Source organism: Lepisma saccharinum, chromosome 18 (genome assembly GCF_977018435.1).
Source record: "Lepisma saccharinum chromosome 18, izLepSacc3.1, whole genome shotgun sequence".
In the NCBI taxonomy this organism is placed as follows: domain Eukaryota; kingdom Metazoa; phylum Arthropoda; class Insecta; order Zygentoma; family Lepismatidae; genus Lepisma; species Lepisma saccharinum.
In genome coordinates, this window is record NC_139246.1 from 46570648 (window position 1) to 46642736 (window position 72089).

The 72089-nt window shown below is 36.7% G+C and overlaps 1 protein-coding gene and 1 pseudogene across 1 annotated transcript; one reads left to right on the forward strand and one right to left on the reverse strand.

Moving 5' to 3' along the window:
• Positions 1-992: 992 nt before the first annotated feature.
• Positions 993-33209, reverse strand: LOC146002054 (uncharacterized). The gene is made up of 3 exons (XM_083139767.1): positions 32743-33209; positions 28938-29050; positions 993-1884 (listed from the first exon to the last, which is right to left on the reverse strand). Exons 1-3 carry the CDS (start codon positions 32752-32754, stop codon positions 1173-1175), a joined length of 837 nt encoding a protein of 278 aa, XP_082995893.1. The 5' UTR covers positions 32755-33209; the 3' UTR covers positions 993-1172.
• Positions 33210-70706: 37497 nt separating this feature from the next.
• On the forward strand, positions 70707-71264 carry LOC146002233 (histone-lysine N-methyltransferase SETMAR pseudogene; annotated as a pseudogene).
• The last annotated feature ends 825 nt before the right edge of the window (positions 71265-72089 follow it).

The window sequence follows — 72089 nt, forward strand, 5'->3', positions numbered from 1 at the left end:
ACGTATATGGGTAAAGTTTTATGGAAAAAATGTGGCTTGCTGGATACAAGTAGGACGGGGAACTCCCTCCACGCACCCTTGTGGCAGTTACCCGAATCATATTTTTATATTGATCTTGTGTTGAGAACTGGAAAACATTATTCAGTGTTACGTTAAAAAGTATGATTCATTTTTCTTCTCTGTTGACACATATTGTAACGAAATACTTTGGGTCCACGAAATAACATGTCTGAATAGACAGGCTCTTTGTTCCATCGTATGTGGGGAATTATTTTCAGTCTGTAAATGTCTGATCCTAGTGTATTTTATACCGTCGGGGACACTTCTTGCTTGTAACGAAATGATTGACTTTCAATTGAATCGTTTCAACCCGGAAGTATCCGTGACTGTACTTGGTATACGATAGAGATCAGAAACTGCTGTATCAGTTAACCTGATTACGAATCAAACCCACAATATTGATAATCATCAAGTAATTACAAGGTTATCTGCAAGATGGTTGCTCTTCAGGGAATTTGGTAAGTATTTTGTTACTTTTTTCGATGCTTTGAACTCTTCTTTATCTTTTGGAAAACTATTTTAGCCAACTATGCCCAGTGAGGTTTTCCCCTATGACGTTCTTATGGCCTTCCACATGGTGTAGTGGTAGCGTCGTAACCTTGTAATCAAGGGGTCCCGGGTTCGATACGCGGTAGACGCACGCAGTGGTTTGGATCCCACTTTAAACTGTAGGTCCAGTCCCGATTAGCCTTACTGTGCATAAAGTGGACTCAAACCCAAATCGACTTTATTTATCAGTAACTTCACGCGAATGATGTTCTATACTTCCTATATTTTTATCTCCTGTTTCCTCTAAACTCCTGATCTTCTTTACCCTCATAGTACAAATAAGTGACATAAATTATATGGACCAAATTACGTAAGCCCACTTTTGTGCAATGAATTAGCATTCTCCAGGCACTTCTGGTTTCTTATTTGAGATTGGTTGTGTTAAGAAAAGAAAATATATTTTTTTAGAAAACAGAGCTTTGTATTTACAAAATACATTTTATGCGGCGAATTTATCAGAAACGTTATATGAAAAGAAATTTCCGTGATGTTCTTTTTCATTGGTAAACTCGGTAAATCAACTGGCACTTTTGAATACTAGACCTTTACACTGGGGAAAACGTTCAGTAGTAATTGTCAGGTTCAGGAACTCTGTAATAATCGGGGTGTATGTTGTAAGGATTGTATGGTATGGGGTTCTGAAGGTACCTATAATCCAGGTACGAATACGGTGGTGTAGGTTCTGCTTCCACCACTACCGAATCTCGGTCAGGGTCTATGTAAGGTCCAAACTTGAATGTTGATGGGTAGTTGAAGAGGTAAGGCTTGTAGGCTTCTGGAATGTTTATAGGAGGTCTCATCGGTGACGTTTGCTGGATGAAAGGGTTGTGCACAGGCCCTACGACGTTCAGATCCTTGGACGGTTCTGGAGTTGATGTCGGAACTTCTGGGACGATCTCTTGTGGTGCCTCGCTGGGGCCACTCTCTTCTGGAGGCGGGTCTTGGTCATCCTCGTCGCTGACCTCCAAGTCCTCTTCAACGGAATCGTGCCCTGGGCCCTCGGTGGTGGGGATTTGAAGATCCGATAGTTCATTGTAGGTGGAGAAGTAGTTCTGTATCCTCTGGACGATGGCCTCTATGAAGGGTGGGAAGGGTGGTAACATGAATATCTTGATAGTGCCGTCAGGGCTGGTTGTCACGGCGTATTGGGGCATTCCATAGGGATCTCCGTAGATTGGTTGAGGGTAGATGTAGTTCGGGTATCTCGGATATCCTGGGTTCGCGAAAGGGTACATAGCTGCTGGGCCGTATGGATATGGTCCTCTGTAGTAATAACTGAAAAACAATACAACAAAACTTTATAATAAATAAACGTCCTAAAAGTACAATAACAAACAAATACAATTTCAATACATGTAACCACTGACAAATACATGACTTTCCTTCTGAATGAGAAGGTTTTGATGTTACAAATGAAACATCCACTATCAATAGGATTGATTGATTGAGTTGGTGTTTATGTCCACTTTATGCACTGTAGGGCTAATCGGGACTGGGCCTACAGTTTAAAGTAGGATCAGAATCACTGTGAGCCTCCACCAGGCATCGAACCCAGGACATCTTGATTACAAGGCGACAACGCAATCAATAGCAATTATATTATTTATGCAAACTGTTATGGTCTGCCTATCAACATTTAAGTATGTTATTTGTGTACATAGTTAATTATGTAAGTGTTAATAATATTATTTGATTCAGAATATTTTTTCTCTTTTGGTTAAAATACCAACAGTGGAAGCGATTAGGAGGGGCGAGGGGGGTAGTTGCCCCCCCCTCCTTTTTGCCACTTTTGTTCCCGCACTATGCTAAACCTTATGTACCAAGGGAAAGTAAACTGTCTTCCCCCCCCCAGTTTTGGAACACAATCGCCGCCACTGAATACCAATATATTAATTTAATTTGTGATTTTCAATTATTATTATATATAAACTACCCCTTGATATTAAAATCCAATTAATACTTATTACAATTGTATTACTAATATCCAGTGGCGACGATTGGGTTCCAAAACTAGGAAGGCAATTTGCAAAGGGGAGGGGGCAAGGACAGTTTATTCTCCCTTGGTACATAAGGTTTAGCATAGTGCGGGGCCAAAAATGGCAAAAAGTTGTAGTTGCCACCTTCGCCCCCCACCACTAAACGCTGCAACTGCTAATATCACTATCCAGTTCTTATCGTAATAATAATAATCCAAGCCAGGCTGTAAATATTTATAGTAATCCCTGATTTCGAATACTTTTGTATCTTTTGAATTGCCTACAAACTCTCTTGTAAAATATCTAAAAAAAAATTATTGTGAATCTGAATGTGAAATATGGCACTTCTTGACGAACAAATATTGTTCTGAACATTAGACACTCTATTAAATATGCAAGAACAGTTTACTTTTTCCCCTTCGTATAGGTATTTCACCTACGTCACAAACTGTTGCATTGTGGGATCGAGCAGCCATGATTGAGGCCGTTTCTTGTAAACATACATAGGGAGATTTCAACCTTGTTTACGATGGTACTTTGTAGTTTTCGTTTGTTTAACAGAAACTCACGTTCATCCTCGAATTTTCCGAGAAAGAACAGAAGGTGCGCTTCACGGCACGGGACTCGATAATTGTTGATCAGAAGATACCACCGCGTCGTCTGGTTGGCGAAAGTAAATCGTGTCAACATTAATGAACAAAGCAAATATTACAGAGTGTGCAGTGAACATTTCCTCTCAGGTAAGTTTATATGCCACCTTTCTCTATGACTTTTAGTACAAATGTATCGAACTGGTGTGTTTAATCATACTTGCAATAGCGTTTCTTTGGTTTTTTTTTGGTAGAAAGGTGCTGATACTTCAGATAAGTTTGATGATAAAAATGATAATATCAAAGTTTAATTCATCTTCATAATTATACGTTTGTACTTGATAATTTATTATATTTCGTTTCTTAAAGCAAAATGTTATTAATTGTTATTCGATCCATGAGAAAATGTGCCGGTAGTAGGCTTTGCGTACTGTCAGGGAAAAAACACTGCTGTCAAAGTATCCCAATTGATTGATTGGTTTGGTTAATTTTACTTCGCTTTTATGCCAGTTTTGGCTAATCGTGAAGACGATGCTGAGTGATGATATGTTGAAACTGATAAAAGCAAAACTTATCAGAACACCCATGCTCAGGCTGAGATTTCAACCCGGGACCCCTGGCATCGTAGCGCGCTGTGTTAACCACTCTGCCACGGAGGCCGGTATATCCCAAATTGTTAAAGCAAGGAGTGTAATTACTGTTTTTAGCAACTCAACATTATAAGTTACTGCGCTTGAACAAACCCTAAAGGGAAACAGAGACGATAATGTCAGAGCCTTGCAAATATTAGTAAATCTGTACTGGATGTAAATATTTCAAGCAGAATCCGAACCACTAATAAATATGAAACGAATTAATTCCAGGTAGCTGGGTCCAGTAATTAAACACATGTGAACTCAAGTTGACCGAAGGTTTAGGTCCCTTTTCATTTCGTTATCGTCCAGTTCACATGGATCTATACCTCAAAACTTCGCCTTTTCTCCATATCTTTTTGTGTCGACTGCGCAAAGAGCTTGAACCCGAAAAAATACCGCCATTACCAGATGGCACAACATTGTCATTAATTGTATGAAATGTTTTACCGAAATTTTACACAGTACTGACAACAAACGTACAGTTGGCGCAGGTGTAACGTACACTACGTGCATAGAGAATGGATCCCATTCTCCTACGTGGTGGGTATTTCCTTGCACACGACAAACAACTCGGCCGCAAACATGGCGGCGGTGAGAATCCTGACGTCACATGAAACCCACCTATAGCTACGGATAATTTAATGTTAGTTTGGGGAGAGTGATCCCTTAGTTTTAGAGGAGGTTGAAGAGGCATGATCTCATTTTTCAACATTGAGGGTGGGGCACGACGACACGATTATCTCGCTCTTAGCTTCTTATAATATTTCTCTCATATTTGAAACATCTGATCGATTGTCACTGATCTAGAAAAAACTGTAAAATACTGTAAATTTGACGTGCATCGTTGCAACGTTGCAACAGAGCACACCCACAGAGATATATATATATATATATATATATATATATATATATATATATATATATATATATATAATAGCCTTTGTTATTTTAAATTGGAATTATACAAGTATCGGTATCGGTTCAAAGTAGTATCGGCTCGGCCCTATTTTTAATCTTAAATTAGATTGGAATATATTATCAGGATCGAGTTATATTTATTGTCACATAAATAATTAGGAACAAACATCAGAATAGATACAGTTTATTACAATGCAAATCACTCAAAAAGAGTTTTGTTCAGTAGTAGAGGTCTGCGCCAAGGCCTGCCCTCGGGCGATTAATATTCGCAATTCATTTGCACGGGTGTTAATTAATTTGCACTGGTTTTAATTAATTCGTATGTACTTAGAATTCATTTGCAAGTATTTAGAGTACTTTACATTTATGTATTTGCATGTTTATAACTTTTTATGAATATATAATTATTTATTTTATGAAAAATATGTATATAAAAGGTAATTAGAGGTACTAAACGCTATGCATATGTTTTTATATTCATTACTGCAAAGTATGTAATGTATAAATCGATAATAATTAATGTTTATAGTATTGAAAATAAGAGTTTATGGTTTATGAACGGTGGTAATGGCTGTAGGTACAGGTCCAATTACGATTGGGGACGGTCCTGGTATTCGAACCCGCGATATGTAATATTATTAATTAGTACTATGTAATAATTGCATTATATTATGAAAGACGGTGGTGCAACACGCTAGACAGAAGACGGTGAACTCCGCGCTCCGCGCTGAGGGTAGACGAGAAAGGAATTTGGGAGATGTGCGGTCAAGGTCAAATGACGTCACAACGTCAGGACAAAGAAGGAACCCGATTGACCAATCAGAGAACGCGTCGGTAGATTTTCAGAACCGGTTTTTTCAAGGTTAACCAGTACGCAAGAACAGGGGAAAGCTATGCAATGCTGTAGGGCAGGGGAGGGATTCAACCAGACAACAAAGGATGTCTGGAAATACGCAGCAAGGGTTAAATCTCTGAAGCTATGCGTCGCTTGTAGAACCGGTTTCCGCCGCCAATTAATATTCCGCTCAGGTTTGCCTTCAAGGCACAGGACGCTTTAGCGCAGGGTCTTTTTATCTGTACTATGAAGAAGGGAGAGCTATTAGGGACGGGGCCTACAGTTTTTACCATTTGCTTTTATCACGGGGTAACGAACCTAGGACCCTTTCATTATTGATTTAGGTAGTAAATGTATGTTACTGTGTGCTATTTAACTTAATTTTGAGTTTATTTTTTACCAAACTTTGACTTTATGTCAAACATTTTCACAGCTTATTTTTATTTTTACAAAAATAACACTATTTGTACTATTCAGGCAACATTTTTTCATTAAATTTTGGATTCACAAAGACATTTTTTTCAACTTTTAACTTATTATTTTACAATTTTATGTTAATTTTTTACCAAAATAACACTATTTGTACTATTCAGGCAACATTTTTTCATTAAATTTTGGACTCACAAAGACATTTTTTCAACTTTTAACTTATTATTTTACAACTTTAAGTTAATTTTTTACCAAAATAACACTATTTGTACTATTCAAGCAACATTTTTTATTAAATTTTGGACTCACAGACATTTTTTTCTACGTTTAACTTATTATTTTACAACTTTATATTAATTTTTTACAAAAATAACACTATTTGTACTATTCAGGCAACATTTTTTCATTAAATTTTGGATTCACAAAGACATTTTTTTCAACTTTTAACTTATTATTTTACAATTTTATGTTAATTTTTTACCAAAATAACACTATTTGTACTATTCAGGCAACATTTTTTCATTAAATTTTGGACTCACAGACATTTTTTCAACTTTTAACTTATTATTTTACAATTTTATGTTAATTTTTTACCAAAATAACACTATTTGTACTATTCAAGCAACATTTTTTATTAAATTTTGGACTCACAGACATTTTTTTCTACGTTTAACTTATTATTTTACAACTTTATATTAATTTTTTATCAAAATAACACAATTCAATCTGTTCAGGAAAGACTTTTAGTCGCATTTTCGACACACAGAGTGTGTGATCTCAACTTCTATCTGTTTATTTCACAAGTTTAGGCTTATTATTACCAAAATAATACAATTCAATCTGTTCAGGAAAGACTTTTAGTCGCATTTTCGACACACAAAGTGTGTAAAAAAACTAAATATGCTGACCAAGGCAGTAATTTATTTTATTAAAAAACATAAACTAACGTAACGTTAACTTTCTGCTAGAAAGTTCCAAACAACTTTCTAAATAGTCTGGAGGGAGTAATGTTTGTGTATATATATTACCCTTCTTGCTGTATCTGGTTACTTTTGTACTTGATACAGAGTCTGAAGAAGACCTTGCTAGAAGGTTGAAACGTTACGTTAGTTTATGTTTTTTAATAAAATAAATTACTGCCTTGGTCAGCATATTTAGTTTTTCATAATCATGGAAACAAGGCTTAATGGAGTTACAAAGTGTGTGTTCTCAACTTCTATCTGTTTATTTCACAAGTTTAGGCTTATTATTACTCAAATAACACAATTCTATCTGTTCAGGAAAGATTTTTAGTTACATTTTCGACACACAAAGTGTGTGTTCTCAACTTTTATTTGTTTATTTTACAAGTTTAGCCTAATATTTACTCAAATGACACTATTTATATTATTCAGGCACTATTTTTATTACATTTTGGACTCTCAAAGACACACACACACACACACACACACACACACACAGAGAGAGAGAGAGAGAGAGAGATTTTTTCCAAGTTTAGGTTTCTTTCCACTCAAATAACACAATTTAATCCAGTCAGGAAGGATTTGTTATTATATTTTGGATGCACAAAGAGATGTTTTCAACTTTTTTACTGATTTTTTGCAGGGTATGTATTAATTTGTATTTATTTTTTGTTTCGTATCATATATACATTTACAAATTTTTAATTTAGAGTTTAGTATTTATTTAATTTTTTTTTCAAAAACACTAAAGAAAAAGTACTTTTAGCTAAAATGTAAGCCACAGAATATATTATTATTATTATTATTATTATTATTATTATTATTATTATTATTATTATTAGGGTTTACTGATTTCCACTATGCTATTTTTGGTTCTGTATTTCTATATGTATTTATTTAGGTCAGGTTACGCCTGCTACGTAGGAAAGTTTGTTTATTTTAGAGTTTGCTGAGTATTTTGTTACTTTTATACTAGGTAAAGTTTTCTAAATATATCAGGAAGGGCTCCATCCATATACTTTTGTTTTTCTGTTTGGAGATGATGCGATCAGCATCACTCTCCATCTGCTTTTTATTTTATGTACCCAATATTATTTTGAGGCTTAGTGAATTCTAGAGCCTATTTATGCAGGAGAGAGGGCTTGAAAATTTTCATTTCAGATAACCCACAACTATTTCTCAGAGTATTTTAAAGGATATTTTATATTTATTATGTGCTACTAGAATATCAAAGCTTGCTTAATTTTTATGTCTGTAACGCTGTTATTGTATTTCTAGCTAAGCCTTACTGGATAAAGTACACGAAATGTTTATCATTTCGACTATTTACTTTTATACGAGGCCAAATTTTTAGTGTAACGAAAATTATTGTGTGTCTATAAAGACTGAAATCCCTTTACCGAGGGGTCCACAACTGGACGTTTACCAACATTGTTTTTTTTTAAAAATATATATATAACCATTTATCAATATATTCTCAATTCACAGGACAAGACGAAGTTCACAGACGACTAACTATATGGACCATAGGTCCACTTGCTAAACTTTTTTTCTATGCTAGAAGAATAATTTAGCCTTATAGCCTTTTTCAAGGTATTTTTGAAGTATTACTGGTTTTTTGGGTGCATCAACATTTGGGTTATTTCTATTTTCTTTATTATACGAGGCCACAATCACTATCTGAACACTGAAATTCTCTGATTGAAACTAAAACCTTAGGCTGTAACTAGGGAGGAAATGAGGTTGATTTTTTACTGTTTCACAAGAATGCTATTTTTTATACACCCAATATTTGCTTTTCAAGTAACTACATGTACCAGAAGCACTTACAGGCCAACTCTAACTAGACTACGACTTATTCTATATCAGGTGCTAAATTTATAAAGAACTATGATTGTGTATATTTCTGAGGAAGTACGCAAAAGCAGATTACCCGATTAAAGTATCTGAAAAACAGATTTTTCTATGTAAGTATATTTTTATTGACTGGATTATTTAACAGATCAAACAGGAAGACTGCAAAATTCATTAAATGTAGTTCTATAGTATAGGTGGTTTCAGAGATATAAAAAGAACAAATATAAGATTTCGCTTTTTTTTGCTTCTGAGGCTAATCGCGACGCTAAGGGTAAATGACCAGGAAATGTAACGGAGGAGAAACAATCCCAAAAGTTATGGGCTGCATGTAAGTTAATACCACAGAGATATTACAGTAGGTGTAGGTTCTTCCACCAGAACATTTCTATCATAATAATACTGGTTATGCTGTACTGTTAGCTAAAGATGCTGATATTTGAGAAACTTAAAAGCTTATTTGCAAAATTTTAGATAAATAATAATCTGTTAGACTGTAAACATATTTTATATCCATTCTGCAAAAGATCCGATGACAAAATTTAAAAATTGTTATCGTCCAGACAGGGACTCGAACCCTGGACAGATAGGTTAAAAGCCTAACGCTATACCAACTAAGCTATCTGGGCACAAGGTATTCTTTTTTGAAAAGTTAGTTATGTTAAGAAATATATTGAAACACTTGAGAACACTTTTGGTCTGGTTCGACAGACAAGGAGACAACATTTCTAAATTTTTACAGACTGGGTGTATTTTTCCACTATAGAGGCCTTCACTATATGTAATTCAAAACGCTAAAGTTCAGCTAGCTTCCAAAATTGAGGTAAAGATTGTGTTTGGCGAGATTAACAAGTTACAATTATATCCAGTTACGGACAAATAAAGCTAAAACTCTTAGATTTACTGTACTAGCCAAGTTTTAGTAATATTTTCTTCACTTTAGTACAAATACCAAAGAAATAGGTATATTTTATTTATAATTTGACAAAATGTATTAGTATTTAATTTACAAAGTTAGGTAAAAAGCAGTACTTTTTAAAAATATTGTTACTGCCTTCAAATTTTATGTTATTTAGCCACTAACAACTGATTTACACTGTTTGGCATCCTTTAAATAGGAAAAGAAGGAATTATTTGTTTATTATTTTTACTTTATATTTATATTTATTTAAGAAAACAATTCTACAGTTTAACTTAATTTTAACAAATTGTTACTAATTTATATATCAAAGTTATGTTATTTAGAGTGTATCAAGGCGTATAAATTAATATTTGTACTTATCAGTTCAACTAACAATTATATTTTACACACAAAAGATGATGTTTACAGTTAAATTACTTGAATCAGAGAATAATATTTTACAGTAATTGATTCATTCAGCACTAGTCAGTACTTTTATGCTTCAGAAAGTTTTCTTAATTTTCTATTACGCATGCTATTTTGGGCTATTTTTAAAATGTATTTCTAAGGCAAACTGGTTTAATTTTCTACTTATAATGCAAAGTTGACATAGTTTTCGCACAATGCATTGTACATTTGTTATATTCTCTACTTACAATTCAAATATTATGCTTATTTAATGTATAACTAACTAACTCTCTAGCCTTCTTAAACCCGAAGGTTCATGGCTGCAGCAACACATGCCTTTCATCTGTCCCTGTCCTGAGCAAGATCTATATACTCCTTTCCTTCCCTACCAATTTCCTTTTGGTCCATCTCTACATTATCCCTCCATCTTTGTTTTGGTCTTTCTATTGGTCTTTTACCATCAGGTTTCCCAACAAGAATCCTGTATACTCTTTTTTCCTCTCCCATTTGTACCACAGGATCTACACACCTAAGTCTTTTTGATTTAATCATTCTAATAATATCTGGACATGAATACAAATTATGTACTTCCAAATTATGTAACCTTCTCCACTCATCTGTCTCCTCATCTGTTTTAGGTCCAAATATTTTCCTAAGGATTTTATTTTCAAATACTCTCAATTTATGTTCCTTTTTCAATGTAAGGGACCAAGTTTATTTACTGTATTTAACTTTTATTTTTTGTAATTAACAAAAATTAAAAGCTTATACTGTAGTTATTATATCTTTTTCTATCAGCTTATTTTGAAATTAATATTATTAGGTATAGTCTTTGATTTATAACTATATTGCTTTTTTATCAATTTATCTAAGAGTACACGCAGACAAACACATGTGTTCACACTTTTATGTAAATAGATATGCCATTTTTCAATATTTTAGTATGAAGATTGCACTTTAGCTATTTAAGCAAGGGTAGGAAAGGTAGGATTTCTGAGAATTTGTTGCAGGATTTTGTTGTCCAAGTATAGATGAGAACTGAGCTGGGAGACTGTTTTGAACCTTTTCATGAGAGTTTGCATGTGAACTGTATGCAAATTGAGCACTATTGACTGTGCATGCTTCAAATCTTGCTGTTATTTTACATCAAGTCTGTGAGACTGTAGTCAGTTTTCCCATTTCAAGTAGTTTTTATTGATTGTATTTGTATATGTTGTGGGGACTTAGCAGTTTTATGTTATGAGTCAGTTTGTTGTAGAATATTTTTACATGATTGTTTTGAGATATTGAGTGTCTGCTGTTTTACTTGTAATTATTTTCCTTCTTGTGTTGTGTATTTGACTATATTTTGTCCAAGTTCGTAGTATTTAGAATAATTGTTATTGACTTGTAGATGTAGGGAGTAATAATCCTTTGCAAGATGCCCTATACTTTAGTCTGAATATTATTCTTAGTGTTCACTTTTGAAGCCTTAGTATTCTGGTAGTATTATTAATGTAGAGGTAAATTAGGCTGAAACGTAGGCATTTTTTCTGATAAATTATACTCACTTAGTTGTTTCAGCAGGTAGAAGTTGCATGATGGTTTACTGCTGATGATGTTCATTTGCTCTTCTTATGTACTACGTATGATGTAGCTTACTTGAGTAACTGGAATTTTCTACTGAAAAAAGGATTGCTTGTTTATTTTATTCTTATGTTGTTGAGTTTGTCCATAAGCAAGCCATGTTTTTTACTCTATCCTATGCCTTGGAAGAATCTAGATATATTGTGTTTGCAGTTTTATGTTTCCCTAAGGTTTCAGCTATGTAGTTTTAAACTGTGCTATGGGTGTGTGACTATTAATTTCTCTTTATATTATTTTGTTGTTAAAGTAAAATATGTTAGTTAATGTAAAATTAAAATAATTAAAATTCAAAAAAATAAAAAATACTGAACAAATAAAGATCTAAGAAAAAAGCAAACAACCTAAGTCAAATTCAAGCAGCAAGAGGAATACACAGGAACCAACGTGGCATCCAGAAAGAGAAATTAATAGTCACACCATAGCACAGTTTAAAACTACATAGCTGAAACCTTAGGGAAACATAAAACTGCAAACACAATATATCTAGATTCTTCCAAGGCATAGGATAGAGTAAAAAACATGGCTTGCTTATGGACAAACTCAACAACATAAGAATAAAATAAACAAGCAATCCTTTTTTCAGTAGAAAATTCCAGTTACTCAAGTAAGCTACATCATACGTAGTACATAAGAAGAGCAAATGAACATCATCAGCAGTAAACCATCATGCAACTTCTACCTGCTGAAACAACTAAGTGAGTATAATTTATCAGAAAAAATGCCTACGTTTCAGCCTAATTTACCTCTACATTAATAATACTACCAGAATACTAAGGCTTCAAAAGTGAACACTAAGAATAATATTCAGACTAAAGTATAGGGCATCTTGCAAAGGATTATTACTCCCTACATCTACAAGTCAATAACAATTATTCTAAATACTACGAACTTGGACAAAATATAGTCAAATACACAACACAAGAAGGAAAATAATTACAAGTAAAACAGCAGACACTCAATATCTCAAAACAATCATGTAAAAATATTCTACAACAAACTGACTCATAACATAAAACTGCTAAGTCCCCACAACATATACAAATACAATCAATAAAAACTACTTGAAATGGGAAAACTGACTACAGTCTCACAGACTTGATGTAAAATAACAGCAAGATTTGGAAGCATGCACAGTCAATAGTGCTCAATTTGCATACAGTTCACATGCAAACTCTCATGAAAAGGTTCAAAACAGTCTCCCAGCTCAGTTCTCATCTATACTTGGACAACAAAATCCTGCAACAAATTCTCAGAAATCCTACCTTTCCTACCCTTGCTTAAATAGCTAAAGTGCAATCTTCATACTAAAATATTGAAAAATGGCATATCTATTTACATAAAAGTGTGAACACATGTGTTTGTCTGCGTGTACTCTTAGATAAATTGATAAAAAAGCAATATAGTTATAAATCAAAGACTATACCTAATAATATTAATTTCAAAATAAGCTGATAGAAAAAGATATAATAACTACAGTATAAGCTTTTAATTTTTGTTAATTACAAAAAATAAAAGTTAAATACAGTAAATAAACTTGGTCCCTTACATTGAAAAAGGAACATAAATTGAGAGTATTTGAAAATAAAATCCTTAGGAAAATATTTGGACCTAAAACAGATGAGGAGACAGATGAGTGGAGAAGGTTACATAATTTGGAAGTACATAATTTGTATTCATGTCCAGATATTATTAGAATGATTAAATCAAAAAGACTTAGGTGTGTAGATCCTGTGGTACAAATGGGAGAGGAAAAAAGAGTATACAGGATTCTTGTTGGGAAACCTGATGGTAAAAGACCAATAGAAAGACCAAAACAAAGATGGAGGGATAATGTAGAGATGGACCAAAAGGAAATTGGTAGGGAAGGAAAGGAGTATATAGATCTTGCTCAGGACAGGGACAGATGAAAGGCATGTGTTGCTGCAGCCATGAACCTTCGGGTTTAAGAAGGCTAGAGAGTTAGTTAGTTATACATTAAATAAGCATAATATTTGAATTGTAAGTAGAGAATATAACAAATGTACAATGCATTGTGCGAAAACTATGTCAACTTTGCATTATAAGTAGAAAATTAAACCAGTTTGCCTTAGAAATACATTTTAAAAATAGCCCAAAATAGCATGCGTAATAGAAAATTAAGAAAACTTTCTGAAGCATAAAAGTACTGACTAGTGCTGAATGAATCAATTACTGTAAAATATTATTCTCTGATTCAAGTAATTTAACTGTAAACATCATCTTTTGTGTGTAAAATATAATTGTTAGTTGAACTGATAAGTACAAATATTAATTTATACGCCTTGATACACTCTAAATAACATAACTTTGATATATAAATTAGTAACAATTTGTTAAAATTAAGTTAAACTGTAGAATTGTTTTCTTAAATAAATATAAATATAAAGTAAAAATAATAAACAAATAATTCCTTCTTTTCCTATTTAAAGGATGCCAAACAGTGTAAATCAGTTGTTAGTGGCTAAATAACATAAAATTTGAAGGCAGTAACAATATTTTTAAAAAGTACTGCTTTTTACCTAACTTTGTAAATTAAATACTAATACATTTTGTCAAATTATAAATAAAATATACCTATTTCTTTGGTATTTGTACAAAAGTGAAGAAAATATTACTAAAACTTGGCTAGTACAGTAAATCTAAGAGTTTTAGCTTTATTTGTCCGTAACTGGATATAATTGTAACTTGTTAATCTCGCCAAACACAATCTTTACCTCAATTTTGGAAGCTAGCTGAACTTTAGCATTTTGAATTACATATAGTGAAGGCCTCTATAGTGGAAAAATACACCCAGTCTGTAAAAATTTAGAAATGTTGTCTCCTTGTCTGTCGAACCAGACCAAAAGTGTTCTCAAGTGTTTCAATATATTTCTTAACATAACTAACTTTTCAAAAAAGAATACCTTGTGCCCAGATAGCTTAGTTGGTATAGCGTTAGGCTTTTAACCTATCTGTCCAGGGTTCGAGTCCCTGTCTGGACGATAACAATTTTTAAATTTTGTCATCGGATCTTTTGCAGAATGGATATAAAATATGTTTACAGTCTAACAGATTATTATTTATCTAAAATTTTGCAAATAAGCTTTTAAGTTTCTCAAATATCAGCATCTTTAGCTAACAGTACAGCATAACCAGTATTATTATGATAGAAATGTTCTGGTGGAAGAACCTACACCTACTGTAATATCTCTGTGGTATTAACTTACATGCAGCCCATAACTTTTGGGATTGTTTCTCCTCCGTTACATTTCCTGGTCATTTACCCTTAGCGTCGCGATTAGCCTCAGAAGCAAAAAAAAGCGAAATCTTATATTTGTTCTTTTTATATCTCTGAAACCACCTATACTATAGAACTACATTTAATGAATTTTGCAGTCTTCCTGTTTGATCTGTTAAATAATCCAGTCAATAAAAATATACTTACATAGAAAAATCTGTTTTTCAGATACTTTAATCGGGTAATCTGCTTTTGCGTACTTCCTCAGAAATATACACAATCATAGTTCTTTATAAATTTAGCACCTGATATAGAATAAGTCGTAGTCTAGTTAGAGTTGGCCTGTAAGTGCTTCTGGTACATGTAGTTACTTGAAAAGCAAATATTGGGTGTATAAAAAATAGCATTCTTGTGAAACAGTAAAAAATCAACCTCATTTCCTCCCTAGTTACAGCCTAAGGTTTTAGTTTCAATCAGAGAATTTCAGTGTTCAGATAGTGATTGTGGCCTCGTATAATAAAGAAAATAGAAATAACCCAAATGTTGATGCACCCAAAAAACCAGTAATACTTCAAAAATACCTTGAAAAAGGCTATAAGGCTAAATTATTCTTCTAGCATAGAAAAAAAGTTTAGCAAGTGGACCTATGGTCCATATAGTTAGTCGTCTGTGAACTTCGTCTTGTCCTGTGAATTGAGAATATATTGATAAATGGTTATATATATATTTTTAAAAAAAAACAATGTTGGTAAACGTCCAGTTGTGGACCCCTCGGTAAAGGGATTTCAGTCTTTATAGACACACAATAATTTTCGTTACACTAAAAATTTGGCCTCGTATAAAAGTAAATAGTCGAAATGATAAACATTTCGTGTACTTTATCCAGTAAGGCTTAGCTAGAAATACAATAACAGCGTTACAGACATAAAAATTAAGCAAGCTTTGATATTCTAGTAGCACATAATAAATATAAAATATCCTTTAAAATACTCTGAGAAATAGTTGTGGGTTATCTGAAATGAAAATTTTCAAGCCCTCTCTCCTGCATAAATAGGCTCTAGAATTCACTAAGCCTCAAAATAATATTGGGTACATAAAATAAAAAGCAGATGGAGAGTGATGCTGATCGCATCATCTCCAAACAGAAAAACAAAAGTATATGGATGGAGCCCTTCCTGATATATTTAGAAAACTTTACCTAGTATAAAAGTAACAAAATACTCAGCAAACTCTAAAATAAACAAACTTTCCTACGTAGCAGGCGTAACCTGACCTAAATAAATACATATAGAAATACAGAACCAAAAATAGCATAGTGGAAATCAGTAAACCCTAATAATAATAATAATAATAATAATAATAATAATAATAATAATAATAATAATATATTCTGTGGCTTACATTTTAGCTAAAAGTACTTTTTCTTTAGTGTTTTTGAAAAAAAAATTAAATAAATACTAAACTCTAAATTAAAAATTTGTAAATGTATATATGATACGAAACAAAAAATAAATACAAATTAATACATACCCTGCAAAAAATCAGTAAAAAAGTTGAAAACATCTCTTTGTGCATCCAAAATATAATAACAAATCCTTCCTGACTGGATTAAATTGTGTTATTTGAGTGGAAAGAAACCTAAACTTGGAAAAAATCTCTCTCTCTCTCTCTCTCTCTGTGTGTGTGTGTGTGTGTGTGTGTGTGTGTGTCTTTGAGAGTCCAAAATGTAATAAAAATAGTGCCTGAATAATATAAATAGTGTCATTTGAGTAAATATTAGGCTAAACTTGTAAAATAAACAAATAAAAGTTGAGAACACACACTTTGTGTGTCGAAAATGTAACTAAAAATCTTTCCTGAACAGATAGAATTGTGTTATTTGAGTAATAATAAGCCTAAACTTGTGAAATAAACAGATAGAAGTTGAGAACACACACTTTGTGTGTCGAAAATGCGACTAAAAGTCTTTCCTGAACAGATTGAATTGTATTATTTTGGTAATAATAAGCCTAAACTTGTGAAATAAACAGATAGAAGTTGAGATCACACACTCTGTGTGTCGAAAATGCGACTAAAAGTCTTTCCTGAACAGATTGAATTGTGTTATTTTGATAAAAAATTAATATAAAGTTGTAAAATAATAAGTTAAACGTAGAAAAAAAATGTCTGTGAGTCCAAAATTTAATAAAAAAATGTTGCTTGAATAGTACAAATAGTGTTATTTTGGTAAAAAATTGACATAAAATTGTAAAATAATAAGTTAAAAGTTGAAAAAATGTCTTTGTGAGTCCAAAATTTAATGAAAAAATGTTGCCTGAATAGTACAAATAGTGTTATTTTTGTAAAAAATTAATATAAAGTTGTAAAATAATAAGTTAAACGTAGAAAAAAATGTCTGTGAGTCCAAAATTTAATAAAAAATGTTGCTTGAATAGTACAAATAGTGTTATTTTGGTAAAAAATTAACTTAAAGTTGTAAAATAATAAGTTAAAAGTTGAAAAAATGTCTTTGTGAGTCCAAAATTTAATGAAAAAATGTTGCCTGAATAGTACAAATAGTGTTATTTTGGTAAAAAATTAACATAAAATTGTAAAATAATAAGTTAAAAGTTGAAAAAAATGTCTTTGTGAATCCAAAATTTAATGAAAAAATGTTGCCTGAATAGTACAAATAGTGTTATTTTTGTAAAAATAAAAATAAGCTGTGAAAATGTTTGACATAAAGTCAAAGTTTGGTAAAAAATAAACTCAAAATTAAGTTAAATAGCACACAGTAACATACATTTACTACCTAAATCAATAATGAAAGGGTCCTAGGTTCGTTACCCCGTGATAAAAGCAAATGGTAAAAACTGTAGGCCCCGTCCCTAATAGCTCTCCCTTCTTCATAGTACAGATAAAAAGACCCTGCGCTAAAGCGTCCTGTGCCTTGAAGGCAAACCTGAGCGGAATATTAATTGGCGGCGGAAACCGGTTCTACAAGCGACGCATAGCTTCAGAGATTTAACCCTTGCTGCGTATTTCCAGACATCCTTTGTTGTCTGGTTGAATCCCTCCCCTGCCCTACAGCATTGCATAGCTTTCCCCTGTTCTTGCGTACTGGTTAACCTTGAAAAAACCGGTTCTGAAAATCTACCGACGCGTTCTCTGATTGGTCAATCGGGTTCCTTCTTTGTCCTGACGTTGTGACGTCATTTGACCTTGACCGCACATCTCCCAAATTCCTTTCTCGTCTACCCTCAGCGCGGAGCGCGGAGTTCACCGTCTTCTGTCTAGCGTGTTGCACCACCGTCTTTCATAATATAATGCAATTATTACATAGTACTAATTAATAATATTACATATCGCGGGTTCGAATACCAGGACCGTCCCCAATCGTAATTGGACCTGTACCTACAGCCATTACCACCGTTCATAAACCATAACTCTTATTTTCAATACTATAAACATTAATTATTATCGATTTATACATTACATACTTTGCAGTAATGAATATAAAAACATATGCATAGCGTTTAGTACCTCTAATTACCTTTTATATACATATTTTTCATAAAATAAATAATTATATATTCATAAAAAGTTATAAACATGCAAATACATAAATGTAAAGTACTCTAAATACTTGCAAATGAATTCTAAGTACATACGAATTAATTAAAACCAGTGCAAATTAATTAACACCCGTGCAAATGAATTGCGAATATTAATCGCCCGAGGGCAGGCCTTGGCGCAGACCTCTACTACTTTGTTCTATTAATGTGAGAGTTGCGATTTATGCTTAGAGCACAAATGTTTGATGTCTGGCCTTACAGTTGACAACGAAACACGCATATCATCCTCAAATCCATGCAGTCTATTTCTTGCTTTGGTTTTTATTGTCTCATAGCAGAGAAGGCTTGCTCGTTCAAATATGATGTTGAAAAGGACAAAAGTACGACCATTGTTAGGATACTCCTCCGCCAGTCCAACTCAAGAAACAGCCACCGATGCCTGACTCTTGTTGAACTAACCAATGATGTTATGTTTTTTTTTCGTTTATCCATAAAATATCTCACGGCAACAAGAGCGCCCGCAAGGAGGTGGCAAGGGGAACACTTACCCCCCTGAGATTTCTGGAAAGAGTTAATGTAAATCGAATGGTAAAATTCTAGCGACATTTTATAACAACGAAATTGTTTTCTGTGACTTACTGGCCGTAAGTTAGAGTAATTATTATTATTATTATTATTATTTGAAGTAGGGTTACATTTAAGCTCACAGTCTATTTTACACTGATTGTCTAACTATATATATATATAAAAAGCTATTTATTCTACATGAATTAATATTGAGTTATGCAAATTGTATATAGACACACAGAATTTGGAAATTACAAATGTATGTAATTAAGGAAGACATAAGAAAGAAAAGTAAGTGAAGTTTAAACAGTTTTACACATGTGAATGAAGCATTTTATATATTTTTAATAATTTTGAATTATTATTATTATTATTATTATTATTATTTTACAGTACCCTTCGGCACGTAAAAGCATGGATCAGAGGTATCATGATTGATATCTGTGCATTGTGATTAAGTACAAAAAGACAAGGAACTGTTCTTCAACAAAGCAGTATACAAAGTCATAGGCTAGATGTTTATTGAAATAGAAAGGCGAACCCTGTTTCTATCTAAATACTGCTTTCGTGGTACAGATGTCGCTGGTGAATCTCAAACACTTTGTTTGCTGACACAGTCACTGAGGTGAAAATGCTTCTCATTACTCAATACCAACTATTGGGAAATATTACACTATTCTGTAAGCTCTAAACGTAATTTGCTTGTTGAACTCTGTGTAGTAAATCTTTATTTGACAGCCGGTCTCCTAACTCAACTCTCTAATCGGATCAGTATAAATTTAGTTTTAAAAATTAAACCATGTATTGTTTTCTTGTAGTTTGAAGAATAATATACCCGAGCAATTTACTGTATTCACGAGAATGAATAATAAACAATGTGTTTATCTTTTCTGAATTCGTTAAAATAACTGCATAATAAGTATTTGTTGTTGTAACGCGACAAATTATTTTGCTGAGAATGACAAACCGCGATTCAGCCGCATTGGTACGGTGTGGCAGTTGAACCCCCACAGGACAATGAATACATCAGACGGAAGGCAAAAGCTTGCAGTGGGTATACGGTAGTAACTGCAGTACATTCCTGAAGCTTTATCTACAAATAACGGACATACAGAATTCGGGCTCTCTCAGAAGCTTCAGCAGAACTCGTAGAACTGTGGGCTTCAAGTTTTGAAATATGATAATTTCAATTTTACTTTTGTGCCGGTCTTCTTGGCAGAGAGTGGTAAACACGGCGCGCTACGAGGGTCGTGGTTTCGAATCCCGGCTTGGCATGGGTGTTATTTGATTGTTCTATCATCAATTTCATCATATTATTACTCATCTTCATCTTCGCGAAATCAAACAATTAATCCAGTTTTTCTTTTGTAACACTTTTGTGTCAATTTTTTTTAAACCAATTACAAGATTGTGGTAGAGATGCACCCGTGAAAGCTGCAATTGTAGTTGAATAAATATATAAATGTGATCTAATTAAGAGATAACTCATGCATGCTTTCAGGCGTTTTGCTTTAAATATAGAAACAGTAGCGTATCAACATATTGCGAGGCCCTGGACGAGATTAGAATGTGAGGCCTCATCCGTTCTATAAATTTTAAATCTCAATGTGAATCGATACAAATGTAACGAACCTGAGAGTTTAAGGTTTTATATTTGTAAGAAGTTAAGATTTTTAAAATGTTTGTTACTTCAAATAATGTGCAAGTTGTCACAGACAATTATAGTTAGATTGATACAGTTGTAGTTGGAACTTTTATATATGTTTATAAATACGTCAAAATCTGTTTGTGTTGACGTCAGTTTCTCATCTCAGCAGAGGAAGTGAACCAACCTGAATGTTTCTCACCTGACGACAGACTGAGTTTGGAAAACAGGTGAAGGTGAAAAATAATAAGAACTTGGAAACGGAGAGAATTCAAGAATAGATTTTGGGTTTTCGAGTTTTCTTCTTGCCGATAAGTTGAAAGCAAACAATTAATTATGTTCTTTGACTTTCGCTATATGTGAGGGAATTGCCCAACGTTAGTATTGAATGTTTTACTGGTAAGTGATTATGAAATATACGCGATTATAAAACTGCGTTTTAACTTTGAAAACAGTGTTGTGTTTCTTTTCTACTCAGCAAGCCCTGATGATTTGCAGATTCTCATGTTCCCGACTAAAGGAGTAGCGGACTAACTTTGTGATGACTGGTGTACAACCGGGGGACGTTGCATAGTTATTTTGGCACACCAACGTGGGGCTTGAGTGCACAGTTATTTTGGTATAATCGTGGGAGATCGAGTGCAAATTATTTTAGCAATTTAAACGTGATGCCCGATTTAGTGCATACTGAAAGTGTTCGTCCATAGAATTCACGAAGGTGATAGTGAAAGTCCTTGGAATTCACGAAGGTAAAAGTGTGATAGTGAAGTGAAGGTATTAACTGGGAAGAGCCATAGACGGTGTTGTAGAATGGAGAAAGACGCGACAGGAATGAATCTGCGAAGCAGAGGCAGAAAGACAATGGATGCAGAAACCAGGTTTGGATGCTGTGATGATCTTTGCAATGACAGGGAATTCTTCCAGTGTTGCCAATGTTTGCAGAGGTTTCATAGTAGTTGTGATGGGCAGAAAGTAACGTCGGTATCAAATAAAGAGATGCGATGCACATCATGCTTGTCAGCACCAGAAACAGAACCAGAAACGAGTGTTCCTACCAAACCCTCATCAGATCACGGGCTACTTGATTGGTTGATGAAAGATAAAGCAGAACGAAACCAGAAAGAAAAGGAGGAGGAGAAACAGCGTAAGAAAGAGATGGCTCAGATAGAGAAAGTTCGAAAAAAGGAGATGATGGAGTTTAAACTCATAGTTGAGTCTATAGAAGAAAAGAGAAGGAAAGAAAAAAGAGGAAGAAGAAGAAAAGAGAAGGAAAGAGAAAGATGAAGAAGAAGAAAAGAGAAGGAAAGAGAAAGAGGAGGAAGATTAAAGGAGAAAGAAGGAAAAAGAGGAAGATGAAGAAAAGAGAAGGAAAGAGAAAGAGGAAGAAGAAGAAAAGAGAAGGAAAGAGAAAGAGGAGGAAGAGGAAAGGAGAATGAAAGAAAAAGAGGAAGAAGAAGAAAAGAGAAGGAAAGAGAAAGAGGAGGAAGAGGAAAGGAGAAAGAAGGAAAAAGAAGAGGAAGAAGAAAAGAGAAGGAAAGAGAAAGAGGAGTAAGAGAGAAAGAGAAAAGAAGACTTAGATATTTTCCGTGCATTGATTGAAAACCAGGAAGAAAGGAGGATACAGGAAGATATAAAACTAAGGTCAGAGTTACAGGCTCTATTCTCTCAACATAAACTTGAACAAGTAGAGAGCATCAGAGGAGAGATAGAAAAGCTTAGTATTAAAGTCACTGAAAAGGTGGACGAAAGGGTAAAGGAAATTGTGGAAGAGCAGCTAGAGTTCTTAACAGTTCGGCAAGGACGGATAGAGAAGGAACAGGAGCAATTGAAGAAGAATATGGAAACCTGCCTTGAAATTGTCCAGTCTGGAAGAGAATCTGAATGTGACCCTTCACATGGAGTTCAAGAATTAAAGAGTTCCGTAGAGTCTATTAATGTAGCCTTAAAAACCTTTGGTGAACGAACAGAACTCATAGAAAATATAGTGCAAGGACAGAAAGTCAAAATAAAGGCAGCTGGAGAAAAGGTTAATTTTCTCCATGAGAAGGCTAAAAAGATGGAAGTGTCTCTTCGCCAAGAAATTCAGGAACAGACAGGTACAATTATAAGTAGGGTCAGTGAACTGCAGGAAAAGATCCATAATTTACAGATTCGACCAGAAACCTCTTCCGATATAATGCCTGATCCAATCCGAGGACTGAACCCAGAAGCTACTGCCTATGAACCTCCTGTTGTACTTCCAAACCCATTCTTCCCCGGCAATACCACAACTTCTGATAGATGCAGGAGGCCTAGAGAAAAGGATAGTAATGACGGGTTTTCTCCTCGACGCAGAACAGAGTTTAAGATGCCCAGAATGGCTGATATCTCGAACATTCCGAAATTTAAAGGCGATATCGAAGCTCAATCTGCCGAAAGATATCTGCGTGAATTAAATGTCAGTTTCGACTTAATGCAAGTGCCTGAGCACTATAGATTGGAATTATTACCTCGGGTTTTCACCGGCAAGGCTGAGCATTGGTTAGCTGGTAATATGGACAACTTTGTTAATTATGCTGATTTCTGCGCACGCTTTAAGGGATGAATTTGCATCATAAAAGGCGAAACAAAGACAACTAGCGGCTCTGAGGAACCGAAGGTATTCTCGCCTGGTCCACGACAACTTAGAGAGTTTTGCCTGGAGTGTCTACGCAGCGTACAGAAACCTAGCTGACAATTTTAATGAGAGTCAAGTTCTTAATTTGATCATTGGACAGTTGCCGTACCACATTCGGAATCTTTGTCTGGCGCACGCTCCACGAAGTGTGGATGAATTGACACATTTCTTAAAGGACTTCGATATTTATGATGACCCTGATGCCTGGAAGAATAAAGAAGACTACAAGAATAAAGATGCTGCAGGCAATAAAAGTTTTAAGATCCGGAATATCCAAACGAATTCAGAGAGTCGAGGAGGAAATTTCTCAAGACCTCGAAGATTCAACAGAGGTTTAGGTAGGAGAAGTTTCAACCAAGATCAAAACCAAAGACAACACAATTTCTACAGGCCTCCTCCAGAACAAGAGCGGAACTCTCCAGACAGAGGGCGTTACGAAGAACGACGTAACCGTAGTCCACTCAGACGGTACTCTCCACGACGTAGAGGCATTAATTGTGGTTCTTTCTCACCAAGACATGACGTTGCCTCCGAGCAAGAAGAAGCAGTGGAGACTACTAGAGATTTTCTGCACAACCAGCGATCTCAATCATGTCAAACAAACGTCGACCTTATCTAAGTGCCTCCTCTTCATTTAGGCAAGTGAACTCGACGGGACGAAAAATACAAGAATAATATGTAGATTATTTTTGCTGACCGAAAATGTATTTTCTGGCAGTCAAGTGCAAAAGGTTCCGAATACAAAACTGGTATAGATTTTCCGGAAGCCTTAAGAAGATAGTGCTAGGTGGTATAAAAGTAGAACATGATATTAGTGGCATGAATTTTAGCACCAAAGTATTCATTTAAGAAGGTTTTGGTTCTACTTCCTCTGGTGTATGCTTTTTATAAAAACTGCACCAGGCAGAAATAAGTATTAAGATAAAATGCAGTTGATGTGTTGTTTGTTACCACTCCTGATCAAATGAAGTAGGATTTTCCAGATATATATTTAGTGCGGTACATCCGAAAGGTCCAAGATGAGGATAGAATCGGGATGTATAAATCCGTAGACCTCTGAGAGAAGGTCCATAGAGTAAATATTTGGATTGATTCCTATAAGCAGGAGTTATTATATTGCTGGTGTGGAATTAAAAGGCATTATTCTAGAAGCCCAGAAGCAAGAAGAGTGTTGAGTTTGAAGTGCTATAGGAAGGTACTGTTTCAGTTCATTGCTTATCGAACCCTATACCGTTTTCTACAAAGTCTTTCTGGAGAAGAAACTAGATATAACTTCTGTTCTATTAAACCATCAAGGAATCAATCATTGCCTGAATTCACTGTTTATTGGTTGTTTAACTATCCTGGATTGTATTATGTTTTGGATATCACAAACTACGTTCCTTCTGAGTTGTTGTCGATTGAAGAGAAGCATTTGTTGATGAAGTTGATTTAGTGTCAAGATAATTTCTGTATTTAAAGTTTCATTGTGTATTCAAAATTTTTTCAGAACTTGCAAATTACAATTTCTTCAAAAATTTTCCCCGGACGAGGGGCAATTGTAACGAACCTGAGAGTTTAAGGTTTTATATTTGTAAGAAGTTAAGATTTTTAAAATGTTTGTTACTTCAAATAATGTGCAAGTTGACACAGACAATTATAGTTAGATTGATACAGTTGATAATCTAAACAATTATAATAGAATAAAGCGAGAAGTTAACCGCACGTTTAGAAGTAAAAAAAGAGATTACTTGAAAAGCAAAATTAACGAAATTGAAACAAACAGCAAAAATAAAAATATCAGACATTTATATAAAGGTGTAAATGAATTTAGAAAGGGGTGGCAACCTAAAGTAAACTTGATAAAAGATAAAGACGGTGATTTTCTAGCTGACCCAAGTGATATTCTAAATAGATGGAAGAACTACTTTAATGACCTTTTAAATATCCATGTAGGAGATAAATCAGAAGTGAATGAAGTACACACAGCAGAACCTTTAGTTCCAGAACCCAACTTGACTGAAGTTAAAGATGCTATTAAAAGGCTAAAGAATAACAAAGCACCTGGCATTGATTTAATACCAGCTGAGTTAATTAAATATGGTGGAAATTCATTAATGTATCAAATTCATAAATTAATCTGTTTAATATGGAATAAAGAAGAAATCCCTCAACAGTGGAAAGAATCCATAATTGTTCCTGTGTTTAAAAAAGGTGATAAAATGAACTGCAATAATTACCGTGGAATTTCTCTACTCTCAACAACATATAAAATATTATCTAACATTCTTTTAACAAGACTAACCCCATATGCTAATGAAATTATAGGTGATTATCAATGTGGATTTAAACGTAACAGATCAACTACAGATCAAATTTTTCACATCAGAAAGACACTTGAAAAAAAGTGGGAATATAATCAAAATGTCCATCAGCTATTCATTGATTTCAAAAAAGCATATGATTCAGTCAAAAGAGATAAACTATATAATATATTCCCGGGTTCGATCCCCGGCCGGTTCAAATCCGGGAACTTTTCTAACGATGGAAGCGGCCCCGGCGCCCACCCAGCGTCGAATAACATGGGTACCTGGGGGAAACCCTGGGGGGTAAAGGCGGTCAGGGGCGTGATGCTGATCACATCACCCCCACTCACGACCGGATCAAGAAAGTGTGGGGCGTTACCCCCACACCCCCTATACGCCTTCATGGCGTGGTGCTATGCACAGGGGAGCACTTTACTTTTTTTTTATATATTAGTTGAGTTTGGAATACCTAAGAAGCTTGTTAGTATGATAAAAGTATGCACCAGTGAAACAGAAAGTAAAATTCGTGTGGGTATTAATATGTCTGACAAATTTACAATTCATGATGGGTTAAAACAAGGAGATGCATTATCTCCATTGCTCTTTAATTTTGCCTTAGAATATGCTGTTAGGAAGGTAAAAGAAACTAAAGAAGGACTAAAATTAAATGGTGTGACTCAGTTGTTAGCATATGCAGATGATGTAGACTTACTGGGGGATGATGTGAATACAATTAAGAATAATGCTAAAATATTTTTCAAAACTGCTAAAGAGATAGGTTTGGAAGTTAACAAAGAGAAAACTAAATATATGCTTACAGGCCGAAACCAAGTGTTAGGTAATAATCAAAATCTAATTATTGATAACAACTCGTTTGAACCAGTTTCCAAATTCAAATACTTAGGAGTAATATTAACAAATGAAAATTATATTAAAGAGGAAATAAAAAGTAGGCTTAATTCAGGAAATGCATGTTACTTCTCTCTTCATAAACTTTTGTCTTCTCGTTTAATATCTAAGAAACTGAAAGTTAAAATATACAAAACAGTAATTTTGCCTGTAGTATTATATGCATGTGAAACTTGGTCCCTTACATTGAAAGAGGAACATAAATTGAGAGTATTTGAAAATAAGATCCTTAGGAAAATCTTTGGACCTAAAAGGGATGAGGAGACAGGTGAGTGGAGAAGGTTACATAATTTAGAACTACATAATTTGTATTCATGTCCAGATATTATTAGAATAATTAAATCAAGAAGACTTAGGTGGGCAGGCCATGTGGCACGAATGGGAGAGGAACGAGGAGTTTACAGGATTCTTGTTGGGAAACCTGATGGTAAGAGACCTGTAGGAAGGCCAAGACGAAGATGGAGGGACAACGTTGAGATGGACCTAAGGGAAATCGGTAGGGATGGAAAAGAGTATATAGAACTTGCTCAAAATAGGGAAACATGGAAGGCCTGTGTTGCTGCAGCCATGAACCTTCGGGTTTAAGAAGGCTAGAGAGTTAGTTAGTTAGTTAGTTGATACAGTTGTAGTTGGAACTTTTATATATGTTTATAAATACGTCAAAATCTGTTCGTGTTGACGTCAGTTTCTCATCTCAGCAGAGGAAGTGAACCAACCTGAATGTTTCTCACCTGACGACAGACTGAGTTTGAAAAACAGGTGAAGGTGAAGAATAATAAGAACTTGGAAACGGAGAGAATTGAAGTATAGATTTTGATTTTCGAGTTTTCTTCTTGCCGATAAGTTGAAAGTAAACAATTAATTATGTTCTTTGACTTTCGCTATATGTGAGGGAATTGCCCAACGTTAGTATTGAATGTTTTACTGGTAAGTGATTATGAAATATACGCTATTATAAAACTGCGTTTTAACTTTGAAAACAGTGTTGTGTTTCTTTTCTACCCAGCAAGCCCTGATGATTTGCAGATTCTCATGTTCCCGACTAAAGGAGTAGCGGACTAACTTTGTGATGACTGGTGTATGTACAACCGGGGGACGTTGCACAAATCTTCAGGAATAAGTCAGCAAATCATCATATTTAAATAATAGTATATTACTGACGAAAATTATATAAATTAATTTCACTCACCCTAAAAATGGTTTGTTTGTTTCCCGGAAGCTGAAATCTGAAGCTGTAGGAAGGAACGAAGAACTGCTAATATTATCCATGCCCTGCTTGACTTGAAAACATCGCAAGCATTTAAATGACTTACGCTTGCTTCGTGGCAGTTCGAAGTGCTTTATTGTTAACATATTAAAATCGAGAGTGCAAGGTCAAGACAAGACAAGATAAAGTGCTTCTTATTGAAGAAAATATTAAATGAGTAAAAATGTCCAACCAATTGTGATTTTTTTCGTAAATGTTTCACATGAGAAATGTGACAATAATTTAGGGCCCCCTTAGGCTTAGGGACCGCCCGCCTGTATGTTACGCCCCTGATTTGAGGTAATGTGACGCTTAACTAAAATTTAAAGCCAGATAAAAGCAGAATAATTTAATTTTATTGCGTACATAAATTAACCTTTTACCATTCCCCGCTCCCTCACTTCTGTTTAAGGCCCCTTCAGGCACGACGCCCCAGGTGGTCCCCCACATCCCCCCCCTGGCTACGCCACTCGATAGAAACACTTCAGGTAAACAAAAGTAAAAAGTACTATGCTATAGGCTTCTATCAAGTTTGTACGCATGCCATTATTTGCGTTATTTCCTATAGCTTCAGTTCTGATCAGTAATTTGCTTCACAATGGATATTTCATTCATTATAATTTGGATTGCAGGGAATGATTCAGGCCAGTGTGTCATGTCACATCCCCAATACCCTCTTAAATGTTTCCTATTATTTTCCGAATCCACAATCAAGATTTTCATGAAAGGCACAATTTCTTACCATTTCTATTACATACATTCCTACAATAAAACCTCAAAGAATGAGCTGTATTTTTTTTTCGATAAATCTCTGATTTAAGTTTTTCCCATTATTTCGTGAATGGAAACTGAATATGTGTCATACGGCTTCTGTGAACCCACTTCCCCTACATATTTCATCTGTGAAATTTGCCATGGAATATGCTATGGCATCAACATGCAATGATATTTCTTCACGGTACAATTTGATAGTAGCAGAAATGTTAAGCAATAAGAGACATCACTCGAGATATAACTTGCTCAGAAATAAGATCTCAACTTAATGGATGATTAACCTAATCAGCCCCAACCTAAAATAAGAAATATTATTATCGTACCTGTGAGCCCCTGTTGTTGGGAGAAAGTTATGTCCATAGTAATTTGAAAATGGGTACCTTGGCAATCTGGCTTCACACACTGATATAACGTAAGCCGTTATCACCAGGTAAATCTGAAATCAGAAAATAATTTTACATTGCAAATTATAAAAAAAATAATTACATAGTTTAGAACTGCACAATTTGTGTTCCTATCCAATTATTTTTATAAATATAGAAGACTTAGATGGGCAGGCCATGTGGCACGAATGGGAGAGGAAAGAAGAGTTTACAGGATTGCTGTGTGGGAAAGCTAATGGTAAGAGACATGTAGGAAGGCCAAGACGAAGATGGAGGGATACTTGTCAAAGTATACCACAGGATTCTAGTATCGTCCGCTTGGAGGTGGCTGCTTTCACTTCTGCATCAAACTACAGTAAAACCTCGTTAATCCCGATAAGCCGGACTTCGCTTAATCCGGACAGGCCCAAAAAAGCACCTGCCGGACACATCATCATAATATGTGTATCGCGTATGAACGTACTGCATTGTATGTACAGTATTGATTTGCATTTTACTGTGCTGTATAGTGTACTTAGGCATATGCCCTTTAAATACACCATAATAAACGTGTTTTGTTGCTATAAACGGAGTTTTAATGCACTTTCTACTGTTCTTTTGGGTTATTTCAATTCATCCGGACTTTCGTTAAACCACTCAACTCATCCCCCTCATTAGTCCGGATTAACGAGGCTTTACTGTATTTACAACAGCTGGCACTGCTGAATTTAAACACATTAGCGAAGCGTGACGTCACCAGAGCCAGTGTGCGCAGGATGTATGTTTGAAAAGATACACCCAATTCACTGTTTATCCATCCAACCACCAAACTGGCCATTAACTCCTCTGTATAAGTTTGTCGTAGAGACGCGTTTACCTATTGTTATAGAATTAACAAGAAACACATAACTGGCCCAAAAGGGTATTTATTTACCTATTTTTATTTGTTTACTGGCTTTCACCCCTCCCTCTTTCACCTTCACTGACGTCATTCTTTTCATTTTTCTGTTATCGAAATTCCCCAACCAAGATACTTATTTACGAGGGCCGTACCGCAAGTAATGCAAAAGTGGTCATAACCTCTTTATTAACTGATGTAGATAGTTCAAATTGCACATATAGTTTGAGTGACTCTTCCTCTATACAAGCCAGCTACTCAACATAGTCTCCATTTAAACCGATGCATTTGCGCCATCGTTGAACCTAACTCTAGAATCCTCTTTGAAAAAAGTCTGGTGTGCACTGTCCGACATCCACAGAATATAGAATGTATACGGAGAAGACCCCATTGACAAGAGCAATGTGTCAATACAGAAGGGGAAACCAGCATTGATGACAAACCGCACAGTGGGAGACTATCAACTGCGTCCACTGACACGAATCGTGAGCGAGTGGATGAGTTGATTGCGGGTAATTCTCCTTGATTTCCTGGAATGCGGTCGTACCATCAACAGCGAGCGGTACATTGAGACACTCCATAAGCTTAGAGAAGCCATTAGGAGGAAGAGACCGCACAAGAATCTGAAAGCGATCCACATTCAGCATGACAATGCGCGACCACACATTTCTTTGGCAACAAATCAGGTGATGGGCTGGTCGGTGATCCCCCATCCACCGTACAGCCAGATCTGGCACCCTCAGACTTCTACTTGTTTGGTCCCATGACTACGATTTGATGACACAGACGAGGTGAAAATGGGCTGTGAAGAAGTGGATGTCGGACAGTGCACAAGGGACTTTTTTCAAAAAGGATTCTAGAGTTGGGTTCAACGATGGCGCAAATGCATCGCTTTAAATGGAGACTATGTTGAGTAGCTGGCTTGTATAGAGGAAGGGTCACTCCAACTACATGTGCAATTTATACTATCTAGATCAGTTATTAAAGAGGTTATGACCACTTTTGCATTACTTTCAGTACGACCCACGTAGATATTAAAAACGTATGCTAGACTTAAACAGCAAAATGTAAAGCTGTAAGTCCAATAGATGTGCATCATTGCCATAGCTACTTATTTAGCTTTGGTTTGATTTGCCAACCTCTGTGGCAGAGGAGTTAGCAGTGCGCGCTACGAAGCCAGAGGTCTCCGGTTCAAATCCCGGCCTGGACATGGGTGCCCTTGGTGAGTGTCCGTTCCACAATTTCATCATATCATCACTCATCCTCATCTTCGCGATTAACCAAGGCCTCTCAGATGGCGTAGTGGTGGCGTCGTCGCCTTGTAATCAAGGGATCCTAGGTGGAGTCACAGTCACATAGTGGTTCGGATTCCACTTTAAATTGTAGGCCCAGTCCCAATTAGCCTTACCGTGCACAAAGTGGACTTGAAAAACGAAACCAATTAATCTTTTGATTTCTAATATCAGCGTCGCTTTTTTTCCACTTTTGGCTAATAGCGATGATAGGAATAGGTGATGGTGTGATGAAATCGATGAACGACACTCACAGAGAATGTTCATGCCCAGCCTGTGACTCGAACCCGAGAACCCTGGCGTCGTAGTGCGTTGTGCTAACCACTTCGTCACGGGGGGGGGGGTTGCTTTTGGTGTGCGGGTCTTGTTTCCTGGACAGTTTATGGACAAAGGTTCCAGAATATGAGCTATAAGATGTACGCATTTCAAAATTTAGGGTCTAAATGTTATGTTTGTAACAACTATAGGCTACTAGGCAATACTCAGAATTAGTTAACTGTTGATAACAATTTACAGTTATACTCTCTTTTTACCAGCCCAGCTTCATTACTATTGACATTGGCTATGTCAATTCGAACGATTCAATCGGTCACTGATAAATTCTAGTTGAACAGTTAGCTAATACCTCCATGAGTACTTAATATAATTTATTCACGTTATTCCATGTAAAAACCTGTAATGAACAAATTAAATATTTTTTAAAGTACAAATGGCACTTGCAATCTCGGTTACTTTCAACCGCAGACAACATACAGAAAATGACCTGCAGTAAACTTTTTGAGGAAGATTCTGAAGATATTCATGTAACACCATAATCATAAATGTTCCATGAATAAGGACACACACACACACACACACACACAAACAGACATATATGTATATATATATGCGTTCAGTGCTTTTTTCTGGGAAAATAGGTTCCGCTACTCCACAACTTAGTTTGTTCTTATATTCACAATCAAAACACTGTGGTATGTTCATAAATTACTGTCTATGAAGAGGTGCCGGTACGGCGGCGTACCATTGCGTACCGAAAAGAGCACTGTATGATGTATGTATGTATGTGTATGTATACACATATATAGTATGTATGTATGTATATATATATATATACTATGTATTCATATTAGGTATGTACTATATATATATATATATATATATATATATATATATGTATATAACTATTCATTTTTCCTTTCTCTAGCTAACAACAATTTTGTTTATTTCTGCAAAGTGTGCAGAAAAGTAACTAAAGATATTACCTATTAATCGTTAAGAGGAATAAGAAACAAACACTGATATGTATCACGATGCAGTGATGCAGTAGGATATCTAAGTTATGAAGATCAACCCGAGATAATAATTTAAATGAAATGCATTTAAATATTGGGACCGTTTGCTTGGGGTGGCAGTCTATAAAAAAGAAAAAAGAAAACACGACAAGCCGGTCGACCAATTGCTGGCCTTCATAAAACATTTTGTGAATCGCATGCTAACTGCTTTGTTATTGTGTCCTGCGCGGAAGAAGAAGAAAAAAAGATATAAAAAAAGTTGTCACGCTGGACGCTGGACTTACCTCCGCAAGCATTTTCGAAATCCTTTTGGCGTAAGCCCCCTGGCTGCAATGGTGCGAAACTGCAACGTCTCCACGGCTTTTAACCTGTCAGAAGGTGAAGAATTAAAAAGGGTCGACGAACACACACACACACTCTGGGCACACTCTTGGAGGAAAATAAGTCTTGGCGCAATCGCCAGGAGTCAACGCACTGGGAAGTTTTCAGGATCCTTCTGGCTTGTTTCTGGTCGGTCCACCAAAGTTGATGTTCTTCTGCAACACCCGCGTGTTGCACCAAAGGACGCCTCCTTTTGGGTTTGGTGTGACGTCACTGGTAAAGGTCTCTCTCGAGTTTTGCCTTCTCGGTTTTCTTCTGGTACGCTTCTAGTTCGTGTTTTGTTTTAATGAGTCTTCTTCACTCCCCCCTCCCCCTCTCCTACCTCTCACAAGGCATTGACGTGTAAAGTGTAGGAAGTCGAAGATGGGAATGCCAAACACATATGTTCGCACACACGCCATCATGAAAAAAAAAGCATTGTTGCGCGGTTTACTTTGTTGACACTGACAACAATCGAGCTCTTGTTTCACAAGGGCAATAACAACGGATACTTGTATTCTAATGTCCAGGAAACGAATAGGGAAAACCCCTCACCTGATTAACCTTATCGCCTTGAGCTACAATACCAGTCCCAAAGAATCCATTCCTGTACTTCTAACAGCCGGAAACCGGTTTTTGGCGAACGTATGGTGGGTGGATCGAGAGGAAAGTGGCTAATTCCAGCCAAGGATGTGTCTACGGTCGTTCATTGCCATCCCTGTTGAACCCTGGGGCGGGTTCTCGGCAGATGAAACCATCCTTCTTATCAGAGCTGTCCATCGGCAGTAAAGGATTGCAACCGTCGTTAGGAGGGCGTTGATATCGCGGCTTGTCTTGCAGATTTATATCCGGGCTTTCCTTTAATAGTCCCAACTCGATCAACTCTTGCCGGAGATCATTTCGAACCCCACCTTTGCAATTTTCTTTAATGCATTTGTCTTCGGGAGACTTCCTCTCGCATTATTGTCATGCGTTATCTTTAATAAGGATAAAGATTGCGCAGTTGTTGGTATTGTTACCTTATCTCATTAGTATTCCTTACGGAAGCCGGTCTAAAGCATGCAAGCTGTAGTAGGTACCTATCTCTTGTCGTAAGAAAGCATATGTTCTTGGTTGATGCACAAGCCTTTACTTACGAAGGATATGTAGTCGCGTGTCAAACTTTTAAAGTGTAAATCAAAGACGCCCGCACGATTATTTTCTCAGGGTAGGGCAGAGTAAGTTTTAATATCTTGTCCTTCAGTCATAGGAACTCATTATTATTATTATTACTTTAAAAATCAATAATTTCAAATTGATTTGAAAATACTTTGGCGTTGTATATGAGTTCAGACTCGAGTGTACTATATAAATACAAACTGGATTCGCCTTGTTCCAAAAACGTCTATCACCTTGTTGAATGGCTCTGTGTATTTTCGTACTACAGTAAACCCTCGTCAAGCCGGACTAATTGAGGGAGGGGGCTAAGTTGACCGGTTCAACGAAAATCCGGATTAACTGAAATAACCTAAAAGAACAGTAGAAAGTGCAATAAAACTCCGTTTATAGCAACAAAACACGTTTACTATGGTGTATTTAAAGGACATGGGCCTAAATACAATATACAGTACGGTAAAATGTAAAGCAATACGACAATTCTATGCTTCTAGCCACGTTTAAAACTTTGCATCTACTTTTTTCCTTTGCCTTTTGCCTGTCCGGATTAAGCGAAGTCCGGCTTATCGCGTTTCGGATTAACGAGGTTTTAATGTATATCACAATGCACAGATATCAAACGGAAGTCACTTAATCTACTGTTCCTTCATGGTACCTCCGATCCATGTTTTTCACTTGCCTAAGCGTACTGTAAAAAAGAGTAATAATTCAAAATGGCTGGGTGTGAATTATGAAGGCTAGGTTAAGACTTCAAGAAATGATTTCACCGACTTTTCATAATCCCTAACAACCGAGAAATTTCAAAGGATATTATTTATTGTTTATTGTTGATTTGCTTTATTTTACTTCGCTTTTCTGCCACTTTTGGCTAATTTACGAAGATGGAGATGAGAGATAATATGATGAAATTGATGAATGGACACTCACAAACATCCATGCCCAGGCCGGGCCTCGAACCCGGGGCTCCTGGCGTCCACGGGAGCCGGTTAAAAGTGGTTAATTCTTCATATTTTCTACACTGTGTCTGAAATTTCTTGAAATTAACAGTCTTTATTCCAGAATTGCAAAAACAAAAACTTAAAGAGGAAATAGTGTGTACAATTCGAGATTTTACCTCATTGGGAAATTTCGAAATTGTTCCGACCTCATCGGTAAATGAAGAATGTTTTAATTCTCAAGCGTTAGAATTAATATTTCTTTCTAAATACTGTCGCGACCATTTTTTTCTCGTACATCACGCCCCCATTCGAATTGTATGAACATGTTACAGATATGTCGGAATGGGGGGGGGGGGCAAGTGCAACACTGAACTGTAATAACGACGGTTTAATTCATAAATACAATAATTAATTAATAATTAAAGCACAAGAATTTTCCTCTGAGTGGATTCAGTTATACTCTGTACTTACATTATTTATTTTGTTCCTTGCACATACACTGTTATGTATGTCTGAGTAAATAGCACACCGCGCTAAGACGCCAGTGGTCACTGGTTCGAATCCCAGCCGTCTGGGCATAGGTGTTCTTTGTGAATGTCCACTCATCAATTTCATCATATCATCATTCATCTTCATCATCGCGATTAGCCAAAAGTGGAGGAAAGCTAACTAACTCTCTAGCCTTCTTAAACCCGAAGGTTTATCGCTGCGGCAACACAAGTCTTCCATCTGTTTTTATCCTGGGCAAGATCAATCCAATATTTCCCATTCTTACCGATTTCCTTTAAGCACATCTCAACGTTATCCCTCCATATTAGTTTTTCCCTTCTTACAGGTCTCTTACCATCAGGTTTCCCAACAAGAACAAGAGTTGGCAACTCCGCACTGTATAAGAGTTATATGAAGAACAGTAGAATGAGTGAAAGAAAGCGAAGTAAAATAAACCAAATCAATCAATCAATTATAATTATTATATTGTCATTTTAGTCCAACAAACATGCCATAGTCTATAGTAATAGTAGAGAATTTGTATTGTTACAATAATTCTATGCCGATAACAAATTCCGTAGTATAGCTTGAGTACTTCCTAACCGATACTTTGATTGATTGATTGATTTGTTGTTTTCAGTCCACTTTATGCACAGTAAGGCTAGTCGGGACTGGACCTACAGTTTAAAGTGGAATACGTACCACTATGTACCTTCAACGGGTATCGAACCCGGGACCCCTAGATTGCAAGACGACAACGCTACCACTGCGCCACCGGGAAGGCCCAATAAACCGATGCTGACCACTAGCTTATTTATAGTTTCACTTAGTGGCCCAACTACAGGCGGGTCATGGGGCATTGTCCCTCAACCTTCGGCGGAAATCAATTATACGGTGTCAAGGGGGGGGGGGCAAAAATTGACGGCCCAGGGCGCTTGCAGGGGGTAACAGAGGAGGAATTGCTCTACCTGAATTTCAAATTTTATGCAAATAAAAGTACATTCAGTAATATTTTCTTTCTCGCTTCGCTCGCAATGACTCCTTTACTCAGTCTCCTCAAATTCAGAGCAGTATCTAGGGAGTGACGGGAGTCGCCCCGTGAAATTATTTGAGCCCTATTAAATCAATATTGTTTCAGTTAGTAACTCCATTAAGCCTTGTTTCCATGATTATGAAAAACTAAATATGCTGACCAAGGCAGTAATTTATTTTATTATAAAACATAAACTAACGTAACGTTTCAACCTTCTAGCAAGGTCTTCTTCAGACTCTGTATCAAGTACTTTTGTACTTGATACAGAGTCTGAAGAAGACCTTGCTAGAAGGTTGAAACGTTACGTTAGTTTATGTTTTATAATAAAATAAATTACTGCCTTGGTCAGCATATTTAGTTTTTCATGTTTCAGTTAGATCTATTTTTTTTTTTTGCTTCCTTCGCTCGCAATGTTATTGTTTTCTGTAATGTATTTAACTAATATGTGTTGTATATATGTATTAAATAAACTTTGAATACGTACACAATTTAGTGTTAGCATGTTCCTTATGTATTTTCTTATTGTATGTCGCTTCGTGTTGCATATGTGTAAAACATATCTTGTACATGAAAGTTATACATGTTATATGTAAAAAAAAGAATTGTCTTTGGAATGCATTTATTTTTTATTTTTCTGCCATTCAAAAATAAAGTTTGTGTGATTGTCTGCCATTGTTATCTAACTAGCTGGTTGCCCGGCGTTGCCCGGGTATTTATTTATCCCTATCTTCTATTAGACAGGAAAATAATGAATTCTAACTATAGTGTAAAAGGAACTTGCAGTTGAACGGGATTGGGAGTGTCACTATTCATCTTAGCGACCCCGAAAACTATGATTTTCCACACTAATATCGGTTGTTTTACATGTCACCCCTTTCCCACTCCCACCCCTAGGGGTGCCAGGTGTGTCTTAGAGTTGAACGGTATTGGGAGGGTCACTATTCATCTTAGCGACCCCGACAATTATGGATTCCACACTTATATCGGTCGTTTTCGATTATTTTTACATGTCACCCCTTCCAATTCCCCATAGGGGTGCCAGGGGTGTCTTACCCCGCAGTATTTCTTTCCAGATTGTAAGTCATATGAGTATCAAGTTTGGTCATCGTGAATGTCACCAATTAGCTTAGAGATTCCGAAAACTATGGATTCGACACTACTCGAGGTTATTTTTGACATTTTATTTTTCACCCCTCTCATCCCCATTCCGATAGGTGATGAACTTGAAGTTGAACGGTATTGGGAGTGTCGCTATTTATTTTAGCTACCCCGAAAACTATGGTTTCCTCAGTAATATCAATCGTTTTACATGTCACCCTCTTACCACCCGCATCCCTATGTGTGTATTGGAGTTTAACGGTATTGGGAGTGTCACTATTCATCTTAGCGACTCCGAAAACTATAGATTCCACACTAATATCGGTCGTTTTCGATTATTTTTTCATGTCACCCCCTTCCTACCCCCACCCCTATGTGTGTTACAGGTGTCTGGATGTTGAACGGCATCGGTAGTGTCACTATTGATCTTATCGACCCCGAAAACTATGGATTCCACACTAATATGGGTCGTTTTCGATTATTTTTACATGTCACCCCATTCCCACCCCCAACTCCTAGGAGTGCCAAAGGTGTCTTGGAGTTGAACGACATTGGGAGGGTCACTATTAATCTTAGAGACCCCGAAATCTATGATTTCCACTAATATCTGTCGTTTTCGATAATTTTTACATGTCGCTCATTCACCACTCCCAACCCCAGGTGTGCCAGAGGTGTCTTACCCACACAGTATTCTTTCCAGGTTGCAAGTGATACGCGTACCAAATTTGGTTGAAATCGCTCCAGGTGTTCGAGAGTTATGCAGGAACAAACATACACACACACAAACATCCATTTTTATAGGCTATAATAGATCTGCAATTGACGGTGTTAAAATTCAAATGGTTTGTTCCAAACAAATGCTTTACAACCGACTTCTACCCCATTTTTAACGTCTTTGATACTACTACTAATTCTACCACTGCTGCTACTACTACTACTACTACTTCTAATATCATTATTGTTGTTATTACTATAGTTATTGTTATTATTATTATTTCTATTATTATTATTATTGGTACGTTTATCCTGGTACATGCCTCCCCCCCGACAAAAATTCGTGGTTGCGCCTCTGCATGAGGTCACATGAGAACAGCATTTTCGGTTTCTATTGTCCCTATATTGTATAAAATAAAATAAATTACCTCCCACGTTTGAAACAGGAACTTCGACCTTCACGTTGAAGGACTTGAACGATAACCTGTAAAACGAAAGGAAAATTCCCAGCTTTCAACAGAGAACTATCATCACCACCTTTAATTTTTTATGAGAGGGCACATAATTTCATTGAAAGAAACTCAATCACCACAAACAAGGCAGGGAAGATGCAAGTCACGACTCAGTACTTCAGCGTGTTCATTGATAGCTGGGAAACGTGCGCTTTAAAACATGTAAACAGGTTTTCTTGATGTTTTATTGAGCATTAAAATACCTTAAGAAAAGAAATTGAATTAGCGTGAAAACCCAAACCACTTTTGAGAACTTCTTTTGTGGGTTTTTGAAAGAGTCATGCTTGTGTGGTAACGATTGGGCGTTAAACTCTTCGTTTGTCTGGCGTTTATTTCCTTTTAACCTCAGTTAGCATCGTTAGACGGCAATGCATGTTCCTGAGAGGTTGCAGACCCTGTTGGCCACGCCATGGTTCATCTGCTTGGAACAGAAAGATCGATGTTCGAATCCTGACTCGGAAAATAAACGTGTGCCTTCAGGAACTCCAAGCCAAATTGTGCAATATATCGGTAATACACCGCGGTCCGCCCAAGCAACACAATTTAAATTCGGTCCAAGTTGGATACTGTTTAATTCAAATTCATCCGGAAAAAAAGGTTCCGGGCAGTATATAAAATGATCCGAGAAAAGAAAGGTTCCTGGACGGAATTGAAAATGCTTTCGGATAAAAAGGTTATTTATGGTCCACAAGCCATTTACTCTTACTGATTATCTCTCCTGCACCGGAAATGAATTTATTTGAAATTACGTTACCTTTAACAATCCTGGCGTTAAGGCTTGAAGAAATGTTAGGAGCTATTAAAATTGTTGTGAAGGTTCGAAATAAATGGAATATCAGTTGTGAATTGTACCGATTAAACATTTTATATGTTCCGAGACTTATTTGATGTGCAAACGTGATAAAAGCTTTTATTAATACTTGATAATATAAACTTTTTAATATAAAACCTACTATATTCCGAACTTATGTGCACAAGAGAAATATAATTCAATGTACAATATTATCCATTACAAGCTGTATCCACTATCGTATGACGAGTATACTAGGGTATAACTAATCAGCTTGAAATAAAATTTTTAAACACACATTCACAGTTACGAGCTATAGATATAGACCTAACCTACTACATTTTCCCACAGTGCCAACCATTATTCTTCTAATATTTTTCGTGGAAGAGCTATTTTTCTCCCTCTTCATAAGTTATGAGCAGGGAAGAGACTGATATGTAGTAAAAATGTGCTAAATATATATTTAGTTTTTTTTCACCAAAATATGGAGTTAAATATGGACTTAAAATTCTAAAAATGTATATTTTTAATAAGATAAGACACTACAGGAGTTATACGAGACAGTCTCGGTATAGTAACTACTATCTAGACTCTCATGAAGAGATACCAGAAGCGAATACCGTCCGTGTGCCACAAAATCGTTGCATCTGGCGCTGCTGTCGTGACTGTCTTGAAGAGAAACCAGAAGCGAATCGCGTCCGTGTGCCACAAAATCTTTGCTTCTGGCGCTGCTGTCGAGACTGTCTTGAAGAGAAACCAGAAGCGAATCCCGTCCGTGTGCCACAAAATCGTTGCATCTGGCTCTGCTGTCGTGACTGTCTTGAAGAGAAACCAGAAGCGAATCCCGTACGTGTGCCACAAGATCGTTGCTTCTGGCGCTGCTGTCGGGCGCGCAACTAGGAGCAAGGGTGGGGTTAGTAATGGCCTGCTTGACTTGGAACACACTTCCCACCCAACGTTGCCAAAATAACGATTGTAACAACCACGAACCCATGCTTGAGCCCTCAATCTCTATTGTTGTAAAAAAAAGCAGCAACTTCAAGTGTTTTAGAATCGCAAGAGCAAACAGTAGGTATACAAATGCAAAATAAATATTGTTCGGATGACACAAAACTTGTAATTAATGCAATCATAGGGAATTGAAAAGTTCGTGAACTTTCCTTTGTGTAACGTCACTTCAGATTTTGTCAGTTATTCCCAAGAAATTCAACCAACTCTTTCGGTCAGACGGGTACATGCAGTTATTGCGCAAATATGGAGTATATGTTGATAATTTTTCTGAAATATGGAAATAATATGTAAAAATAAGTAAAATATGTAAAAATATGGGTCAAAACCTATGTTCAAATATGGAAAATAAAAACTTAATTTTTGAGTCTACATGCCATGATGCGCAAAGATAACATATAATATAAATGATTTCTGCTTCATACACAAATATGTATTTACATATAAATCCGTTTCGTGGTTATGAGCATCTGTGAAGCTACTTGTGTTAATACGGTCGACATTATTAACAGCCCCGTAAGCCCCTACCGAAATTGAGGAGAAATGAATCTTTATATAGGATAGTGATGAAATCAAACATACCCAAGAAACATTAGTCTCTTGAAATAGTCGTCAATAATATATAAATTTTAAAATATTTTTTTCTCAAGAGAAAGGAAGATAAAAGTTTGTAGTTATTCGCTTCAAAAAAACATAAGCTGTTTGAGAAGTACATCTTACGTTTTAAGTAGAATACTTTATAATCTTTTCTACTGAAAAATATTTTTGAGATTTATTTGATACATAAAAATCTTAAACTTTTTATTAATAAATAAGATGCTGCCATCTCGTGTCAATTATTGTGAATTGATATGAAATGGACAATAAACAATGTGACTCAATAAAGAGTGTAACATGAGCGTGCACCATCCACAATGCCTTACTGGTAACTTTGTCGCCTTGTAAATAAAGGTTCACATTACACATTTAAAATGTCGGTCCAGTCGCGAATAGCCTATCTGAGCATAAAGTGTACTTTAAAAAGTTGATTTTTATTACTTGATAATTTATTAGGCTAATTGCAATAATTTCAACATTTTTACCTTGCAATTGTAGTTCTTTTCGAAAATGGCATCAAAATGCTTGGCACGATAAGAATGAATAAGCTCCGACAACATCATAGACAAGGGCGTGCCGAAAGAGGAAGGCTTTTGGTGATCAATCCCTCCGAAAATTTTGGAAATACGAGGGGCATACTAAAAGTAATGAGCAACAATTTTTCTAAAATGAGAATCCATCAAAACACGCAATAGAAGTAAATGATCGCGAAATACACGCTGTACTGAATGCGTCGTGGTAGTGTGACGTCAATAGCTTCGATCGTGTGAGCGCAGGTAGTTGTTTCAAAATGGGTGACAGTGATGTTTGTTTTCGACTATGTCCTCTGATTGAATTCCCTATTAAAGAGGAAGTTTCTGCTTCTGAAATTCAGAATAGACTTCAACGTACGTATGGAGATGTATGCATGTGTGCTAGCAGTGTTGGAAAATGTGTAAAACATTTTAAAGGTGGATTCAGGAGCATCAAAGATCAGCGGTCGACCACGAACTGACTTCACGGAACGAAACATGGAAAGAATACTGTAGATTCAAATGCAGCAATACTTGAGATAGGACACAGTGCAGTGCAGGAAATAATTGCTATCGAAAAATAAAAATAAAACTAAACCATGTAAAGTTAATTTTCATAGTCAATTTCATAAGTATTGCAATATTTAAACCATAGTGTTATCAATTTCTCGTCAACAGATGGAGCAAATTTATTACATAAACAATTTGTTGAACTTTGTTGTAACAAAACCTTTTGTAAACTTTGAAATTACTAAAATAATATAAAGAACAATACCATACCAAAAAAGATGGCCAAAGGGGGCATACGGGGCTTCAAACTAAGAAATTTATTTTATATGAACCTATTAAAACCTACGATAATAACATTGCCAATTTTACAGATTCTACAAGAATTTCGAGAGCCTCTCCGACGGCGCAGTTGTAGCATAGTTGAATTATAATCAAGGGGGCCCGGGTTAAATACCCGTTGGAAGCACATAGTGCTTCGAAACCCATTTATTGTGCACAAAGTGGACTTAAAACACCAACTCAATCAATCAAAAACAAGAATTTTGATCTTGTCCTTGAGTAATGAATGTAATGCTTGTTGGGGAAGCAGGCTCCTGAAGTCCGCAGTCTGCAATATTTGGTAAATTTCGATTTGTAACCATTGGTGCAAGGCTACCCAATTTAGTGGAGGTACGCTACGGTATGCCGTACCGGAGCATTTTCAAAGGTGAGTAATAACATTTGATTTTAACAAAGGAAATGTGTATGTGTAACTTTATTTGATTTGATTTGATTTTGATTCTCTTGATTTTACTTCGCTTTTTGTGCCACTTTTGGCTAATTTGCGAAGATGGGGATGAGTGATGACATGATGAAATTGATGAATAGACAACCACAAACTTCCATGCCCAAGCCGGGACTCGAACCCGGGACCCCTGCCGTCGTAGCGTATGTGTTAACCACTCCGCCACGGGGACCGGCATGTCTAACGTTATGAATGCACAATCATTTATGAACATACAGCAATAATTTGACTGGTTCTTAGAGTCCGACCACGGAAGACGAGACTATCTCAGGTGGACGAATCAAATTGAGAAAGAAGAGTAGGCATTAGACTAATATTTCGTATGTATGCTATTAGCTGCTTGTTATTGCTCGCTTTTTCACTAAAGAGACGTGAGTAAATTTGAAATTTACATTTCAGTCAGGAACCAACGATTTTCTGGGAATCTGATATATTTTTTGTTCCACTTACAGCCATCTCCCCTATTTTACAATGGACTCGTCCAGTTTGCGCACGCGCACTTTCTTTGATGGTCCCGATTAAAACAGGCGGACAGTACACGGTCGTCTGCAGATAATTTTCCAATGAAGTATCAGAATGCTGCATACTTAAGTTACATATATTGACATGTTTACATGCCATCATGAGAAAGAAGTGTTTCAAAGAAAATTGGAAAAAGATAAATGAAAGAAGCGGTTGAGAATTGGAGAAAGTAGCGAATTAAGAAAGCTAGAGAGATATAGAAAAGGAAAGAAAAGGAAACAGGTCTGTAGTGGAGTGTATACTGCAGCATAAGCCGTATACCCTTTGGTTAATCTTCCACTTTCGTCTCGTCTATTTATAATTTGGACGTTACTCCAAGTGCACTTATAATCCGCAATCGTCACGTGTCGCTTCGGTGTGAAATCTCCATAAATAATGTTATTATTTCTCTTTCCCGAAACAATTTAAGGAGAACTATTGTTTTATTGTTCATTCTCATCGTGGCAATTATACTAAGAGGTAGAGAAAACAATTTAAAATAACGAGAGTTAGAGGGCGTAATATGCTAAGCTATCAGAGAGGCCATTTTTATATGAGACTGCCCGACCCTGTGGCCGAGTGGTTAGCACATCGCGCTGCGACGCCAAGGGTCCCGGGTTCGAATCCCGGTCGGGTTTGGTTGTTTGTGAATGTCCATTCATCAATTTCATCATTTCATCACTCATCCCCATCTTCGCAAATTAGCCAAGAGGCACAAAACGCGAAGTAAAATAAACTAAATCAATCAATCAATCAATCAACATAATTGAGGTATGTTGTATTTCAGTATAAACACTGAGAGAACGAAAGAAATGAAAATTATTGTTTTTTTTCTGCTCATTTTGTTTTTTCATAATATTTTTTTCCCAACAGTATCACTTTTAGTGTAATTAACAGAATTATTAAATTAATTAACAGTACAAACTGATAATGCACAAATGTAATACCAACAAGAAAATAGAATACAATAACATGCTTAGCCTATAAAATACTGATGTAGCCTTGACTTTTAAATTCAATCATTAAAATAACGCCTTCATGTGTTTTTTTTTCTTCAAAAATGCCTCGTATATGCAAATTATAGGTATCACCATCAGTATTCTACCATAAATAGAATTTTTTTGTAGAATATAATTGTCTTCATCGAAATATTTTATCAAAACATGGTCTCTACTTAAGGTTTCGCGAAGCTTAGCGTATAATCCGTGAAAATTTTGGAACTACAAACAATCGTGTGAGCAAAGAGAGAGGGGGAGGAAAGGGGAAAAAAGAAGTGGAGGAACCAGAAAGATTGTTGTTGATTTGGTGTTTTAAGTCCACTTTATGCACAGTAAGGCTAATTGGGACTGGACCTACAGTTTAAAGAGGGATCCGAACCACTGTGCCAAGTGCCTCCACTGGGTATCGAGCCCGGGACCCCTTGATTACAAGGCGACGACGATACCAGTGCGCCATCGGGGAGGCCCGAGGAACCAGAAAGAGAGAGTGAATATATATATATATATATATATATATATATATATCAGAGCTACCAACATAATTTCGTAAAACGTTGGTCTTAGAAAAATTCCATGCGACAGATTTTTATAACATGACTGTACTACAACTGAGAAAATGTCCAAAGTTATAAAGAAGATGCGAGAAGAAAGAAATAGAAGAGTTACAAATAAAGGAAGGCTGTAAGGAGAAGTAGGCCATTTTTTTCCAAAGTGAGTGAAGCGCCCCCTTGACCCTCCCTGTGGACGCCAATGAGTTCTTATGATGGACACAATAGCAGAAGTTGTAGAATATCGGAATATTTCTTCCCGGTAAAAAAGGAGTGGGTATTACTGTGTGTATAATTGCACATTTTGGAAATATGTCTTTAACACAAACATTAATGTTCAATTTTCTTTGGCATTTCTTTTCCCGGTTATTTGTAAGGATGATACATATAGATTTTGTTCTCTCGTTCAATCGTCAGTTACGGAGTCGCGACAAATGCGGACAGCGACATATGCGGACAAGAGGAAATTCCGCGACAAAAGCGGACAATGCTTCGCTATAGGGCCGCAGGGGAAAGAGCGAAACGTCACTCAAATTTTAACATGCGACATAAGCGGACAACACCTGCATGTGCCAATGTTGCAAACATATATTTATGTTAACTGATTCCCATCACACTTTTTCCTGGCTTTGGACAGACAAAATGATTACCATTATACTGACAATAAAAATTTTGGCGTGTTTAAAATCAGCTTTTTGCCTCGTCATATTCAACACAAAATTGTTTCGTCAATAAAATAATGAACTATTTACAAATTCATCATAAAATGTTTCGTCACTTCAAAGTTTGTTTTTCACACATCTAGTTTTTGAATATAAGAACTTGCTTTCAAGCATGATCTCATGTCGCCTGTTTGCTCATACTTTGCAACAATTCTTCCAATCCTGTCATCCAGCTTAACGTACTTTCTCTTCCTCTTCTTGCCGTCCATGGCCAATTCCATTCTCATGTACATATAATTTGTGGCCTCAGCTTCTGTCTTCAAACACTGAACGACGTCTTTTACTTTAGGTTTTGAATGAAAAAAATGGTTAATTTTGTTGTGCCAACTCTCTACAGCATTGGTAGTTCTGTGTCTCCTTTCATAACATGTCCAAAGCGATATAGGTATATCTGCATTTTCTACCCATTGATCGACAAAATAGTCAAAAAGTTTCGTGAGATTCTCATTACACGGAGCTGTGGAGTGAATCTCGACGAAACCTTCTTCTACGCAGTGGCGTCTCGTCCCTAGGGGCTTCCGGGGCTTAGCACCTAAAGAAAAACGGACGTATTCACATAATTATCAATCACTATAACACATAACTATCACACAGTCTTTTAAAAGGCGATTTTTACCCACGTAAATTCATCGTCTGTTGCAATGGATACGACAGCTCTCCTAGCGGCATTGATGTCAATTATCGTTTTCCGGTGCAGGTCGCAACGGAAGGCGTGGCCTACACCCACCTACGCTACAGTGAAGGTCACGTGCTAGCAGAGAGAGGAGGGGAGAGTGCAATGGATTTAAGTGCTGATTCGGGGCTAGCTCCGTTGCGTCGCGTCGATCTCGCGTGTTGTTGTGTAGTGTTTTGGTGGCTTTCATTCGCTATGTTTGAGTGAGTTTGGCAGGGTTGATGTTCGAACACAAATTGATGAAGGACATAGGCTGTCAATTACAAGACACAATGAATTTGTCCGGAAAAATAGGCATATATTAAATAAAATTATCGATTGCTTATAATTCTGTTGTCGACATGAACTTGCTCTACGAGGACACAATGAAAGAGAACAATCTTTAAACAGATTTATTATCCCTTCATAGAAGAGAGAAAACTAAAGAGGGAACTTCGTGTTCTTTATTGTAGTGAAGAGTTGAAAAACATAAACTCTATCAGTAGATTGCATTCATTTTTTATTTAAAATTATTTAGAGGGTACCTTTTCAGAAACAGTAAAAATGAAAAACATAGTTTTAATAACTGCAGTGGCAACAGCTGAATCTGAACTATGTTTCAGCACATTGAAGCGTATTAAAACCTGCTTAAGAAATGCAATGGGACAAGACAGACCAAATGCCTTGGCACTTGCTTACAATAGAGATAGAATACATTTCAAATATAGAGGGCTTCAACGAAAAAGTAATAACAAAATTTGCTGAGCAGAAGAACAGGAGTCAACGTTCGTAGAAAGGTATGTTCCACAACAATACCTGTTTCTTTTGTAATCATGTCAATTGTCATTATATTTTAAATTCTTTTAAAAAATAAGTCCAGTTTTGTAATTTACAAGAAGATAAATATCCGTTTTTTTGTAATTCATGTAATTTGTTATTACATTTAAAATTTTTAAGTCATGTTTTGTAGTCTAGAAGAAAAAAAATACCTATTTTTTTGTAATTCATGTGAATTGTCATTATATTTTAAATTCTTTAAAAAATAAGCCCCGGCCAAATTTGAGGCCACGAGACGCCACTGCTTCTACGTGTTCTGGCCGTAGAAAGGCAAGGGCTGCACACATCCTAACGTGAACACTGACGTCTTGATCTTCGCGGTAGTCAGTACGGAGTCCTAGTTCCTGCACTTTCCTCCACAAGCATTTCTTCATATGGAAGTGGCAACCATTGATATCTGTGAGAGGGAATACTTGTCGAATAGCCGATATTGCTGCTGATTCGAAGTCAATATTGATCTTCAGTGGCTTCCACTCAGGAATGACTTCCAAGATAAGACGAAACATACGGACGTAAGTTTCCTTTCTCTTGTTCGTCAAAAGGGCAAACGCCACTGGATAAACGTTCATGTAATGTGCTGATGGCTTCCCCTTGTTAGTGTTGATAACGTCCATTGCAATAGAAGCTGTGTCTACAACTGACTGATCCTCGCGAATACGCGAGCAAGTTGTTTGTGACCTTGGCATGTGCAGGTGTTGTCCGCTTATGTCTTAGGTGAAAATTTGAGTATCGTCTCCGCTCTCCCCCCTCCTCTGTCCGCTTTTGACTCGGAATTTCCTCTGTCAGCATATGTCACTTTCCGCATTTGTCGTGAAATCGTCAGTTACTATACAGAATTGGAATCTTGGATTTGTGATCAGATGTCTGAGAATATTTGGAATAACAATTAACTTTTTACAATTTGCAGCGTCCTCTCCTTGAAAGAGTCTCTGTTCTTCTCAAGTAGTAAACACATTACCGAATTGGTAATTCTTTATATTTCATTTTGATATTTTAGTGTACAGTGACCGGTAATAAAAATGAAACACCTCAGTCCTTAAATATATGCTTCTCTACAAGACGTTATGTGTGTTGTCTAAATCTACGGCGGTAATAGAAGTTGCCATTGCAAATTTGATTTTAAAATCCACCTATAACCTTAGAGATAGGCAACACACATAACGCCTTGCAGCGAAGCGAGCATTTTAGGATCTAGATGTCCCATTATTTTTGTCGGTTAGTGTACATGAATTTATCCTTTAAAGGCTACATCTTGGTGGCGAATTTCTTCCGGGGGAGAGAGAGAAGGAATTCAAGTATGACAGCCCGTCCCACCATATCACTTGATGTAGGAGTACAGTGACTCATGGTGCACGAGACATCCTGTGGTCAAATTTAAATGTCAAACTTTTATCATAACTAAAAGTCTTCCTTATTGATGTATTTTCTAATTAATGTATCATGCGAAACATAATTTATCTATTATGGGTATAATATATTTTTTAAATAAATTAATAGAATGTTGTTTTACACAAATGTAAATTAAAGTTTTCTACGCCAGGAAATTTGCTTAAAATACATATCTAGTAAATTACTTGTCCAATCTAGACTATAAGAGAACTATGGACTTCTAAATATGCTAATGCATCAGTACGAAATAATGCAATTTCTTTCTTCCAGCCTACAAAGTCCGCCAGTGAATTGAGCGATAGTTAAGTGTAAACACAAAATTAAAAGTGTTTGGTATCATGATACACTTACATTTATGAGGAAGTGAATACCTTAGCATTTGTAGAAACAAAACACAACACATCACTCCACTGAAAAAATTACATCCTCAGGATGCCATCCATTACTCCACACACACCCAGCAAGCCGATCTCTAACACAACTCAAGCTCTACGTAACACGTCGTTCGGGATGCTTGAAATATCTTCCTGCATCCGCAGCTTTATTTCTTGAGTTGTGTGAGGTGTAGGTGCACAATACACTTCACTTTTAAAGTAGCCACACAGGCAAAAATCACACACCGATAAGTCGGGTGATCATGCTGGCCATTCGATGTCGCTATATCTGGAACGTTAACGTCAATGTTATCTAGAGTGCGAACAGTTTTAACACACCACCCTTCTTCTTAACAGTTGAGCCGTTCTCTTCAAAATTATTTACCTACGTTTTTATGGTATGACCTAACGGCACTTTACTGTTTAGATTATGAATCCCGACTTTCTCGCGAAATCACATTGGGCGGCTTATAAATCGTTGTTCTTATAAAACGCTTTCACGCGTATACACGTTGTGCACCAGTCCACGACTCCATTTCAAACCGAATTCTATTCATAGCCTCGCCACCTGGCGGTATCATTCCCCTTTCCTCTCATGCTAAAAATAGAAAGCACTGTTGCCAAATCGCCCGATTCACTGGCGGACCCTGTATAAAGACTGCAACGGTGTGGGATGCAAGAGTCCATTAAAATTCAAGTTTTGGTTCTAGTCTCTTGATTTATTAGTCACAACATTTTAGATATGATATGCAATGAAATACAATTATATGAATGACTGCAGATCAGCAAGGATAACTCTATAATTACTTATTATTATTAACTTATCTAACCAAGTAAAATCCAGTTCCTCTGCATCGCGCGACGATCATCAACTTTAGGAGGCATGAATTCCACATCACAACTCTCACCTGCAGGCTCACCGCGTCAGGGAAAGAAATTAAATTTTTCTATTACAATTTACTGAAGTTGATGGTAGATGGCGCTAGTTAAGCATTTAACAAGTCCAGCATCACAAAACAGGATGTATGATGGCGTACACTGTATAGCAACATGCGTTTATCGTAAAGAATTGTTGGCTTAACACCTCTGTTATTGCCATACAAGGGGATAACAAAACACAAGATATGGACGTCAGAAAACCCATATGCCACGACGAAACTTCAACTTATTGTTGACTTGTAATGTGCAATTTCCTATCTAGTGAAAAAACGATATTCTCTTTTTCGGTTGCTTAAGTCCATTTTGTGCATAGTATAACCCCTCGATCACATATCTTGTTTTTTTGATTTGTGTAAGTGTGCGATTATGAAGAAAAGGCTTGGCAACAGTGAATGTACGTCAACAGTGATGTCATTGAAGGGCGCTGATTGGTGGAAGAGTGGAGGAGTACGTGCAGGACGATAACGGCTCTGGTCTATCGGCAGCCATGGGAGAGAGATAGTCGCCTTGTCTTCAATCCCCAGTCTAGTTTTCAGTTAAGTATTATTGGTTTGATCTTTATTTCTTTGTGCGTGCGTAAGTGTATAAATTGGTAATTGATTAAGTGATCATTCCAAAAGAAGTTTAATTTGATTTAACTTTCATATTACCATTTTGAAGAAAGGAACTACTGTCTCTCTCTCATGCACGCTCCCACTGAATGTGTGACTATGTGACATAGTATATTCAGTAACTAAACCAACAATATGTAACTAAGCCACCGATTAATTTGAATAAATGTGTAGTTATCTTGAATTGTGTGTTACTCAAATTTTGACTACTGCAAATCTGGTTACTGTTCGACCGAGTATTGGGGACCTCTTATGGGCCCAGTTCTGGTAGGAGTTCAGCCCCGAAAGGTGGTTGTAATAGTAAGGCTAATCAGGACTAGACCTACAGTTTAAAGTGCGATCCGAATCACTTTCTGCCTTGAACCCGAGACACATTTATAAATAAATTTTAAAGAACTGTTTCCGAGAGGGTGGAAACTTTCAGCAAGTGATGTGATGGTAAGTCATTTTCCCAATAATAACGTTTCATTCACACTTAGTTTCGTTATTCAGTCAGACAAGACGTATCGTAACGTACTCTGAGTACGTGGGATCGAACGAAGAACCTTCACCATTGAGGGGGGTGATGTAGCTCGCTTAATCATTCATCCTCCTCATTTGAGCACTCGCCCTTCAAGGTAAGCCTAATGGTAATGGGCGAGAGGTACTAACTACACACTTGGAAATGGCAAAACACAAGCTTTCGGATTTATACCTTCAAGTCTAGATCAACATGGTTGGAAGTAACAATACCTGTCTGTCTCTGATGATACAATTCCCCGCTGATAGCTGTTCATATCGAAACGTGTTCGATCGCTCAATCTCCTCAGTTCCTTCTTGTTCGGCGATTCCAGGCAAAAGACCCCACACAACACGTTGCTCTCTGTTTTGTTCTCTTTCCTCCTTCCCTGGTCGTTGCCCTCAAATACCAGCTGATCAGCACCTTAACTCCAATAGACCAGGAAGGATTTGTAAATTACTGATGTGGCATTGTTTGAATGCCTGAGAGAGCAACGGCTGGCGACAGGGGTTATGAATTCAGGCTAGCTATAAATCTCAATTTAGAAGAGATTGATACGATTACCCCCTCTGGAAAAAATTTCCAGAATTGAAATTTATATTTAAGGTATCCATGTTGATCTATCCTTATAAATCGAAGTTTTTATTAAAAACATAGAAAAAAATAAAAATGAAATAAAACCATATTTTCCCGCCAAAACCGAAAAGAAAAAATAATTATAACATAATAGTAATTGTGTAAATACTTGGCGATACTTCAGACGCGAGAACTGGCCATAGGCATAAATGTACTGTCTGGTGTAACTGGCCGTAAGAAAAACAAATAACAAGCTCGCATCTTTGCTTAGTAAAAAAAAAATAGCACAGTGCTTAACCTTCACTTTGATACTCGCTCACATAATCATGCATGGAATGAGCGTACCGTCAATTTTGTAATAGATGCGGAAGATTGACATGTGATGATCACTGACATAACTGACGTAACATGTTAAAGGTGTGGCCAAGCAACAATGATGACTGCTTATGACCTGAGGTCGCCAAAAGGGGGCGTGAACACACGTGTGCGTTAGTAGTCAACACAAGTGGACTCACACGACACATATTTTCACTTGAGTTAAAAAGTACCGTAAATTCGCGGATACACTACGTAGTGTTTGTATGTGTGTATAATAAATATATTTCCACTTGGGTTCTTCTTGTTTTATATTGCGATGCACACGCATTCACTGGAAGTGTTTGGAGTTGTCACGATAGTTCAGTGGATTGTTATCACTCTCGGCACTACTGGAATTACGGATGTAAGTATGAATTAATATTTGGAATCCATGAAGCACACATGTACACTTGGGGGAAACATGCCGTCGAGTTACTGTGAGACTTCCCTTTGTAGGTTGATGCACTTAGCAATTTTGCTTCGATGTTTTCTTTAAAGCTGGTAAGAAAACGATCGACAAGGGCATGTGTTAAAAGCACTGTTGATTAGTATTGTTCGGTGTACTTAATGATGAATAAACGACTTTTAAATATTTTCACATGGTACACTCCCGTGCAAAATTTGCACAACTGGTTGCACACAGATTTTCATTTCAACGTTTCTTTCAAGGAACTAAGTGAGAAACGGTCGACAAAATTGTAGACACTGGCGAAACACGATTTTGTCATGCAGCATATTCACTTAAACCATGTAAAATGATAAGCATAGTTTGTGCATTTATGGAAAAGTGAATGAGACATGGGACGTTGAAACTCACTGAGTACACTCCTGTGCATGACGTTAAAAGACAGGTTGCACACAGTGGAAGGTTCTTCTTTGTGGGTGTAAAACTGCTTTACATGAAAGTTGTAGAGTTGAATGTGACGCATTACATGTCACATAAAAATGCACTTTCGTAAACACTGCGGAATGACTTTTTAGGAGGGGTCATGTACATTCTGTAATGCAAGTGTACAGAGGTGAGAAGTGTAAACACTAGGATACGTCCTTGATTAATTTCTGCTTCTTCATTGGGTGAAATTTATAAAGACTGGCAGATTTTGGGGAACGTTTACACACAGTGATGACTTGGATTATGTAAGCTGCACTTTTGATTGAAGTACCGTGATATTTGTGGAAAGCGATGCACTTTCGGAACAGGAGCATATTGTGTGTAGTTTGTGGGGACAAAACTACGGTGTTCATTCTTCTCTCTGGTATTCTGCTCTCTTCCCTGCTCCCTCTTCATGTCTTCTGTTCTTCTTTTCTGCATCTCTTCTGTTCTTCTTTTGTGGGAGCATTGATGGGGAAAGGGACTGAAGAATTTTGTCCGGTTTGGGAGTTTCTTCTTATAAGGATGGAAAGTGTTTGTTCCATGTACTAAAATACTGGCAGGCTGGCTGGCTCACATGGCTGTTGCATGCTGTTGTCCTGGGAAGCTAAACCGTCGGGATGCGTGCAGATTCGGGTTCGAATCCCGTTCTCCTCGCTGGTGATTGGCCAAACTGCTGCATGTTGATTCCCAATAGATACGCTGGGAAAATCCTTCTCCTGTTGATAGCTCTTGACTGGTGTGATGAATAGACAGACTTAGGTAAAGGATAAAGTATAATTTCGTAAACGGGAAATGAGGAAAGGGGTGTTGATCTAGACTTATTAACACAAATACAGAAATTCAACTGCTTTGCCATTCCTCGTATGAACATTTATAAGTTACCACGATAATACAATATAAAGAAAGCTAATAACCATAAAATAATAAGGTATGTAATTAGATTGATACTGAATAAGGTTAGTTATATTTATGTGAGAATTCAAAACGAAACCAATGAAATATTTGTTAAAATTATCGAAATTATTTCTTTAATTTCCCTTGTGCTATGAGAAATGTCCTGTTTCCGTTTGATTCAACTTAAATTACTACTACTCTTTTGAATGGAAAATAGCTTGCTATAAACATTGAAAACTCTACTTTGCCTATTATTATACTATTGTTAACGAACATTCTAGACAGTCGACCAAGTCCTGTTATCGTTAAAAATTGAACGTGTACTGGCTCATTGTGGTGAGAGAGGTTTAAAATATACATACTTTTACTGGGAAATAAAACGTTAAGATATATAATCGCTTAAATTTATTCTAATAGTTTGCTTCGCTTGAAGCAAATTCTGTTCGTAAAAGCGTTTCTGGGAATTATAACGCCGGAGTGGCAACATTGTATCAAACAAAGAATTTGCTATCATTGAAGTTTTCCTTCCCGTGGTTGTCCTGTTAAAGGAATACATGTCTTTCGCGGCCGAAGTGGCTGCTTCTTGCTGCGTAACTCGATACAAGAGGGAAAGGGGGGTGATTTTCTTACGTTGCAAATTCTTCATTCCGACGGCTTCAAGACTAAATTCAACGTTTGGAAAAAAAAAAATGTGTCGTGACAAGCCGACTGGGTCCAAAGATGACCGACGGAGGATTGCGGGATTGCAAGGGGTTTGAGGAGTGAGAGGGGTTTGCTTCTCCGCTGCCGAGCTGGACTTTGGTCGCTCCCATACAAAAATGCACGTGTTTAAAACTGTACTGTTTACTCTCTCTAATGTTTATAACGTCGGGCTGGACTCGCGGTGATTGGTTGCTTGGTTATCGCGGAGGATTCGCCCGCAGCGGTGTTAACACTTTTGGCGCTGCTCCCGTTTTTCAGCTTGTGAGGTTTAAACTTTGATTCCAGCGACGTTGCTGCTGGCGATCGCGCTGACGCGACTCGAACCATGTCCCAATATTATTTCAAATTACCAGGCAAGCAGTTTAGTACAATCGAGGGTGTTTTAATAAGAAAATTCTTATTCTGAAGAACATGATTAATAAATTACTTTGGTTTCTTGTTAAGATGACACGATTTATGTAATGCTTCTGCTCTTGACTGTACAAGTTCCTGTGCATATTTAGTCTCAACCGCAGTTACTCTTTCTTACAACTAACGTTATTTCCTACCTGAAGTTTTACTTTTCTTGATGGGGGCTTTTCTGGTTTAAATTTGTTCAAACTTTACTATTTAAAAGATAATTATTATTTTAGTCTCGTTAGTTTACTTTTCGTCTGCTAACAATCGTTTATTTTGAAATCGACCATAAAAAATAAGATAAAGTACTCTCTAAACATGCGATAATTAACTTTATATTATGCTAACATCACTAAAAATGAAGAATCTATAATTCCCTCTACTCATTCTAAAATATGCTTAGCATATTATTGTGGCAAAGTTAGAAACTAAAACCGTCGTGGTTTAATCATTATCATTCTGCGATGGCAGAATGGATTTCCAGGATTATCGGTTGCAATCCAATATCCGCAGGAAAATACTTGTTATTGGAGCGCAAAAAAAATCTTGACGTCGTCGTCTACATATTCATATAATATAAATATTCTCATAACTAGCGCTTAAAATAAACTTTGCTAATATAATCATATACCTTCTTCTGAAGAGTAACTATAAAATTCTAGTGATGTATTCGCTGAGCTAGTATTATTACATACTGCAAAAAAACTTTTGTGCCTAAAGCACATTATTATATAATAAGTCTGCTTTTAATCTTTAATATTATTAGTGCTATTTTATTATAAATTATTATTATGTCATGTAAGTGAAATTTAAAATATTAGACCTGTTTCACTTTAATAAATACCGTAACTTGGAGCAGAATATTAATATTTATATTTTAAAATTTAAAACAAACTACATTTTAAAGTTTTTAACATTTGAAGCTACAACGTGCTAAGGATAAATATTCAACTGTCAAACGAAACAATGTTTCGGACAGGAAAAAAAAATATATAAATATAAACTAACAATAAAATCTCGTTAATATGTGAGAAACGTCCACGCCGTGTAATGCTCTCATAATTCTCTTCTAGTTATTCAAAATAAGTTGGCTGTGCCTAACTTTGCTTAAAGCATATAAGTATATGTATATCTGTGTACGGATTCATTCTCGTCACAACTGCTTACCTGTGAACGGACATCTCTCGTCACTGCAGCCTATTTATACATCTATTACTTCTCAACTAGAACTTTTAATTAATCGGGCGGTTTATACCCTAAATCACGGTACGCCACTCTAACTATATACGCTTGGCGTAATAGCGGACATAATTGTACAGCGTGTCGAGGAATATAATTAGCGTTTCGTTTCTTTACATATTAACATGAATTGAAAATTTTCAGGCAATGTATGCGTAAGTTAAGGTAACGTAAGGCAAGTGACTATCTCGTATAAACTTGACTATCTCCTTAATCTAAGCTCCCTTCATGAGGTGCTAGGAGACTTCAGTCATTAAGAATATAAATGAGTGGTCCTCGGGGCCTTATTCGTTCCCAAAACTATATATATGTATAAAATGTAATATCCTCGTTGCAAAAGTCTTAGCAGTCATAGTTCAAGCATTCTAAATCCTTTACAAGTTACGGTCAGTTTTAAACCAAATTTAAATTAAACTTTTAAGAAATTTCAATTAATAATAATAATAACAACAATATATTGACTCAAACAAGCATACTCTGTGCCATAACTCGTTAAAATGCACATAGTGCTGATTGACTCTGACTCGGTGGCACTAATTTATTTTCCTTTTTCATAAATAACTTTAAAATCCACTTTTAATCCACGTTGTTAATTAATTAAAATGTTAAGAGTAAAAAATCGTTTACTGCTGACTATAGCTTACTGCATCCTCATAACCAACGTTGTCATAATTTTCGTATCCAAGATCATATAAAAAAAATTCTAAAATCACTGTCAATGCAAGAAATCATCAAATCTAAATGCCTTATTCTTATTCCTTATTTAAAATTCTGGATGGTAAAAATTTCCCAAGTGGGAATTTGTAATAGCCATGGTACCGGGTTCGTGAGTGAACCACAGAGCTACCAGGAGCAGATTGATAGGGAATCGTCCACGGACATCCCTGGGCCGGCCACATTTTTGATGACATGGGCCTCCCTAAAATCCGACATCGAACCTTCCGCCACGCGGAATGCCGGACGCTCCTGATACCAAATTGCCAGCCCGACGCGGATAACCGCGACGGAGCTGGGGCGCAGGTTCCTCCGCAATTTACATTTTGCGGGTGACCGACTCTGACTTGAGGTCCATAGGTTTCATCTGATTCATCCTCAAGTTAGAACTCGACATCTATCATAGCTTAATGGTTCTCCCCAGCTGATATTAGCATTAAAACACGTGTAACTCTATAAATTCTCTACTTTTAAATACGTACGCAGCCTGTTATTCATTTAATGTTTTCATTATAACTTTCATCCTTTCTTTTCTCTGCCTAGAAATGAGAAAACCTATCTGGAGGGTGAGGAAGCCTAATTTAAAATAAAATGTTATTTTTCTTTGCGTTTCCGCCTGAGATGAACGAAATCGGGCACAAAAATGGCATGACGGTTCTATGTTCTTAGTTTTCATTTATTTCAAACTGAAATGAATGAAAATTCCAGCACCTCCATCCACGTAACGTACTCTGAGTACGTGGGATCGAACGAAGAACCTTCACCATTGAGGGGGGTGATGTAGCTCGCTTAATCATTCATCCTCCTCATTTGAGCACTCGCCCTTCAAGGTAAGCCTAATGGTAATGGGCGAGAGGTACTAACTACACACTTGGAAATGGCAAAACACAAGCTTTCGGATTTATACCTTCAAGTCTAGATCAACATGGTTGGAAGTAACAATACCTGTCTGTCTCTGATGATACAATTCCCCGCTGATAGCTGTTCATATCGAAACGTGTTCGATCGCTCAATCTCCTCAGTTCCTTCTTGTTCGGCGATTCCAGGCAAAAGACCCCACACAACACGTTGCTCTCTGTTTTGTTCTCTTTCCTCCTTCCCTGGTCGTTGCCCTCAAATACCAGCTGATCAGCACCTTAACTCCAATAGACCAGGAAGGATTTGTAAATTACTGATGTGGCATTGTTTGAATGCCTGAGAGAGCAACGGCTGGCGACAGGGGTTATGAATTCAGGCTAGCTATAAATCTCAATTTAGAAGAGATTGATACGCTATTTAAAACCGCGACTTTCCACTGAAACACCCTGTATATTATTTTAGTGCCTTTAACAGCAAGGGAGGGTCCTTTAGATAATATTTAAGGTAGCCTCCGTGATGGAGTGGTACACGTAACATTCTACGGAGCCAGCGGTTTCATGTTCGAACCTCAGTTAATGTATAGGTATATAGATATCATTGTTTTTCGTCTTATCATCAACTTTATCAGTTCATCATTCATCTTTAACCAAATTGGCAAAAATGAGATGTAAAATAACCAAAAATAAACGTTTAAGACTCACTTGGTAATCAAGAGATTGTAGGAATAATATCAGCGGTTCGAATATCATATTGCACTATAAGTCCAGTTACAATTGATCTGTTTGTATACATAGAGCAGACTTTAAACAAAGTTTGTCAAACGTTCACGCCAAGTGAAATTTGCAATTACCTTGCGCAAAGAAATATATAAATCAAAATTTATGAAGTCCTCATTTGCTATCCTAGAAGATTTTTTGATCGTACCCAAAAGAGCATTCTTTCCTGACTTACAAAATCCCTTCATGCTGTTGTAGGTATTCCTTAAAATTTACTACTAATACTTTCTTGTCAACTCGAATCTTGTCCCGTCGCAATCTTTTCTTTACACCTCGTCTGGACACTAGATCTAATTTAGTGCCTTGACCATGTTGGTTCTTCCTTGCTAAGTAAGAGCTTCGCTATACAAGTTCAAGGACATTCAATGTCTAGACAAGTTGACGATGCTCTAATGTCACGTGTTTTCAGTACAAGCATCTTTGCTTGGTGTGACCTGAAGCTATACAGTTTACTTCTTAAAAGCCAGTGTACATGACAGGCATTCCGGTGAAATGATACTTAAGTATTCCCATAAATTTCTTGGTTTGCACTTAAATATTGACGGTTAATGAAGGCTTAAAGATATAAAAAAGAAGCATGGCATCATGTGAAACGTTAGTTCAATAATACTTTTATTATATGCCTCAAGGTCGATGTCGCTTTTATGAGACATTTCAATAAAATGCGTTTTATTTACTAGTATACTGTCGACTTTATTTTGGGTTAATTAAAAAATAAGGTCATATCCAAGATCCATAAGATATATTCTACATTGTCCGTGTCCGACATATTTCATTTAAACTTTACTCGATGCAGGTGTACCCTTCTTGTTGTTACACTGGTATTAACAAATAACAGGCGGTACGTATTTTGTAAGCGTGCACCATTCCAAATTGTCTTTCGTCCTTATTGTTCTCATTTCTCATTACTTACTTCTCCATAATTTTGCGACCAGAGCCAATTATAAGTATTAATAGGTTGATATGACAATAACCACTCTGCAGGCGTCTTCCCAGTAGCGTGGCAAGGTGTGAACGTGGCAACACCTTCCACCACTTCTTTGAAATTCAAACTTCTTCCCAGATGGCAATCTTCCAACCATCTCTTTTTCATAATATCATCCAGAAAGTAAGTTTCCCTGGGGTAGTGCACAGAAAGGAAACATTATTTCATTCAATGATTTATTGCCACAGATACAGCACTTGCCCAGTTACTTGTCAACATAATTCCCGCCGGAATTCAGGTAGGTACTTGTCAACTTCTGTATACCTGCGTCGTAGAAGTCAGCCGCCTGGACGCCGAACCACTGTGTGACTGACAGCTATCTGAACCTCTTCGTCGCTTTGAAAATGTTGACCGGATCATATTGCTGGCCTTCAGTAAATGGCCTGCACCAACGACGCATCATCTGCTTGCTCATGACGTCTGGCCCATACACCTGGCACAGCTGTCGATGAATTTCGATCGGCAGTATGTTTTGTGCGTTCAAGAACTTGATCACCGAACGAACCTCGCACGCGGCGGGAGATGGAATAAGAGCCTCACTGTTTCATCGCTGCAGCGACGCTACTGAAGACTTTCGGGAGGCGTCTTCTAGGACATACACTAGCCAGGGCATGTGCCTCTCACGTATGCGCAAAACCGGTTTCAATACGCATGGCCTGCCACCTGTGGGCGAGTGGGAAACTTACTTTCTGGATGCGCCTAATACGTTTTACGTTTGGAACCCACTTCTCGGCTAAACCATTACTTTAAGTATTCTATGGCGGTGAATGAATAATTAGTATCCCCAAATTAGTGCAAAATTATTTTAGCTTCCTTCCCGAAAGCGATGGTCCATCATCACATACCATTAAACTAGGATATCAATGCCTTTCAAAACAATCTTTAAGACATTTTATCATTCCTGCACTAGCCGTAGACTTAACTTCCCTAACTTCTATCCATCGTGTACATGAATCAACTAACAATAAACAAGTAAGACCAGCGGATTGAAATAAATCCAAATAAACTCTGTGAAATGGGTTAACTGATTGCTCCCATCGTACGTATTTATTTCTCGGAGGATTGTTCTGAAGTGCTTGACACTGTTGTACAACTATGTTGGTTCGAAGCAGACATTGTTCTCTGCTTATTGACGTCTTTATTTCAATTCATTGTCAACACATTGTATAATTCAGACCGAATGAAAATGGTGGTGGACAATTCGCCTACTGTTTCTTTCATCGTTGGGTGTACAAGATGGCTCCATGCTTGACAACGAGAATGAACAAAGCAATTGAATATCTACATACAGAGACATTATAACATCGTAGATGTTTCACAATCTGCATATGCCTCACAATCTTATGTCTGGTAACAGGCAGGTTCTTCTGTGCTTTAAACTTCTTCAATGTAAATGTGACATATTTCGTACTAGTGGAATCATTTTTCTTTCGTGTAACGGTTAATACTATAGCAATCCCTTACCTCTAGATCACAGATCGGAAATTACCTTGTATATTTCCATCCCGTACCTCGTTACCAAATTTGTGTTTTTATCCCCACCCTTGACCGTTGGTTTTTACCCCACACAGGTATCCTAGTGATGTCTACTCAATACTGACGCAGCTGAGGTTTACCCGCTTGCTTGGTTTATCCCCGGGACGACTTCCAATCTATTTGTTTTTTCTATATTAAAAAAACCTGTCAAAATATTCAACCAGTACACAAAACAGAATCGTATATTACCCGATCCCATGTAGCAATATGACATGTTCACGATTGAACCTTTTCGAAGACTCGCAGAATGTAGACTTTGAGGGGTGTTGTGAATTCACTGCAATGTTGTAGACATTTAGTGGACTTCATACTACATGTCGGACATTTGGAAGTCCCCATTTTCAATATATATTTCTTTTTATTCCTAATCTGATGTTATTATAGCAACCTCAACATATTACAACTTCAGGGAGACACATATTTCTAACAGTGGCAACCAAAAACAAGGGTACAGGGATTCGTTGCATCCCACAATTTTGTCCCCTCAAATAATTCGATAAACGCAAAAGGTTACCATTGAAAGAATCACATTTTAGTGAACATAAAAATGTATTTTATTTATACAGTCTTCTTGTGTATGTGTGTATAACTGACATAAACGTACTTGAATATTATATTAAACGTTCCCATAGGTAAGCACAATGTTCTGCCGTGAACGAAATAAAATCCTGGGTTTGAATTGCATTAAAGTGTGAAATGTTATGGGCTGTTGGGTTGGGTAGAGGTATATATGTTTATACACTTTTACATTATATAGTATAATATATATTTTTAACTTATGAATGTGATCATGTATTTATGACACTTGCTAATATATTCTCTTTACAGATATCGGAATGACATTGGAAGAAATGTACCGAATTATGTGAAGTTTCATAAAAAGGTAATAGCAAAACAAAATTATGAATCCACAATTCTTTTAACCAATGATGAAAGATTATTTCCAACCATTAGAAAAGGAGGGCCTCCCCGTTGGCGCAGTTCAGTCTGCCTGCAACTCGTGCAGGAATCAGTTCGTAGCGAGCTCCGCTCTTCGCGTGAGAAGGCTTAGTGATCGAACTGTCCGAGTTAGCTAGGGCCGTATACGGTTTGCTAGTGTTGTGTTATTTTTTTTTCCCCCTTGGAGTGCAAGCGAGGTTTTGGCTACAATTACCGTGAGCCAGTGAAGATACGATGAAATAGATCACGATGAATACACAAACAGAAAACACCTTGAAATTTGTTTTCCTTGATGTCAAAACGCGACCTACGTCATTGGATTTTCATCGATATTTTCATGATGTCTACCAAGTGCCTACGAACCAAGTGCTCAGTATTGAAGTAGATTATTTTCGTAAGTGTTTGTACGTGAAATTTGCGACAAAAGTGGTAGGAGAACGGTTACTAAATGATTTTGGTGCTGAGGTAATTTATAGTGACGTAGATGGTGATCATAATGTTGAAGTAGAATGGGCCCACCAGCGACACGTAATTGTCAGAATCCACGTAGTCCCAATTGAATTAAGTGCAGAAGTGATAAGTCGTGTCATGAGGTCTTATGGGGAAGTGTTAAAAATTGAAGACGAGACATACTCTGCAGATCACATTTACCCTACTCGAACTGGACGAGTCTTGATCAAAATGATACTACGAAAACACATACCCTCATATGTAATAATGAATGGAGACTCCTATTGGGTAACATACCCTGGGCAGGTGCGTACGTGCCTCGCGTGTTCGGAAGAGGGTCAGTGTCCTAAGCGTCGATCCTCTGGGAACCAGCCCCTCAGGGGGCCGGTTAATATACCCGCTGACAATGTACCGATGGTATATGAACCAACTGTACTACCCGTACGGACTAAACCAAGAGATTCAGCTCCATCAGTTGCAGAAGTCCCTGCGGCAGGAGATAACAATGGAGAGAACACGGATAGCCCCAGAATCACCGACGAGGAGACAGGTACCAGACACGAAGTTAGTGTTGAGAATGCACCAACAGGAAGGGAAGAGATGGAGCAGCCAACATTGACCACTGCAGAGGAGATGCATTACATACCCCCGCCCCCACACCCAAGTGCTTTGTTCGCGGAGGCAGAATTCCCCGTAGTTACCTCTCCTAGGAAATCACGGTCAAGATCTGTATCAAGGTTACGGTCAGTGGCGGAAGAGTCCATGGTGCTACGTAGAAAGAAGAAGAAAAATAATGAATGCGTAAGTTCCACAATAGTTCATAACGAATTTAGAGTAGAACCTGATACCCCAAAACAAGATGTTTCAAAGGTTAGTTTAACAAGTAATTCAGCAAATGTAACTAAAGAGAAACCTTCGACGAGTAACAAACTTACCCCAGATTTATTTAGTGGAAAGCATAGTTAATGCATTATAGGCAGAAATTAGAGATCAGTAATGTTGAAGAATGTAAGTAAGTTTAGTTTTCTTTTGTGGACAGTTATAATCATGCAAACATTTACCTTGGCATCTATAAATTTGAATCAAATGCAAAGTAAGACCAAAATAATTGCTCTCAATGACTTTCTCATTAAATCGTCTATTGATGTGGCCCTCTTACAAGATGTCGCCATAGACGATTTTTCTGTACTGAGCATGTTTAAAGTATACAACAATTTCACTCCCTTTGCACAAGGGACTGCCATAGCATGTAGACGACACTTGGATTTACGTAATGTAGTGCCCCATCCCACGGGCAGACAAATAAGTGCCAAATTAGGCTCAGTGTTTCTCTGTAATGTGTATGCTCCGTCAGGAAGCCAAAACAGACGGGAAAGAGAAGATTTTTTTTCAACAGTTGTAGGGCCCGAGTTGACATCCCACACACTAGACACTATACTAGTGGGAGATTTTAACTGTGTAATTCGTTCACAAGATCAAAATCCAGGATACAACTTCTCACGTGCGCTCTATGAATTAACTCAGGGGTTACAACTGCGTGACGCTTGGATACACGCCAACGGCGACAGTCAAGGTTACACACATATCACCTCCAATAGTGCGTCAAGGATCGATAGGTTTTATGTCGCACCAAGATTTCAGGAATATATAATTAGTGATCAAAATTTTCCAGTATGCTTTAGTGACCATAGTGTCCCAATTCTCAAAATAAATTTAGATTTGATCAAACCCCGACAAGGTAGCGGATACTTGCTTTTAAATAGCACATTATTACACAATGCTAGTTATGTCCAGCTAATAAGGGAAACGTGGAACGAACTCAAGGCCTCTCGGCCAGTGCAAAAGACCCTAATCGAGTGGTGGGATACTCGAGTTAAACCTAAATTTCGTCAGGTCAGTAAATTCTTCAGTGCAGAGGTTAGTAGAGATCAAAGAAACAAATATAATTTTTTGTATGCAGTCTTGAATGATCTCCATCGTTTAGCACTGCAAAGTAATTTCGATCGTCCCTATGCAAATGAAATAAAAGCGCAATAACTTTCTATACATAGGAAACGAAAATCTGCAGCAATAATAAAGAGCAAGATTCTTCCTATAGACCCTGACGAGCAAGCCACACTAAGTCACATTCTTCAAGAACATAAACACGCCAGGAGTCACGTCATTCATAAATTAACTTTAGATTCCGGTGAAGTTGTCACCAGCCCTCATAGTATACACGACAGGTTTTTGCAATACTATAGAAATCTTCTTGGTCAAGCCTTTAAACCAACAGAAACGCAATGTAATTTTTTGAACTACCTCCCTGCATCACTGACGGAATATGAAAGAACTGAGCTCACACAACCGTTTAGTAAAAAGGAGGTTCATGATGCAGTATTCAAAGCTCCGAGGAATAAAACTACAGCCGAAAATGGATTACCATCAGAATTCTATAAATGTTTCCGGGATATAATAGGAGACGAATTAACGAAATGGGTCAACGAAGTGTTGACAACAGGGAGAATAGGGAAGACCAGTAGCACGGGAGTTATAGTGTTAGTTCCCAAAAAGGCAAATCCCAAGTTTGTCACAGATTTTAGGCCAATTTCAATATTGAGTAGTGACATCAAACTTATAAGTAGGTGCATAAATCAGCGTTTAAAAAAATATATGATTAAACTTATTGGCAATTTACAGTTCGCTTGTAATACGTCTCAAAGTACACATCACTTGCTGCAAACGATAAGAGACGTAATTATTACCAAACAAAATAAGAATGCATCAGAGGCAATTCTATCTTTAGACTTTTCCCAAGAATATGACAGAGTGCGCCACGAATATCTGTACAAAGTCTTAGAAGCATATGGCTTCGGAGACACTTTTATTAATTGGATCAAAACCTTACATCACGATTTTTCTCAAGGATGAAAGGGATCTGTACAGTGTTAAAAGCCAAATACATACTTTTGAGCTCACATCAGGAGCAAAACTAAACAATCGAAACTCATTCCTGATGCCCCTTGGCAAGGAGAATCCTTTCACAAACAATACGGAGATCCCTGTAGACAAGAAAATAAAAGTTTTAGGTATAAACTTCTATGCAAATATCGATGAAACGATCGAAGCCAATAGTAATCTCACGTGCGAGAGGGCAATCTACGTCCTCAGAGTGAACAAGATGCGCTCTCTGAGTTTAAAAACACGAGTAAGATTTATCAACGTTTTTGCTCTCTCTAAACTTTGGTATGTAGCAAAAATCCTGCCCTTCAAAACACAGCACTTAGCCAAGGTCAACAAAGCTGTTGGCTGCTTTTTGTGGCACGATACAATTTTCCGGGTGGCAATGAATGAGGTCACGTTATCAGAGAAGACAGGTGGTTTGGCACTAATACACGTGAACACACAGGCAAGAGCATCGTTCGTACAGACTGGCCTTAAAACAGCTTTCTCACTGCACGAGTCAACGACCCAAGCATGTATACAGACGATAATACAGGACATTCCATTAGAAGCTCCCATCGATATCCAAAGTATCCCCAAAAGGTTTTTGTTTTATAAGGACATCGCTTTACAGGTATGCTGCCAGTTATTACGACATGAGACAATTACACCATCTGTTAAAAAGTTATATAGTGAAATCAATAGTTCAAAGCACACAGCACCACGAATAGTCAGGGATTTCAAAACACATAATTGGCCACAATTATGGGAAAATGTCTCCGCAAAACACCTTTCAAAAGCTGGCCAATCAATATGGTACAAAGTGGTTCATCGTGTTATAGTGACAAGAGATAGGACATACCAATATGGAATCAGTGACTCTCCTAACTGTATATCATGCAACGTGCCAGACTCTTTAGCCCACAGGATAACGAAGTGTCGAAACTTCTCCACGGCATGGAACAAATTGCGAACAATGCTCAGTCGTATATGCAGCACCTCATTAACAAAGTTTACGGATACAGATATAGTTTTTCCTGATTTCAATTTTTTTCCACCAACAAAACAACGAGCAATACAATGGTTGATAACAGAATACTTATTATATATATTTCACAATGACGAGAGCAGTTTTCAGAAACAATTCAGTATCTTCTTGCAAGAACAATACGAAAAAATTCCTCTCCAAGCAAGGAAGAAATGGTATGCAAATTTCTTATTAGTGCTTTATACTTAATTTAGGTCAAACAAAAATGTAAAGGTTAACCAGATAGAAATACAAATTGTAATAGCAGTAATACACTTATGTCAAAAACAATGTAATTCCATAACTTGTATATCAGAATGAGACAATAAAAAAAACAGTGGTAGCGTCCTCGTCTTGTAATCAAGGGGTCCCGGGTTCGATACCTGGTGGAGGTACAAGTGGCTCGGATCCCACTTTAAACTGTAGGTCCAGTCCCGATTAGCCTTACTGTGCATAAAGTGGACTTAAAACACAAAATCAATCAATCAATCATTAAAAAATGAAAACTCTTAGGTGTTTTTTTTAGATAGTGATAGTTTTAAAAAGTGTGAAGGGTGCATTTTTATATTTTGATCACAAATATTGAATTAAATTATTGTTAGGGACACTAATTGAATTTTACTGGAAATACACAACGTAGTTTGTATATAAGCGTGCTTGTGATTGTATGTTAATTTTGGATGTTAGTTAAAAAAAGGAGAAGAAGAAACTCATGAACGAGTGTCAATGAACAGATTAAATCCAGATTACAAGTTACTTTTTAGAGGTATAAAAATATACACGAAATAGTCAGCCATATTTTGTATTGTCATGTTCAAATATTGACAGTGGGTTGTTGTCCAAACTATTTAATCAAAAATCTCTGGAACAACTTTAATTTAGTGCACCATACATTTCATTGCAAGCTCCTCTAAAATTTGAAAAGTGGAAATATATTAAAAATACACAAGTAAATTACTTTTCCTGTAATGTGAGCAGGTGTACTAAAGATGGAGCTTAATTGCACAATTTGATTATTATTTTCTAAATTAAGTCCAATATACAACGTGAATAAAGCATAACATGTATTTTTAGATCAGAAATCTTATATGAAATATAAGAAAAATAATGTCCCTCCTCAACTATCACTTCCATAATAGTGAAACATTAAGAAGGATTTTCACGAGGCTTTAAAATAATTTTGAAAGTAAAGAAACAACCGGGCTTTGGTACTGGTGTGGTTTAGAAATGTTAGATGAAATTTTCTGTTTCGAATGTGAGACTAATTTGTTAATATTATTGTCACGGTGAATCATGGTGGCTAGTATTTATGAATGCGGAATTTTCTTCAATGGATTCTATGGATAAAATAATTTTACTTCTTGCTCATGTAATACAAAGGCTTCACGTAAAACCGTGTTTGAAAGTGACCATATTTTTTAATTTTAATTTTTTTAATTTTATTTTTTTAAACTTTTTATTTCTTTAGTGGTTAACGTCGGATGTACTTGCAAGTACATTTGAAGCACTTGCAACAGCATAGTGAGGCAACACCAGCGACCTTATAAACTTATTCAGGAAACATTATGAAACTCTATTTTCAGAGGTTGCTTCTGTCTATTATCTTAGCATTAACAATATTGATCTCTAATCAAGATGTCCCGTATTCGATTTCTCGTGGCGGTAGATGTGAACTCCATAGGGGTCATTCCATGTCAAGTGAACCAAATATTGGTCACTTTTGAATGTGACCATCTCTGATTTTTCATACATAATTGTCATGAAGGAAATATTTAACAATTTTTAAAACATTAAATTTAATATTTAAAATATATTTTAAAACAATTTATATATATAAATAATATTATAATAATATATAATATATACGTAGTATAATATATAATAAATAAATAAAAAGAAATATTTAAATATTTATTTTTATTTTTCCAACAAATATTGCCCTCCCCCCAAAAAAGCGAGGACCCAAGTTACGCCCCTTTCCTACATACCCATTATTTCACCATTTGGCCAATTTAGAAAACAACATAATCCCTTTACAAAGGAATGGAATTTAAATTGCAATATTCCCGTGTCATATGGTCTTACCTAGTGTATAGTATTTGTTTATACATGTCAGAAACTATGATCCCATTGCCATCCCATAACAAAACTTCTAAGACTTGGTGTTGAAACATGTATGTTTCTATGTGTATTTTTTAAAAATTTTCAAAATGTAGGTTTTTGAAAAATTCTATTTTAAAAAAAAGTTTAACTGACCTTAAAATGAAAAAAATTGAAAAGTATACATGTGATATATCTAATTAAAGCTCATAGCAAAAGCAACAATTTGGTTCTTACCCCAACCTTCTACGTCATTCTAGCTTGATTTATGAGTTTTCTTGTGATTGCATGTGTGCCGAAAATTGGGCTTTTTTTTCATATTTCAGAGGGTTCTAACTGGAGAACTTCAACAGATACAAATCGGCAATTTTGCAGTTTTTCCTACCTTAGGTGGTACTTCATGACAATTAAGTATGAAAAAAACAGAGATGGTCATGTTCAAAAGTGACCAATATTTGGTTCACTTGACATGGAATGACCCCCTATACAATACTGATTTGTCTGTACGATTTTCTTTTTGTATTCTTTGACAGTCTACGAAAGGAAATTATTGAAGGGATCTATTTTATCTTGCAGAGAGTTTTTTTAGTTCTTTGGGGAAAAATAACTTATAGTCACTTTTCATATCGCGGTTATGTATTAAATGGAACCCAATTGACGGATTTAGCGGGGGGGAACAGGAGCATGTGACTACTACCATGACTAACTATTATGAAAAGTGATGTTATCATTACATCAAAAGGAAAAAAAGTTGGTGCAACATAAAATAATCAGTGTCATTTTCCAGACTCTCAAAGAATACAAGGAAAAATTTAAGCACAACAGCCTAAACGGTACTGGCTCTATTTGAAACTGAAATGTGCCGCCACTGAAAATCGAATCTTGATAACAGGTTGATAACGTTAGTATTCGACTAGAATTACCAGCTAAAGCGGTCCCATCGACAACAGTTTTGGGTGTTACTCCAGAACTGATTAAGGAGGCCCTATTAATATTAAGTGCTAGATATTTACACAAACAGAAATGTAACTGGAATTCAGAAATATTATTGATATGCAAGAATGATCGAATAAATGGTGTAATTACAATAATGTGAATGCAGTTACTGTACACTCCTTCCGTGTTTGTCGATTGTTTCGTTACGACTTTAAAGCCATCAAAAAGTTATAAGCTAGGCAGGCAAATAGGCAGCAGAAATGATGAAAATTGAACTTAAAAAGGCAATACAAAAATGATAGGAGACCGAGTTTCGTTGCGACAAAATGAGGATATTTTTTCTTTTGTTTAACGTTTTCTTTATTTTCACATTTTTTCGTCTTAAATACAAGTGTATACATTAGCTATTACCACGATTTTTTTAAATATTTGTTGGTCACAACATAAGGGCAGTATTTGTGAAAAAAGGAGAAGTGTTTTGTTACATGCCTCGGTGTGGGGCTAGTTGTGAGAAGCCGGGGACAAGTTGTGACAGTATCTAGCACTTCTGAATTTCAGACAAATTGTGTATAATCACTGTACAGTAAAAATAATTTCAATGGTTAGATGCATCATCAATTACACCGTTAGGATGAAAAAGTTGTCTCACCATCTGATTTTCTAATTACTAATCAAGTGATACAGTATGTAACATTGTTATTTGCACACATAAAATTTCCGAGGAAAAAATGTCATATCTACTACCAGGTAACCAAGAAAGTTCATGCGGTTTTTACAACTGCCCGTAGTTTTCGTGGGGTAGTACGCAGTTCAGCCGCCAGGGGTACATGTATGTGTGATTGGCGGAAAGCTCATTCCTTGGCACGTCGGCTAACGTAGATAACAGGTCGCAGTCGATAGTTCGGGAGCAAGTATTCGCAGTGAACCAAGGCTGTGTCGAATGCAGTAATCAGGGCGTGTTGACTGTATGAGTACAAGTTGGGCACAAAAGCAGCGCAAGCAGCAAGAAAAATATGTGCAGAGTTTGGAGAAGGTACAATTAGTGAACTTACAGCGCAAAAGTGGTTTCAGACCTTCTCGAGTGGCGATGAGACACTGGCAGACAAACCTTGATCGGGCAGACCGAAATCTCTCGATGTGGACCAACTGAAGGCAGCAATTGAAGAGGATAAAGTCAAACGTGTCAAGAACTCGCTCAACAATTTGCGGTAAGTGCTGAAACAATTCGTGTGCACTTGCATGAGCTTGGCAAATCATGGAAACTGAGTAAGTGGGTCCCGCACGAGCTGACTGCTGCGAACCGTCTCCAACGACTGAACATTTGCGCTTCCTTGCTCACTAGGAACAACAACTGTCCAATTTTGGATCGCATTTTGACGTGTGATGAAAAGTGGGTAATGTACGATAACAAGAAACGCTCATACCATTCGCTATCGTCAAATGACACCATACCTTTAACTGCAAAACCTGCTCTTCATCAGCGGAAGGTGCTGCTGTGTGTCTGGTGGACTACGGCTGGGATTGTGCATTATGAGTTCTTGGAAAGTGGTAAAACCATCAACAAAGAGGTGTACTCCGCGCAATTGCAAAGAGTGGCCGAACAGCTAGCAAAAAAACAACCTGCATTAGTGAATAGGAAGCTAGTTCTTTTCCACCAAGACAACGCTAAACCGCATACAGCAAAGATGACCCTGGAGGTGATTTCTTCTCACGGCTGGGAACTTCTGCCACATCCAGCGTATTCACCCGACATCGCTACATCAGACTACCATCTTTTTTTGTCTATGGACAACCATATGCGCAATCGACATTTCCAAACTCGCGAGGAGGTTGAAAACGCGGTGGTGCAGTTTTTTGCGGCCCTACACAAAGACTTTTTCAAACATGGCATCTACAGGCTTGTACAAAGATGGGAGAAGGTTGTAGAAGCGGATGGTGGATATTTTGCAGAATAAATTTAAGGTAAACACATTTGTTTTGGACCTTTTCTTCTTTGTACTAAAACCGCATGAACTTTCTTGGTTACCTGGTAGTAAATATAATAATTTTCACCAACAAATGTCAATAAAAATGTATGTTAAAAGTGTATAAACAGAGCATACAATTTGTGTGAAAAGAGAAAAACACGCTGTTTCATGCAACATTGTTATTCGTACAGGCAAGAGTTTGAATCTTCCTCGCATACAGCGCCACCTCTATTCGGGCGATTTCGTGCAGTTTGCAACTTCGTAACAAGTTTGAACATTCAGGCGCGCTCTCCGTCAAGCGGAATGCTGGCGTAGGTATTGTTGTAGGCCTATCGTCTATCTATCAGCGTGTTCGAAATGGGCAAGGTGTAGGAACTTAGTTCCGATCTGAAGGATGTTATTATAAATTTGGCCCTTAGAGGTTATTCGTTAAGAAAAATTGGACAAACTGTCAATAAATCACGCTCCACAGTTCAATACATAGTAAACAAATTTAGAGAGGAAGGTTCAACACAGAATGTGCCGAGAAAACCAAAAAAGGGACGGTTGAATAAAAGTGATGAAGCTTTATTTTAAAAAGAGTGCGAGAAAACCCCCGACTAAGTGTTCCTCAGTTACGACCGTTAGTAGAAAATGTTGCTAGCAAGATGATGTCCGATCAAACTGTATCTCTAACACCACGTCAGGAAAATTATGTTGTAGGTATAGTCTAATATAAACATGTAATAATCGTTAACAACATAATAATACAATGAAATAGTGAATTGTGAAATTGAAGATGCTTTATGTATCATCTTCCGATTCACAATATTG

What these genes read in the sequence shown, in the direction of transcription:
- LOC146002054 (XM_083139767.1), bottom strand. An exon ending in CCAACAACAGGGGCTCACAG is followed by an intron (nt 1,885 to 28,937) that starts GTACGATAATAA and finishes ATTGTTTTTCAG; the next exon opens with TTATTACTACAGAGGACCAT.